Below are 72,089 nucleotides of genomic sequence, written 5' to 3'. Positions count from 1 at the left end.
TAATCTAACATACCTTATAACACAAGAGCAATTTACACTTGAAGCTAGGACAATGCATTGGCTCATCCACTTTTGTTCTGTAATTAAACTTCTTTTATAGGAGATTTGAATTATACCCCATAAATGTTTGTAACCCCTACACCAGCAACATCAACATCAGTTCAGATTTGTTCAGAGTACAAAAATTCAAGTGTGTAGGAATTTGACCATGTATTTTAATACATCATCTTTTACTTTATGCTACAACAACTTTATGACTTCTCTCATTATTTTTATTGTTTTTAGTATATTTTTAAAGTTAAGTTTAAATTTGTTTTTATTTTATTTTTGTTGTTTATTTTCAGAATATGTTGTATTTTGACACCTTCTCAATGTGAAGATTATAACTAGAGGTACGAGAATCTAATTGATGCATTCTATTATGCATTGAAAAGCTAAGACAAAAATCTACATGTTTTATATTAACGTCAGAAGCCAATTGTTAGCGCGTATGTGTTAAATTATCAAATTATGTTCCATACTTAGTAAAAATAAATTAGCTAGCTCTCAGTCAAAGTTATGTTTGGTGGGCCGGTTGTAAAACTCCAATTCTAGTTATTACTTAGGTAAATTCGAGCATTAGGGAAAAGTGAGTCAGTTAATCTATTATTTCAGAATTTCATCAAAACTTTAAGATTATTATATTATCAATATTTATTCAATTCAATTCCTTTCAGCCATTGTTTGCTTAATTTGAGTTGCATATAAAATTAATTTGTTATTCATTTTCAATTTGTTATTTAATATTTATTTTATTAGAAACATTATATTTATTTTGAAGGAATAAAAATCATTAAAATTAGGTTATAAAGTGGAAGACATCTTCTTAAAAATTGAATCAGAAAAAACCCAATTTTTCGTTGTCTTCTTCTGAGTTTCTCGCCCCCATTCTGAAACCCTAACAATAATTTCATTGATTCTTCTTAAATTGCAGGTTATGATGAACATGCCAATATAAATATTGATCTAAGGGTTTCGATTTTGTCACTGATTCTTTGTAAAGTTGTTGCTATTAAATCCATTGTTGACCCAGAAACAAATGAGGTTTTTGCTATAAGGAAGCGTTTGCCTTTAAGAAATTCATAACTTGGTTACAATGAAGAAGGTGTTGGTGGTGATGATGGTTTGGAAAATTCTGAAAAACCTACATCTTTTGCTAAGACATTGACTAAATCTGATGCAAACAATAGTGAAGGGTTTTTTGTTACGAGATGCTGTGCTGAAACAATCTTTTTGCGCCTGGATTATGCGGCTGAACCGCCTGTTCAGACGGTGGTGGCGAAGGATGTTCACGACAAGCTTACGAGATATAGTGTAGGCACTTAAACGAAGAAGAAAATGGAGAAAAACTCAAACGAAGAAGATGGAGCATTGGATCTTTCAGATTATTTTTTAAAATATTTTTTAATTGTACCTGATAATATAGTTAATTAAATTGATTTAAAAAATGAATCAAATAATTTTTATGGATTAAAATGAAGTGACATCATTAAAAATATGTTTCTAATAAATTAAATATTAAATAACAAATTAAAAATGAATAACAAATTAATTTTAATGAGGTGGCAAATGACTGGACATATAATGAGGTGTCATGTCATTAAAAAATCTGGCAAATGACTGGGGACTAACAAAAATTCACGTTTTTTAATATTGGGGGACCTAAGTTTTTTTATTGGGGACTAAAATGTTAAAAAAAAATTAATATAGGGGGATCAAAAGTGCATTTAAGCCTAAATATTATCGATGATGTTCTTTAAATTGTGTGTTAACTTAGCTTATTCGTTAGCTTTGTTAGTCTTCAGCCGTCATGCTTAATGCAGCAAATAGGAATATAAATCACATTATAATGATATCGCTTGTTTAATCGATGATATAATCAAATAAAAATTGGATTGACTTAGGGAATTGATATTGTAATAACCGATGATAAGTCTGAATTACCGAATTAGTAGATTAATCTGTTAATCATAATTGTAATTGATTTCTTTATGTTCGTTTTAATTGTTTGAAAATCTAAAAACTCCCAACTCTGTTCATTACTTCAGTTATTTTAAACCCTCAAATATTTTATAATTATTTTTTAAAATATTTTTATTATTATTTTTATATTAAATTTAACAAATTATTTTGAATTTAGTAATCCATAATCTAAAGAAAAAAAACTAATAATAATTAATATTATAAAAGTTAAAAATAAGTTTCAATATAAATTTTCAAAAAAAGTTATTCTAAAAAAATCCAACCAAGCTAAAACCAATGTGGCCTTATTTCCTAGAATAAATATATTGTATTTAATATCAACATTTTTAAATTCGAATTAAATCTTAGGGAAAAATGGTTTGAACAAAATAGTACAATTCTTCCTCATTGTGTTTTTTTAATCAAATGTTGATAAAAGTCAAACAATTTCATTTTTTTTTTACTATCCAGCATCTTAAATTTTATAAAATTTAATTAAAATTTATTTGATAATCAGGTGATTTTAATAATTTTTATGTTGTACCTATTAAATTTTAAGATTATTTTTCTAACATAAATGAAATTTAACATTTAAAAAATGATTAAAATAATAAACGCACCACCTCCATTTCTTATTATAATTAAATATTTATTTTTTAGATTTATTGAACAACTAACGTATCTGATTTATATATAAATTAGATACATTAACTTTTAGATGCACATACTATTTGATCGTTATGAAGATATCTTCTATAGTGTGTCTCTTCTTGAATAATCACATATTTGATTTGATGCACTTTCTATTGTAATAGTATTCTTAAGATGCTCATTCATCTAAGCTTTTAAATTTTGGGCTTGTTTGTTTCAGATTTAAAAAAATGAATTTTTTTTTGTATTTTTTAAAATAGATTTTCCAAAACCGTTTTTTAAAATACTACAAGTTTTTTATATTTTTTTTCTTTCTAAAATGAAACACTAATTTTGACATCTAGAACATAAACATAGATTATTGAAGACCAAAACTTAGTTAAAATCACAATTTTTTCAAAAAGTTGTATTTCAAAAATGAATTTTATGAAAATCTATTTGAAATAGCTTCAAAATTAAGTGATTTTTTGAAATTTTGATATTCACATTTTTTTCTCGTAAATAGATGAAATACCTAAAATCACATTTTAAGAATAACTATTCAAACAAAAATTTCATTTGAAATTTTTATAAAAAAATTCTATGTAAAATTTTTTTTCACAAAATTTTCTAACACTATAAAAATCTTTTTTTAAAAAAATAAAATAAAATATGGTAGAACTCACTCAAGTAAGATTTCAAGAATTATAAAGTATATAGACCATTATAATAAAAAACTTATAACATTGGGAGAAATATAAAACACAAGAGAGAAATCATTAATTTTATTGAGTAAGTTTTATGAATGTCTTAAATAATTTTACTATGCAGTACAATCATTAACACGACTTTTCATCCGGCCCACCGTACAGAAAAAGCTTGATGAACATAGCTTCCTTGATCACCAAAATATAATAAGTCATAACATTTTAAATTACCCGCTTTATTTATCATCATATTTTTAGGTTCTATGTCAATTTCTTTATATTATGAATTTTTCTTAAAACCCGAGTCTTTGTATTTTTCTTGTGGGAATCTTCCACTACCAATTGGAGAACTAACCATTTCAGGTGGAGTATAAGTTTCACCGCCATATCTAATGATCGATGCTCCTGAACTTAAGTGAGGGAATAGTTCTTTTGGCCAATATCCAAAACACGCTTCTCCAAAGCGTACACATAACCACCGACGACCCTTGATTTATCCTACAAATATTTAAGAAATTTAAAGATAATAAAATATACATAATGATATATGTCTAGAAATATTTTTCCAAAATGAAAATTACTTGTTTAATTATGTATCATACCCCTATTTTTGCCCTAAGCGTTTTCATCTTATTTATTCGCATTAGCATCAATCAATTCATTTGCATCCAGATTAAGGTTTAACATCACACGTGGCGTTATGAAATTCGCAATTAATTTCTCATCAATTTAGTTAATTACATTTTGCATATTTTCATCTTGAATTTTTTTTTATCATTTGCATTTTTATTTACCTATTAATAAATTAAATTGCATTTTTTTTCTTTAAATTTCTATTTAGATTGACCTAATGATTAAATGATTATTTAATTGTTATCTTCAATTTAAATTTAGAGTTAAAAGAAAACCATATAAAACATATATATAAAAAGGGGTTCAATACAAGTTTTTTTTGCATCAATAGATTTTTTTTCATTAATATTTTCTTTTTTTCATTATCACAAATTAAAATAAGGCCCATTACAAGGAAAAAAATACAACAAAAAGGCCCATTTACCCTCAAACAAAAAAAAGAGAAAGACACGAGAACCCTGCTGCATACCACTGTTCCACCACCTCCAACCTGTTGCAAAACAACAAAGACCCTGCACAAAGAGTCCAAATTCCTGCAGCTACAATACAAACCATGCACCATAATGGACAACCATAAAACCTGCACAAACAGCCATAAAAACAGCATATCAAAAGTGTTCAAAGGAAAGAGGTAGAAACTGAGAGAGGTACGAGATTGCGATTGAATGAAAGATTGACGAGAGAGAGTACGGGTCGAGATTGCGATTGAATGAAAGATTGACGAGAGAGAGTACGGATCGAGAGAGACCATGAAAAAGGGTAAAAGTGTTTGTCTGTTGAACGATTAGAGAGAAGAAGAGGAACGAGTTTTGTCTTTCTCGTGAAAGAGGCAGATAGGTTTGTTTGAAATATCAAATAAGGTTCCATTAACCCGTTTTTTCCTAATGCAAGAAAGGGCTTGGATCCGATTGACCCGGTCCAGTCCGAAGTTTCTGTTTTCTTGGTATCATTTGGGCTTTAACTTCTCTAAATCCGGGTTGCCAATGATACCCCTCAGGCCCACTAAACTGTTTTTCCTGCATAAAAAAAACCTAAAACTACAACAAGAAATAAACAAAATCGAATCAAACCCCAACAAGCATGAAATCAGAATTGAACAACAAATACGGAATCCTTGATTCTCTTTTAGACTTATTCCACTCCTTTTTTGCATCTTCAGTTGGCTGGAATTTTCGAATGTGGGAGTTTGTTATCAGCTTCGTTGAGCGTCGGTATTGTTGCGAGTGAATAGTTGAAAGCTGAAACGTGGTATTGTCGCGAGTGAATAGTTGAAAGCTGAAACGTGGTGATGTGATATTGTTCTAAAGCTGAAGCTATATTGGGCTCTGTGAAATCAGTTGTATGGAGTGTAATGGTGATGATTCAGAGTTTTGTGGCTGATGACGTGATCGTGAGATTCTATGAAATTTGAAAGAAGAAAGAGTGTAGTCTCTTATTGATGCAGAAAGAACGTGAAGGAAAAGTGCGGGGTCCCTACAAATTGGTTGAGCTTGGACTAAACAAAGTGGCATTGGGTCAAAACTAAATGGGCCTTTGAAAAATGATCTTGAATCACTTGATAAAATTGGACCTCCTTTATTAATTTACTCCTATTAAAAAACAAGACAACAATATAGCAAATCAAGAATAATAATAATTGATTTTAAATTCTAATCAAAATTGAATTAGAATTAAATTTTAAATCAGGAACAGAAATGTGGATGTGCAAAATTGAATAAAAATGCATGTATTGAATGAATGTATATATATATATATATATATATATATATATATATATATATATATATATATATATATATATATATATATATATATATATATATATATATATATATATATATATATATATATATATATATATATATATATATATATATATATATATATATATATATATATATATATATATATGGGACGACTCAAGTGAGAACACTTGGTTATTATGAGAAATGAGAACAATGAATCACGACCATTAAATTTGATTTTAATGGACTAGATTGGTTTCTCTTTCTATGTTAATTTAAAATAAATATTAAGGATCATAGAAAGAGAAACCAATCCAGTCAATTAAAATCAAATTTAATGGTCGTGATTCATTGTTCTCATTTCTCATAATAACCAAGTGTTCTCACTTGAGTCGTCCCCTATATATATATATATATATATATATATATATATATATATATATATATATATATATATATATATATATATATATATATATATATATATATATATATATATATATATATATTTTTTGAATGGGAATGATGCAAATGAATGTCTAAAATACTACACACACATATATATATATATATATATATATATATATATATATATATATATATATATATATATATATATATATATATATATATATATATTCATTTGCATCATTCCCATTCAATATATATATATATATATATATATATATATATATATATATATATATTTTGATTTTTTTTAGATAAACTAAGAATAACAAAACTTGAATTTTCCTTCCCAATAACAAACTTGAATTTTCCTTCCCAAAGGCCATCAAGATTGAGAAAGTCCACTCCATGAACGCCCGCCTTCGCAAGGCTCAAGCCTTCATCGCATTTGAGGAAGGAGAGGCTGCTGCCATGAAAGCCTCGCGAGGCAATGACGCCGCTCGCAGTTCAAACTATGAGCACTCAGGTTCGATGCGCGGGCACGAAAAAAGGAAAGACGACAGGTCTCTCGACATCAAGGAACGCCGGGGACCCTCTGGTCGCTTCAACGACTACACCCCTCTGAACGCCTCACGGGAGAGGATTCTGGCCGAATGCCAAAACACTGACTTCAAGAAGTCGAACATCAGGCCCCCGAAATCAAACCCCGCGAGGCCAGGAACCGACAAGTCCAAGTATTGCAAGTACCATAAGAGTCATGGACACCTGACCGAGGAATGCATTCACCTCAAGGATGCCATTGAAACACTGATCAAGGAGGGTCGCCTTTCGAGATACACAAAGAAAGGAGAATCCTCCCGGAGGGACTACCAAAGAAACTCTGACGAAGGGAACTCACCGGATAACAGACCCTTGCAAGTAGCCCTGTCCGTCACCCGACCAGAAGATTTCATACCATCGGTCGGGGTATCTGCCACACTCAGCAAATGGGAAGGATTCCCATTCTCCATGGTCGTCTCCAACGGAGGAGACCCGGGCTCCCTCACCATCAGTTCGGTGAAGAGAAAGTTCGATGAGCTGCTTAGCGCCAACACAGACCTCGGCCCTACACTGCGAAAGTTCCGAGGACAATCTGAACCGATCACCTTCTACCTGGAAGAACTTCCTGGCGGAGCTCCAAACGCCACAACTCCCCTGCTCGTCCGAGCAAGAATGGCGAATTTCGACGTCCGGCGAGTCCTGGTCGATGAAGGCAGCTCGGTCGATATTATGTACTCCCATCTCTTACGAACACTCCAGCTGGATGACTCGCACCTCACTCCCTCTGTGGGTTCAGACCTCCAAGGTTTCAACGGAGCTACCACTAAACCATGAGGTTACGTCGAGCTGATTGTCACCTTCGGGGAAGGGGAGGCCTCTAGGCAAGTCAAAACCATATTCTTGGTGATCGATTGCAAAACCCTGTACAATTGCATCATCGGACGCCCCACTCTGGCCGAGCTAACCGCCGTACCCTCTACTGTCTACCTGAAGTGAAGTTCTACACGAGGACGGGACGAGTGGCCACCATCAATGCTGATATTGAAGCAGCCAGAAGAATCTTCGACGCCTCCGTCAAAGGACTAGAACTGATCATTCCGCCAACCAGCTCCAACAAAAAGCCAAGGGCCGAAGACAAGTACCCTCGAGAAGACCAGCATCAGACAACCAACGTCAGCTCAGTTGACCTGGATGCCCGGTTTGCGGAGGAAGAACCGAAGACCGGGGAAGAGGCGCGATAAAAGGCACCTCATCCCATCCGACCAGTTCCAGACGCAGATTTCGAGCTTGTTCCCTTGGGCGACAACCCCGAAAAAGCTGTAAAAATTGGTAAGGGCATCCCAGACCTTCCGAGGAAGCAGCTCGTAGCCTGCCTCCGAGCCAATGTCGATCTGTTCGCCTGGAGCGCCGCAGAAATGCCCGGACTCGACCCTGAGGTCGCCTGCCACCACCTCTCCATCGATCCAGCCGCGAAGGCCGTAGTTCAACGTAGGCGTCGGCAGTCTCCCGAGAAAGCGGAGGCTGCCGAGAAAGCTGTAAAAGACCTCCTAGAGGCAAATTTTATTTCCGAGGCCAAGTATTCAACTTGGCTCTCAAACGTTGTACTTGTTAAGAAATCTAATGGAAAATGGAGAATGTGTGTTGATTACACTGATGTTAACCGGGCATGTCCAAAAGACGCCTATCCTTTACCTAACATTGATAGACTGGTCGACAACTCGGCCGGCTATAAACTATTTTCTTTTATGGATGCTTATTCAGGTTACAACCAGATCCCCATGGCGAGGAGCGACAAGCAGTGCACGGCGTTTATGACCGAGTCGGGCAACTATTACTACAACGTAATGCCCTTCGGCCTCAAAAATGCTGGGTCCACATATCAACGGATGATGAACAAAGTGTTCCGAGGGGAGATCGGCGACACCCTCGAGGTATACATGGACGATATGATCGTCAAATCTCGAGAAGACACCGACCACACCTCCCATCTCGAGCGCGTATTCGAGCGGGCCAGATCCTGCAAGATGCGCTTCAACCCAGAGAAATGCACCTTCGGCGTCCGAGCAGGCAAATTCCTCGGTTTCTATCTGACCGAGCGGGGAATAGAGGCCAACCCGGATAAATGCCGAGCATTCTCTGAACTCCCCACTCCTAACAATAAAAAATCCATCCAAGTCTTAAACGGGATGCTCACTGCACTATCACGTTTCGTCGCGAAATCCGCCCAGCACGCCCTCCCTTTCTTTAAACTGCTACGCAAGGAAGCAGCCTTCGAATGGTCCGAAGAATGCGAGCAAGCGCTTGCACACCTCAAGCAAGTACTCTCCGAACCACCCGTCCTTTCTCGACCCAACGACGACGAACCTCTATACCATTACTTAGCCGTTTCGAACGAAGCGGTCAGCGCGGCTTTGATCCGAGAAACCGAAGACGGGCAAAAACCCGTATATTTCACCAGCAAAGCCCTACAAGGACCCGAGGTGCGATACCAACAAAACGAGAAAGTCGCCATGGCCCTAGTAATAGCGGCCAAAAGGCTGCGATACTACTTCCTCGCCCACACCATCTTCGTTCGGACAGATCAACCCATCAAGCAACTCCTCAGCCGACCAGACATGGCCGGCAGAATGCTAAGATGGTCCCTCGAGCTTTCGGAGTTCGACGTGCGGTATGAAAGCAGGAAGGCATTAAAATCTCAGGCGCTAGCAGACTTTGTAGCAGAGATGACCTCGATCACCGACTCGCCAGACACGACCAAGAACAAATGGACCATCTACGTAGATGGCGCCTCAAGCAATTCGGGAAGCGGGGCAGGCATTATCTTGGAAAATGACGAAGGACTTATCGTAGAAGTATCTTTGGTCCTCTCTTTCAACACGTCGAACAACCAGGCCGATTACGAAGCCCTCCTCGCAGGCCTGAGACTCGCCGAAGACGTAGGGGCACGGGAAATCAAGATCTACACGGATTCCCAACTCGTCGCATCCCACATCAGCGGCGACTACCAGGCCAAAAAACGACGTACTCGCCGAATATCTCACGCTCGTCAAAGATAAGATGAAAAAATTCGCCAAAGCAGAAGTCGAGCATATTCCCCGAGAACACAACTCGCGCGCCGACATACTATCCAAACTTGCGAGCACGAGAAAGAAAGGGGGAAACAAATCAGTTATCCAGGAAATTCTACCCAGACCAAGTATAGGCGAAAACGCGCGAGCTCTACAAATATTCGCTATCGGGGACGACCAATGCTGGATGACCCTAGTATACAACTTCCTCACGAAAGACGAGCTCCCCGCTGACGCTAAAGAAGCTTCAGCAATTAAGAGACGAGCGTGTTCATACACTATCCTCGAAAACAAACTGTACCGACGAGGCTTCTCCATCCCCCTCCTTAAATGCATCGACACCTCGCAAGCACTTGAGGTACTCCAAGAGCTTCATGATGGAATCAACGGCGAACACCTCGGCGGACGGTCACTTGCGAGGAAAGCCCTCAGAGCCGGCTATTATTGGCCGACCATGCAGCAGGACGCCAAAGAATATGTCCAGAAATGTGACAAATGCCAGCGTCACGCCGACATGCACCTAGCTCCCCCGAATGAGCTCAAATCTCTCTCCTCGCCTTGGCCTTTCTCCACGTGGGGAATGGACCTCCTCGGACCATTCCCAGTCAGATCCTAACAAAACAAATACCTGGTGGTCACTGTGGATTACTTCACGAAATGGATAGAAGATGAAGCGCTTGCTAAAATCACACCCCAAAACGTGCTCCGATTTTACAAGCGGAACATACTCGCTCATTTCGGGGTGCCGCAGGCGATAATAACCGACAACGGCACCCAGTTCACGGACAGAAAATTCCAGGAATTCGTGGCCAAACTCGGGACGAAGCAACACTTTACTTCGGTCGAGCACCCCCTAACCAACGGACAAGCTGAAGCCGCCAACCGGGTCATTCTCCGTGGACTAAAGAGAAGGCTGGGCGAGGCGAAAAAAGCTTGGGTCGAAGAGCTGCACAGCGTTCTTTGGGCATATAGAACGAGCCCACATTCGAGCACCGGGGAAACTCCGTTCAGGTTGACTTATGGCACCGAGGCCGTGATACCCGTGGAGATCCGAGAACCATCTCGTCGAACCGAGTCACCCCTCGAGGAAGAACTCAACGACGAAGCTATGAGGGAAGAGCTCGATATGGTCGAGGAAATCCGAACAGGATCCTCCCTCCGAGAAGCGAAATTGAAACAACAAATAGCATTAAGACATAACACTAAAGTTATCAAGCGCGCATTCGAAGTCGGAGACTTAGTGCTCCGCAGGAACATGAAAGATTCTCGCGAGGGCAAACTAGCCCCGAACTGGGAAGGCCCATACCGAGTTTACGATAAAACCGAAAACGGTGCGTATTACCTCGAGAACCTTCTCGGCAAAAAACTCGCTCGACCTTGGAATGCTGAAAAACTCAGACGCTACTACAGTTAGAAACACCCTAACACCACCCGGCCGCTCGTAGCAAACACGAGACAAGGCTGGGCAAGGACTCGCGCCCTGGTACGAGCGCGCATGCTCCACGACAGCATCGGTCAGGTAACCCTAACAAGGGGCAAAGCCGACCACGCGACGGGCCTAGCACACATACCCTCCGCGGAAGTACCTCCACGGCAGAACCCCAACTCGCGATGGGATCGTTCACGCTGCGAGCACGCGGCCCCAACCGCTGCCTCGAGCTCGCTTATAGCGCACACCTGCTCTGCGCACCCGGACCGTACAATACACGCCCGAACTACAAACCTCGGTCGAGCACAAACATAAAAACATGCATATTCGGCAATAAATATCGGATAAGCGCAAATAAACATTGAAGCATAAAAGGCAGAATAGTATTAAAGTCCGACCAAGCTGGTCGGGATATCCAAATATTATAAAAATTATTCGGGCATCGCCCCATTAAAAACATTGGCACGCAGGCCACAAAACATTGGCACGCAGGCCACAACCAAAGGGAAACTGATCAGACGTCACCATCCTCATCCTCGGCACCGTTGTCCTCACCCTGGGGCTCCTGCTCATCTTCCCAGTCCTCGAACTCCGGGTTTGATTCAATTCGCCCGTCCACAACCTTATTGTATGGACCAATGCCCCTCATCACCAAGCACGGGTTGAGGACTTTCAGCTGATCCACCGCAGCTTTGAAAACAACCCCCAAGGTAGCAACACAGTCGACCTCCAGCTCCCTCACCTTGCCCAGAAGCTGGGAGCGCGTCACCAAGGCTTTCTCGTCTTCATCTTCCTCGGCAGCAGGGAGATGAGACTTCTCCAACTCAGCAATTCGCTCACGACGCCTTTTTCCCTCAGCCTCCAAATCCGCGACCTTGTTCCGCTCTTTGACGAGGTCTTCAACAATGTCGCTCTGGACCTCATACTTGTCTTTATAATTTTCAAACTCGTGCTCCAGCTCGTCATATTTGGTCTGCAGAGCATCATAGTCCTTCTTAGGACAGACACTTAGCATTGAGAGCCAAAGCCAAGGCGGCCACCCTCATCACCCCTTCAAGGTCCTCGGACAAGTCCTTATCTCGAGCCACCCGGTCTCGCCTGACTATATGCCTCACCTCCTCCCGCTCGAGCAGCACATTCCACCTTGAGAAAATTCCCATGTGCAGAGTACAAGAAGGCAGCACTATATCTTCCTCGGAGGGATTGTCGATGATAAGAGGACGAAGCTCCGGGGTCCCTTCATTCTTTTGCTTTTTCCCGGCTGGAGAACCACGCGGGGTCGTCCCAATTGACGAAGGAGAGCCACTGTCGGGGACACCCGCAGCAGCCGCTTTGACCTCCTCGACCCGCGTCCGCTTCATGGTCACCTTGACAGCCCTCTTGTTCTTTGCCCTCATCCTCACAACTTTGTCGTGCAGGTCGACCATTTTTCCTGAAAAGCAGAGCAAAATAAAGAGTTAGCACCAAAGGGATATTGCTCGAACAAGTAAATAGCTGTCTCACCTAACAAAATCATAGCGTCCCCGTAACTCCCGCACTTGAGGACAGCTTTGGTGTTGATATACCGAGGCTCCAGCATGGGGCCCCCATCTTCCTCGAATAGAGGATCCCCGTTAGAATACGTGCATATGGCCGGTCTAAACCCGTCCACGAAAGATGTGAACCGCTGGTACCCCCCTGTATCCCGCTCGTTGAGATCCTCATCCCGGAAGATGTAATAGTCAGTCCCACGCTCAAAGTGATCAGGCTGCCACTCCAGCGGAAACCGAGCGGATGGACCTACCTTCTTCACCCCGTCCTCAATATACTCGCGCTCCTCGAACAGATGGTTCTCGGCATCAGGGGTAAGTGGCTTAACCAAAAAATACCGACTCTTGAAGTGCTTGATAGAGTCCTGATAAATTGCGAACAGCTTCTTCGGCTGCTTAAAAGACACCCAACTCCACTTGCCATCCGGGTCACGCAACCTCTGCAAATGAAATATCCTGAAGAAAAGAGGCAGAGTCGCTACGACCTCCAAAAAACCACATACGACTTCAAAGGCCCTTAGGAACGCGAAGGCGTTGGGGTGAAGCTGGGACGGGCACATGCGCATCCAACTGAAGACGCTCCGCTGTAAACAAGAGAAAGGGAGTCGAAGGCCGACCTCCTTAAAGACGAACTCGTACATAGCGAAGCGAGGATCGGGGAATTGCGAACAGATCCTCTGGTGAGACTTGGGCACAAAGGCTCCCCAAGAAGGCTCTTTGTCCTGATCAAGGTCCTCGATAACATTAAAAGCTTCCTTAGGACGCGTCGAGAAGCGCGATGCAATCATCTTCGGAGCAACGGCCACCCATTCTTCAAGTTTCCTCGGGGAGGTCTCGACGATCGGAATGTCCCCTTGCGAACCAACAGCGTCGTCCCCATCTGAAATGTCGAAGACGATGTCATCCTTGTTCTCGTCGGCCATTTACCTGAAAAGCAGATGAAACAGTGAATTCGACTGGTCAAATCCACCCTTCCACCGCAAGTCAAGTGAAAGGGCGAGGAGAGGGGACGAAGAGAGTTCCCCCAATCACCGAAAGACCGACGAGCTAAAGCGCCCACAAAATAAAGTCGTCGCACGCGGCGGAGGACGGCGAACACGTTGACCTCCCCGGCAAACTCATATCCTCATCGAAACATTCAACCTCCACTGCTCGAGGCATTCAAACTACTCCTAATCAATCCTAAAGGCTAGACGTCTCATTCAAACGTTCTCGCTCCGTTCACCCAAATCTCACTCGGCAAACGCATGGGAGAAACGATTATTTTCTAGATCTACTCGGCTAATTCATGAACCTTGCTCGTCGCACTCATCAATCATGCCCGCCGCACTCAAAACTAATACATAAAACTTAAATAAAGACATGAAGAAGACGAGGAACTTACTTGAAGAAGCGAAGAAGAGATGAACGAGACGAGGAAGAGAGCAGTGAGCGAATCTTGAAGGTTCGAAAAATGTTAAGTGACAAATGAGTGATCTCCTCACTCCATATATAGGGAAAGAAGGCCAAAGGGTGTCATGATGGCCTAGGCAGCCTAGGAGGCGCCATCATTGCCTACACCCCAAAGGCGGCTCCATCCACGAAAGGCTGCCACGTGTCCCAAAACGTCTTGGAAACTCCAAAGGGCGCCGTCTGCTTTATCCCTCAAAACGGCGCAGCAATAATGACAGCCTGTGCAGCTGACACCTGTCAACCACGCTGACAAATGATAACCGAAACGTGTCAAGTGAAAACCAAGGGACAACACATCCCCGGCTCCCGTGGACACCGGCCGACCACCATTCGGTCTCGTGACCTGCAGAGGCTCCCCTCCCCGTCGACCTAAACACACAAGGAGCCCACCATTGGAAACCGTTGCTCGTGCTCGGCTAACCTTCTGGTTAAAGTCATCACCCTTACGAGACTAATGACTTGGGGGGCTCCTGTTCTGGACTGGGCCGAGCAGGCCCAACTCTTATCACCAGCCGAGCAGGCCAAATCCTTTGGGCCCAATTACTGGACAACCGTTAGGGGCTGCCCACGTGCGAAGACTCTAGCCGAGCAGGCCCAAATCATTTGGGCCCATTACTGGGTAACCGCCGAGAGTTGTCCACGCGCGAAGACCACGCGTCACGTCTCAGCGAAGGATTCGGTAAACCACCTCCGAACCCTACGCCATGCACACCCAGAACGTGAGTCTCCTGCTGACTCAGCCCTAGCACGGGACGTTCTGGCAGTTCCCTAGCACGTGGGCCTCCAATTGGATCTGGCCCAATTAGGGAACGGCGAACACGTTGACCTCCCCGACAAACTCATATCCTCACCGAGACATCCAACCTCCACTGCTCGAGGCATTCAAACTACTCCTAATCAATCCTAAAGGCTAGACGTCTCATTCAAACGTTCTCGCTCTGTTCACCCAAATCTCACTCGACAAACGCATGGGAGAAACGATTATTTTCTAGATCTACTCGGCTAATTCATGAACCTTGCTCGTCGCACTCATCAATCATGCCCGCCGCACTCAAAACTAATACATAAAACTTAAATAAAGACATGAAGAAGACGAGGAACTTACTTGAAGAAGCGAAGAAGAGATGAACGAGACGAGGAAGAGAGCAGTGAGCGAATCTTGAAGGTTCGAAAAATGTTAAGTGACAAATGAGTGATCTCCTCACTCCATATATAGGGAAAGAAGGCCAAAGGGTGTCATGATGGCCTAGGCAGCCTAGGAGGCGCCATCATTGCCTACACCCCAAAGGCGGCTCCATCCACGAAAGGCTGCCACGTGTCCCAAAACGTCTTGGAAACTCCAAAGGGCGCCGTCTGCTTTATCCCTCAAAACGGCGCAGCAATAATGACAGCCTGTGCAGCTGACACCTGTCAACCACGCTGACAAATGATAACCGAAACGTGTCAAGTGAAAACCAAGGGACAACACATCCCCGGCTCCCGTGGACACCGGCCGACCACCATTCGGTCTCGTGACCTGCAGAGGCTCCCCTCCCCGTCGACCTAAACACACAAGGAGCCCACCATTGGAAACCGTTGCTCGTGCTCGGCTAACCTCCTGGTTAAAGTCATCACCCTTACGAGACTAATGACTTGGGGGGCTCCTGTTCTGGACTGGGCCGAGCAGGCCCAACTCTTATCACCAGCCGAGCAGGCCCAAATCCTTTGGGCCCAATTACTGGACAACCGTCAGGGGCTGCCCACGTGTGAAGACTCTAGCCGAGCAGGCCCAAATCATTTGGGCCCATTACTGGGTAACCGCCGAGAGTTGTCCACGCGCGAAGACCACGCGTCACGTCTCAGCGAAGGATTCGGTCAACCACCTCCGAACCCTACGCCATGCACACCCAGAACGTGAGTCTCCTGCTGACTCAGCCCTAGCACGGGACATTCTGGCAGTTCCCTAGCACGTGGGCCTCCAATTGGATCTGGCCCAATTAGGGAACGGCGAACACGTTGACCTCCCCGGCAAACTTATATCCTCACCGAGACATCCAACCTCCACTGATCGAGGCATTCAAACTACTCCTAATCAATCCTAAAGGCTAGACGTCACATTCAAACGTTCTCGCTCCGTTCACCCAAATCTCACTCGGCAAACGTATGGGAGAAACGATTATTTTCTAGATCTACTCGGCTAATTCATGAACCTTGCTCGTCGCACTCATCAATCATGCCCTCCGCACTCAAAACTAATACATAAAACTTAAATAAAGACATGAAGAAGACGAGGAATTTACTTGAAGAAGCGAAGAAGAGATGAACGAGACGAGGAAGAGAGTAGTGAGCGAATCTTGAAGGTTCGAAAAATGTTAAGAGACAAATGAGTGATCTCTTCACTCCTTATATAGGGAAAGAAGGCCAAAGGGTGTCATGATGGCCTAGGCAGCCTAGGAGGCGCCATCATTGCCTACACCCAAAAGGCGTCTCCATCCACGAAAGGCTGCCATGTGTCCCAAAACGTCTTGGAAACTCCAAAGGGCGCCGTCTGCTTTATCCCTCAAAACGGCGCAACAATAATGATAGCCTGTGCAGCTGACACCTGTCAACCACGCTGACAAATGATAACCGAAACGTGTCAAGTGAAAACCAAGGGACAACACATCCCCGGCTCCCGTGGACACCGCCCGACCACCATTAGGTCTCGTGACCTGCAGAGGCTCCCCTCCCCGTCGACCTAAACACCCAAGGAGCCCACCATTGGAAACCGTTGCTCGTGCTCGGCTAACCTCCTGGTTAAAGTCATCACCCTTACGAGACTAATGACTTGGGGGGCTCCTGTTCTGGACTGGGCCGAGCAGGCCCAACTCTTATCACCAGCCGAGCAGGCCCAACTCTTATCACCAGCCGAGCAGGCCCAAATCCTTTGGGCCCAATTACTGGACAACCGTCAGGGGCTGCCCACGTGTGAAGACTCTAGCCGAGCAGGCCCAAATCATTTGGGCCCATTACTGGGTAACCGCCGAGAGTTGTCCATGCGCGAAGACCACGCGTCACGTCTCAGCGAAGGATTCGGTCAACCACGTCCGAACCCTACGCCATGCACACCCAGAACGTGAGTCTCCTGCTGACTCAGCCCTAGCACGGGACGTTCTAGCAGTTCCCTAGCACGTGGGCCTCCAATTGGATCTGGCCCAATTAGGGAACGGCGAACACGTTGACCTCCCCGGCAAACTCATATCCTCACCGAGACATCCAACCTCCACTGCTCGAGGCATTCAAACTACTCCTAATCAATCCTAAAGGCTTGACGTCTCATTCAAACGTTCTCGCTCCGTTCACCCAAATCTCACTCGGCAAACGCATGGGAGAAACGATTATTTTCTAGATCTACTTGGCTAATTCATGAACCTTGCTCGTCGCACTCATCAATCATGCCCGCCGCACTCAAAACTAATACATAAAACTTAAATAAAGACGTGAAGAAGACAAGGAACTTACTTGAAGAAGCGAAGAAGAGATGAACGAGACGAGGAAGAGAGCAGTGAGCGAATCTTGAAGGTTCGAAAAATGTTAAGAGACAAATGAGTGATCTCTTCACTCCTTATATAGGGAAAGAAGGCCAAAGGGTGTCATGATGGCCTAGGCAGCCTAGGAGGCGCCATCATTGCCTACACCCCAAAGGCGGCTCCATCCACGAAAGGCTGCCTTGTGTCCCAAAACGTCATGGAAACTCCAAAGGGCGCCGTCTGCTTTATCCCTCAAAACGGCGCAACAATAATGACAGCCTGTGCAGCTGACACCTGTCAACCACGCTGACAAATGATAACCGAAACGTGTCAAGTGAAAACCAAGGGACAACATATCCCCGGCTCCCGTGGACACCGGCCGACCACCATTCGGTCTCGTGACCTGCAGAGGCTCCCCTCCCCGTCGACCTAAACACACAAGGAGCGCACCATTGGAAACCGTTGCTCGTGCTCGGCTAACCTCCTGGTTAAAGTCATCACCCTTACGAGACTAATGACTTGGGGGGCTCCTGTTCTGGACTGGGCCGAGCAGGCCCAACTCTTATCACCAGCCGAGCAGGCCCAAATCCTTTGGGCCCAATTACTGGACAACCGTCAGGGGCTGCCCACGTGCGAAGACTCTAGCCGAGCAGGCCCAAATCATTTGGGCCCATTACTGGGTAACCGCCGAGAGTTGTCCACGCGCAAAGACCACGCGTCACGTCTCAGCGAAGGATTCGGTCAACCACCTCCGAACCCTACGCCATGCACACCCAGAACGTGAGTCTCCTGCTGACTCAGCCCTAGCACGGGACGTTCTGGCAGTTCCCTAGCACGTAGGCCTGCAATTGGATCTGGCCCAATTAGGGAACGGCGAACACGTTGACCTCCCCGACAAACTCATATCCTCACCGAGACATCCAACCTCCACTGCTCGAGGCATTCAAACTACTCCTAATCAATCCTAAAGGCTAGACGTCTCATTCAAACGTTCTCGCTCCGTTCACCCAAATCTCACTCGGCAAACGCATGGGAGAAACGATTATTTTCTAGATCTACTCGGCTAATTCATGAACCTTGCTCGTCGCACTCATCAATCATGCCCGCCGCACTCAAAACTAATACATAAAACTTAAATAAATACATGAAGAAGACGAGGAACTTACTTGAAGAAGCGAAGAAGAGATGAACGAGACGAGGAAGAGAGCAGTGAGCGAATCTTGAAGGTTCGAAAAATGTTAAGTGACAAATGAGTGATCTCCTCACTCCATATATAGGGAAAGAAGGCCAAAGGGTGTCATGATGGCCTAGGCAGCCTAGGAGGCGCCATCATTGCCTACACCCCAAAGGCGGCTCCATCCACGAAAGGCTGCCACGTGTCCCAAAACGTCTTGGAAACTCCAAAGGCCGCCGTCTGCTTTATCCCTCAAAACGGCGCAGCAATAATGACAGCCTGTGCAGCTGCCACCTGTCAACCACGCTGACAAATGATAACCGAAACGTGTCAAGTGAAAACCAAGGGACAACACATCCCCGGCTCCCGTGGACACCGGCCGATAACCATTTGGTCTCGTGACCTGTAGAGGCTCCCCTCCCCGTCGACCTAAACACACGAGGAGCCCACCATTGGAAACCGTTGCTCGTGCTCGGCTAACCTTCTAGTTAAAGTCATCACCCTTACGAGACTAATGACTTGGGGGGCTCCTGTTCTGGACTGGGCCGAGCAGGCCCAACTCTTATCACCAGCCGAGCAGGCCCAAATCCTTTGGGCCCAATTACTGGACAACCGTCAGGGGCTGCCCACGTGCGAAGACTCTAGCCGAGTAGGCCCAAATCATTTGGGCCCATTACTAGGTAACCGCCGAGAGTTGTCCACGCGCGAAGACCACGCGTTACGTCTCAGCGAAGGATTCGGTCAACCACCTCCGAACCCTACGCCATGCACACCCAGAACGTGAGTCTACTGCTGACTCAGCCCTAGCACGGGACGTTCTGGCAGTTCCCTAGCACGTGGGCCTCCAATTGGATCTGGCCCAATTAGGGAACCTTGGCCCAGCGCTGGGGGCTATAAATACCCTCTTTCACTAGAGGGTCAGGTATTTTATTCTTCACTCTAAAACCTCATTCTCTGATAGCTACTAACTTAAGCATCGGAGGACCTTGCAGGTACCCCCCATCTTGATCTTCAAGCCAGACACTGCTGCCTTGACGATTCTTCTGATCAGGTACGATCAGCTATGATTTTATTTTATTTTTGAAATGACACGGAACTCAATCCATTAGATTCAGGAAAAAAACATTCATAATACTTTTAATGTGTTTTTAATATAATTGATTCCTACAAAATAATTTTAACATGTGTGGATGCACAAATATTTTTATTGAATTGATTAAAGATATAAATGAATTTACCCTGTACTTGAACCTATTGTGATTTCAATTAACAAATTTGAGAAACTAAGTCATATAGTACTTTTTTTTGGACAAACCCTAATTTTATCCAAAAGAAACCCTAATTGATTCAATTTGGAGGTTTCTCAACTACTAAAATACATACTTCTTGAAATTGTGAAAATTGTGATGTGGGGTTGTGGAATACCTTTGAAAGAACAACCTCCAGGTTGTTTTTGACTACTCTAATGAGTGTTTTTAGTCTGGAATGTTGGATGGTGTTGGTTCTATTTATCACTTCTTATGCCAACATTAATGCCATTGTTTTTGCTATTAATAAAAAAAAATTGGTGCCTTTTTCTAATATTTTTGGTTAATTTTGTATTTCATTATTTTGAAAAAAAATAAAATTCAATCCTTTTAGTTTATTTGTTGTTTTTAGATATGGAGGGCTCCTTCCTCTTTTGTAGGATAGTTTTTTATTTTATTTTTTATTTATTTAATTTAATTTTGTTAGAAAATTTAATTATTAAAAAAACCATAATAGAGATATATTTGGTCTTTTGTTTTTTTTTTTTAAAAAATAGTAAACAAAATTTTTTGAAATTATATAATATAGTAAGATATTTAATTTAACACGTGTAAATTTTATCTTACTAATTTTCGTTCGTCGTTTAACACATGTAAATACTAATTTTCTGTAGCATTAATATTTGTATGATAATATAATCATTATTATGATTCTCAAAATATTTATTATTATAAAATTTATATTACTTCTATAAATTTTTAATAAATAATAATAAATTTAAATTATAAATATTTTTTAAATATTATAAAACATTTAACCCGTGTCTCTCACGGGTCTAAATACTAGTATTGTATAAGAATGAAAGAATGAAAGTTTGATAAGTAATAATAATAAATAAATAAATTGTGATGTATTTTATATAAAATATTTCATAAAAGGTTTAACAGTAAACACAAAAAAAAAAATCTTATGCGTAAGGTTTTGTCATTTTAGTTTTAGATTTTTGCTTTGTCATAGGTCCCACATCGAAAATTCAAGTAAACATGCATAGCAAAACAACCTATATATAATTTTTTTTATATAGGCAAAGTTAAGTATATTAATTAAATGTTGTGAGTACTAGAGGTACTTACAACACAAAACAAAATTATAAGGATTACATAATCAATTACACAGAATTAAGCACATCCAGAAGTGCTTGTAGCCAGGAGTAGAAAGAAATAAAATGTTGTCTAGTCAACCCAATCGTAAGCCAAATCCAAGAAATCATTTTAATTGACACAATAACATCATCTAAAAAATACTGATGTTGTTGAAGATGAGGTTGTTTCTTGAATTCCATAGTGACCACACCGTTGCTAAAGGATATTGAATGTATTTAGATAGATGTTCTCTCGGTTATAATCCATCATGTTTCTCAATTATAATGTCATGATTCTAATGGACTTAAGCATAGATGTCTTACTGGAGCAATTCACAATTATACAATGCAATTGAAATTAGTATGAGATTCTTATGCTTCATCTAATTGAAATTGTAAGTGAGCTTATGCTGATACTATAGTGAATTACATAAATTCCAATGAACCATTCCATACTGCATATTACCATGTTTATAGAACTTATCTATTATAATGTACTTACAGTAAGATGCATCCATCTTATAACGTAAAGGAAGCCTATATGTTCCCTCAAGCTTGGTGCAATTTGAAGGAGGATGAAATAATAGCTTATCAAGCTAATCAGGGAAGCATTAGAGAATAAAACCTTGGTCTGCACCATCTGTTATATATAGAGGAATGCATTGAACTTGAGCCAATATTTATAACATTGACATACATTTCTTTCTGCTTCAGATTTTCTATTTACATTCTAAAGCATGTTTCTTCATTTATGATATGTCCTTTACAAATCTTCTTTCTTCTAAAAAAGATGGAGTTGACTCAATTAAACACAACCACATGGTATGTATTGAAAAAGATGTAGATATTAAATATTAACATTTTGTATGAATCGTTTATTTGTTGGTTTGTGTTGGTTGGTTCTCTTCTGTTCGGTGATGCGGTGAAACTTTGTCCCGTCGTGGCTACTTCATACTGTCAAAGAACTCAAGATAAAGAAGCGGAGAAAGAATGCTTCCAAGAAACCGCCAAAAAGAAATTAAGTTTCAGGTTATTTTTACCTATAACAATGGTTTAAAAACTGCATTCTATGTAGGTAAGAATCAACAGTCTTGGGGAGAAAATTAAGTTTCAGGTTATTCAGGTTATTTTCATCTAAGACGTTTCTTATCCTTTTTAGGAACCTTTCTAGATATTCTTTTCTAAGACGTTTATCATCCTTTCTAGGAACCTTTCTAGGTAGTCTTGTCTAAGACGTTTACCATCCTTTCTAGGAACCTTTCTAGGTAGTCTTTTCTAAGACGTTTATCATCCTTTCTAGGAACCTTTCTAGGTAGTCTTTTCTAAGACGTTTATCATCCTTTCTAGGAACCTTTCTAGGTAGTCTTGTCTAAGACGTTTACCATCCTTTCTAGGAACCTTTCTAGGTAGTCTTTTCTAAGAAGTTTATCATCCTTTCTAGGAACCTTTCTAGGTAGTCTTGTCTAAGACATTTATCATCCTTTCTAGGAACCTTTCTAGGTAGTCTTCTATAAGCCGTTGCTTATCCTTTCTAGGTAGTCTTGTTTAAGAAATATCACATCCTTTCCATGAACCTTTCTAGGTAGTCTTGTTTAAGACATATCATATTCTTTCTAGGTAGTCTTGTTTAAGATGTATCATATCCTTTCTAGGAGCCTTTCTAGGTCAGTCTTGTTTAAGACATATCATACCTTTCTAGGTTAGTCTTGTTTAAGACGTATCATAGTCTTTCTCGGTAGTCATCTCTAAGATATATCTCAACCTTTTTAGGTAATCTTCTTTAACATATTTATTCAATCTTTTCTAAGACATCTCTTGCCCTTTCAAGGATCTTCTCAATTAATCTTCTACAAGACACTTCTTCACGAGCTTTGTCTAAAGCCTAATATTCTTTACATCAGTTAGTGATCTATCCTATTTAGTGAAGGATAGAAAAACACTTAGAAAGGGGGGGGGGGTTTGAATAAGTGTAGCTTTAAAAAACTTGACAGATAAAAATAAATTGCACAGTTATTTTTATCCTGGTTCGTTGTTAACTAAACTACTCCAGTCCACCCCCGCAGAGATGATTTACCTCAACTGAGAATTTAATCCACTAATCGCACGGATTACAATGGTTCTCCACTTAGTCAGCAACTAAGTCTTCCAGAGTCTTCTGATCACACACTGATCACTCCAGGAACAACTGCTTAGATACCTTCTAAGACTTTTCTAGAGTCTACTGATCCACACGATCACTCTAGTTACAACCTGCTTAGATAACCTCTAAGACTTCCTAGAGTATTCTGATCCACACGATCACTCTAGTTCCTTACAACTTAATGTAATCAATTCTAAGAGTATTACAAATGCTTCTTAAAAAGCTATAATCACAAACTGTGATATTTCTCTTAACGTTTAAGCTTAATCTCACTAATATATTACAACAGCAATGTAGTGAGCTTTGATGAAGATGAAGATTCTGAGCTTTGATTTGAACAGCGTTTCAGCAAGTTGATATTCACAGAATAGGTGTAGAATTCGTTAACCTTGCTTCTCATCAGAACTTCATATTTATAGGCGTTGGAGAAGATGACCGTTGAGTGCATTTAATGCTTTGCGTGTTCCGTACAGCATCGCATTTAATGTTATACGCTTTTGTCAACTACCTCGAGCCTTGTTCACGCTGTGTCTACTGACGTAGCCTAGAATAGCTTTTAACGTTCCTTTTGTCAGTCAGCGTAGCTTGCCACTTGTACTTCCTTCTGATCTGATGTTTGTGAATACAACGTTTGAATATCATCAGAGTCAAACAGCTTGGTGCAAAGCATCTTCTGATCTTCTGACCTTGAAGTGCTTCTGAGCGTGATACCATCAGAACTTCAGTGCTTCTGTTCTCTTGTTCTTCTGATGCTTCCATAGACCCATGTTCTGATTCTGCTTCGACCATCTTCTGATGTCTTGCCAGACCATGTTCTGATGTTGCATGCTGAACCCTTTGAGACAAAGCTTCTGAGCGCTGAATTATGCGTACTCTTTAAATATTTCCTGAAAAGGAAATTGCATTGGATTAGAGTACCATATTATCTTAAGCAAAATTCATATTATTGTTATCATCAAAACTAAGATAATTGATCAGAACAAATCTTGTTCTAACAATCTCCCCCTTTTTGATGATGACAAAAACATATATAAATGATATGAATTTGCGATCAGAAAGAACATACGGCAAAAGACAAATTACACAGCTATAGCATAAGCATATGAATATGTCTCCCCCTGAGATTAACAATCTCCCCCTGAGATAAATAATCTCCCCCTGAAATAAATACTCGAAGAACTTTAATAAAAGACTTCCCTGATTATTTCGGTAGAGACGATCATATAAGCTTCTGTCTTCAGAGAATTCATAGCTTCTGACTTCTGCTTCCATTGGACAGCTTCAGAACTAGAATTTCTTTAGATCCTTAGAACACTCACAGCTTCTGATTCCTGCTTCCATCTAGGACAGCTTCAGAACTTGAATTTCTTTGATCTTCTGAACATTCACAGCTTCTGATTTCTGCTTCCATTTAGGACAGCTTCAGAACTTGAATTTCTTTGATCTTCTGAACATTCGCAGCTTCTGATTTCTGCTTCCATTTAGGACAGCTTCAGAACTTGAGTTTTCTGGATCTTTAGAACCTTCACAGCTTCTGATTTCTGCTTCCCTCGGATAGCTTCAGAGCTTTGAATTTCTACCAACATCACTTCATGCTAGATTTGTATCAGAACATTGTTGAATGTACCAGAGCATCATCTGAGCATCTCTACATCCTGAAATGTTACAGAACAAAAACTAAACGACAAAAGTCAGCATGAACGAGTCAGAACATAAAATGTATATTTGAACACATGATATGTATCAGAGCCATATAGGCTAAAGTAATGTATCAGAGCAAATAGAATTTTGTTAGATCAAATAGACAAATATGAATCAAATTCTATTATCAGTGCTTCTGATTCATTCTTCTTTCTTGCTTCTGATTTCTGAAGCTTGATAGCACTCAGCTTGCTTCAGTTTCCATGGTTTTGCTTCTTGTGTTTGCTTTGAAGATTCTCTTTACTTCTTTATACCTGCAAAACACTTAAACCATATAGAACTTGCAGTTCTTGTTAGTGAATGTGTGGGAGCTTTACCCAGCAACTGATAGATTTAATCAAATCATTTATCATTTATCTTCTCCCCCTTTTTGTCATATCATCAAAAAGCAAAAAAGATTCAGAGACAAACAAAACGAAACACACGGAGGAAGAGGATGATTTCATTGAAGTTCAAACAGCAGGTACAGAAGTACATGAAGATGAGAAAGATCAGATGCACAAAGACAGATGCAACGAAAAGAAAGAAACGACACAGACTCAATCTAAGATGGCCCTAGTCTTGACAAGATCTTGGTCAGCATCTCTTGAACCATATTGTTGTGTCCTTCTTGCCTCATCATGAAAGCGCTATACTCAACATTGAGTGAGCTTTGCTCATCCTGTCTTTTCTGAATATCTTCCAGAGTCCTTGCAAGACGAGAAGATTCATCAGAAGAAGCTTCACCGCTTTCAACCACAGGAATAGCAACTTGATCTGTAGCTTCCATGGATAGATCATTTGCAGGGATTTCCTCAACAGGAACAGTTTTAGCAACATGATCTTCAGCATCTGCTTCTTGCATAGAAGCATCTCCATATTCTGCAGCAGGAATTTCTGAGTCTCCATTCTCAAGTGCCTGAAGAATGGCAGCTAGATTCCTTGGAGCAGAAGGACCTTCAACTTCTGGTGGGTCAACAACTTCTGGAATGACCAAGCTTGGGTCTTTCGCAGACGGGTTTTCCCTCAGATAGTCAAAAAGAGTCTTGAAATCTCCGAGCAGAACAGGATATTGAGGTATCCAGACCACAATCTCCCTGCAAGGATTTGCTTCCATTTCAGCAGCCAATCTTAATTGTTCCATCTCATCCAAGAAGGGCTTCTCTTCCAACAGATGTCTTCCTTTGAGACTAGCAAACCAGAAGTCTTCATAATTCCTCAGAATTCCACGAGGCCGTGGGGCAGCAGCTACACAGGCTTCCTGAAGTTCTAAAAACAGAGCATCTGATTTTCTTCGAAAAATCCTCCAGAAGTTCCGCATAGCAACATCATTCAATCCAGAACTTTCAGCAATTCTGAGAGTATCAAAGGTACTTTTGAGATTCCTTTTTATGTTTTCAAAAACTACACCAATAGGATATACAGGGCGGAATTTTATTTGGGTTTTTGAAAAGGCAGGGTTGGAAGTGAAGTACGGATGAGGTTCTCTATCCAACCTATAAGAAGATTCTGCTTCAGTATCAGAATCTAACACTACCACTTCAGCTTCAGGACGAGGCTTGGGAGTGTAGTTGCAGTCACGGAGCAGCTGCTCATGTGATGCAGAGGTTGGAAAAGGAGAATCACAAGGATTGTTTTGAGAGGTGGAGGGAGTATGTTCAAGAGTGGCATTGAGAGAAGGTTGAGATGGAAAGAGAGTTTGAAGGGGTGGTATATCCAGAACAGGATTTATGGTAGGTGGAGAGGAAGGAATGGTTATAGGAGAAGATGGAGGTGTAAGAACATGGACAAAGACAGGTGATTCAGATGTGGCTTTTTCTGGTTCAGGTGTAGGGACAACCTCTATTGGTGCAGCTTCTGAACAAACAGCAGGAACAGAATCAGGTTCAGAAATGCATATACCTTTGGAACCTCTCAGAAGAGCTTTGGCCACATCCTCAGTCTTCTTCTGCTTCTTACTCTTCGGCTCTTCAATAATCTTTGTTTTGCCGCTAGCGATTTCTTTTCTTCTGACATATGCCAGAACTTCTGGTTGATTCTCAGCCTCTTGAGAGATATTTTCTTCATCAGATTCTGGAAGAATCATCTTTCTTTTTCTGATTTTCTTCTTCTCAACAACTTCAACAATCTCAGCATTGTTATTTGACTTCTTCTTCTTTTTCTCAGCTTCCTTCTTTTTCTTCTCAAAATCAGCAGAGACAGCCTTAGCAACCTTTGCAATGACTTCTTCTGGGACCACTTCTTTCTTGGTAGTAGCAGCAGGATGATCAAACTTTCTTTTGGTCCTTTCTTCCCTCTTACGATTCACTTTGATAGGAGCACCTTTGTCTTGATCTTTAAGACTCTTATCCTCTTTTTGTGACTTCAGATACTTAGTTCTGACTTCAGGTACCTCACTATTGAAGAAGGTTTCAAAGTCAGCTAGTACTGGTTTTCTTCTGATTCTTGTTCCAGCTAGAGGTTGAGGAACTTTGAGGATAGTGTCAATTATTTTCATTTTCTTTAAAGAAAAAGCATTCAGACAGGCTCCAGAGGTGACAGTAAGGTCTTTGATAATACCTTCAGACTCCAGACTCTCAACAATCTTGGAATGCACCAGAAGGTTTGTAATAATTCTACCAAAAGGAATGAGTGTTCCACCATTTTCTTTTCTGAAAGCGTTTCTGGAATCCTTTACTGCTTTCCACATATGGTTGAAGATAATGTAAATCGCATCAACCTTCTTCTGAGTGGCAATGCAATAAAGAATATACCTTTGATCATTACTGATGAAATCCGAGGCATGTGTTGATTTCCTATGGTAGAAACACCCAAGAAGGATCTTTGCCCAGATTCTGTAGACATCTTTCAAATCCTTGACGTATTTTGTTTTCTTGACATTTTGATAGAGAGTGGATAGAACATCTCCCACATCTGCCCTTTGATCAAACTCATAAACCCCTTCAGGGTTTTTCAGATCAAACATCATTCTTAGGATGTTTTCAGTAATAACAACAAACTTTCCATGGACGAAAGAAAGTATAGATTTTGGAGCAACCACAGCATGTGCCCAGAACTCCTTGACAAGGTCCGGATAAACTGGACCAACGAACTCAGCAAACAACGAGGTCCATCCTTGAAAGATGATGTCTTCTTTAAGGTGAAATTGGTTTTCTTCAATGTTGTCAAAGTCAACCATGAGTTCACACAGAACTTCCAATTCATCTTTAGGAATGGAGCATGCAACAACAGGAGTGAGTTGCAAAGTTTCTTCTTGGAGATGATGAGGAACAGATGACTCAGCATTTTGGGATGAGAAGGCAGCCATGGATGCAGAATGAACAAAAACGAACAAGAAAAGCGAACTGGGTTTTCGATTAGGGTTTTTAGAAAACGGCTAAGAAGTTTTCAAACGAGAGAATGCAAGGAGAGAGAGAGACAAGGGAGCGAAAAAGATGTAAGATGTGATTTGAAAAGAATATATAGAGACGGATTTGAAAAAGAAAATAATAAGAAATATAAACTGAACAGTTCCAGAATCAAAGGAAATCAATTTTATTAAATGATGAGTGACGTGAGGAGAGAGAACGTGGTAAATGAAATGATTTAAAACAGTTACCTAGGTCGGCGTCTTTTCAACTGCACGCTTTGTACAAACCGTACAGACACGTGTTCACCATCAGATAATAGATGACAGCTGTAAATATCAGAATAGATTTTACGCCTTCAGATTCAGATCACTGCTTCTGATCTGATCAAGTTTCTCTTCAGGAAACACTCCTTCTGAAGTGTGCTGATATAAATTTGAATGATCTTCTGATCCATTACTTCTGATATACACAGCTTCTGGAGGTTCACTTCTTTGTTCTGCAGCTTCTGATAAGACAAAACTGTATCTGCAGAAATTCTTAAGCGCTTTGTTTCATTAGAAACAAGTTTATCATCAAACTAGATATATATTGATTCGTCCATAATCAATGTTTCAATTTTTATATATTCTGTAGCATTTGGAGCATTCAGAATAACCAAGAACGAAACACCATTGCTTGAGAAACAGACAAGACAAATGATTTCAAGACTGATAAACTATCTTTTCTGATCTCCTACAAACAAAGTTTCTTCAACAGACTTAAGTACCAGAACTTGGAAGACAGTCTTTCTTCCCTTCAAGTGTTGAGACCAACTTGAGTCCAGGAGACATGTCATGTTGACTTTTATCTTCTTTGTCACCAAGAGAATCTGCAAAAGAAATAGTCTTTTTCTTTGGTACCCACATTTTCTTGAGTCCTTTCTTGTTAGATTTTCTCAAGTTCTGATTGAACTTGGGTTTAACATTGTAAGCAATAGGAGGAACAGCATGATAATTCTTAATGTGAGTTTCATGATATTTCCTAGGTTGTGTCACATGCTTTTTGGTGTGTGTTATGTGAAAACTTTGAGCATGTGAAGTGTGCCTAATATCATGGGAGTGGCCATACTTGAACTGATCATACAATGGCTTGTATGCGAATTTCATTTCATCAACAGGTTCAAGTTTGTATGGGGTTTCACCCTCAAAACCAATGCCAACTCTTTTGTTTCCAGACACAACATATATCATAGAAGCTAGCTGACTTCTGCCAATACTTCTAGATAAGAACTTCCTGAAACTTAAATCATATTCTTTCAGAATATGGTTTAGACTAGGAGTGGATTTTTCTGAATCAGAAGGAGATCCAACATTATTGGATAATTTTAAAAGTTTTTCTTTTAATTCAGAATTCTCCAACTCAAGCTTCTTTGTTTCAAATTCAAATAGCTTTTTCAGCTTTTTGTATTTGAGACTAATCTGAGACTTGAGTTCCAGAAGTTCAGTTAGACCGGAAACTAACTCATCTCTAGTAAGTTCAGAAAATACCTCTTCAGAATCTGATTCTGATGTAGATTCTGATCCGTCATCTTCTGTCGCCATCAGCGCACAATTAGCCTGCTCATCTTCAGAGTCTGAATCATCTTCTGACTCATCCCAGGTTGCCATAAGACCTTTCTTCTTATGAAACTTCTTCTTGGGATTTTCCTTCTGAAGATTTGGACATTCATTCTTGAAGTGTCCAGGCTCATTGCATTCATAGCACATGACCTTCTTCTTGTCAAATCTTCTGTCATCAGAAGATTCTCCACGTTCAAATTTCTTTGAACTTCTGAAGCCTCTGAACTTCCTTTGCTTGGTCTTCCAGAGTTGATTTAGCCTTCTGGAGATCAGGGACAGTTCATCTTCTTCTTCAGATTCTGATTCTTCAGGATCTTCTTCTCTAGCCTGAAAAGCGTTAGTGCATTTCTTGATATTGGATTTTAATGCAATAGACTTACCTTTCTTTTGAGGCTCATTTGCGTCCAGCTCTATTTCATGACTTCTCAAGGCACTGATAAGCTCTTCCAGAGAAACTTCATTCAGATTCTTTGCAATCTTGAATGCAGTCACCATAGGACCCCATCTTCTGGGTAAGCTTCTGATGATCTTCTTTACGTGATCAACCTTGGTGTATCCCTTGTCAAGAACTCTCAATCCAGCAGTAAGAGTTTGAAATCTTGAAAACATCTTTTCAATGTCTTCATCATCCTCCATCTTGAAGGCTTCATACTTCTGGATTAAAGCTAGAGCTTTAGTCTCCTTGACTTGAGCATTTCCTTCATGAGTCATTTTCAAGGACTCATATATGTCATAGGCCGTTTCCCTGTTAGATATCTTCTCATACTCAGCATGAGAGATAGCATTCAGCAAAACAGTTCTGCATTTATGATGATTCCTGAAAAGCTTTTTCTGATCATCATTCATTTCTTGCCTTGTCAGCTTTACGCCTCTGGCATTTACTGGATGTTTGTAACCATCCATCAGAAGATCCCATAGATCACCATCTAGACCAAGAAAGTAACTTTCCAGTTTATCTTTCCAGTATTCAAAGTTTTCACCATCAAATACCGGCGGTCTGGTATAACCATTGTTACCGTTGTATTGCTCAGCAGAGCCAGATGTAGATACAGGTGTAGACTTTTCACTTTCATCAACCATCTTTTACTAAAGCGTTTTTCTCTTCCTGAATCTTTTCTAAACACGGTTAAGTGCTTGCACCTTAGAACCGGCGCTCTGATACCAATTGAAGGATAGAAAAACACTTAGAAAGGGGGGGGGGGTTTGAATAAGTGTAGCTTTAAAAAACTTGACAGATAAAAATAAATTGCACAGTTATTTTTATCCTGGTTCGTTGTTAACTAAACTACTCCAGTCCACCCCCGCAGAGATGATTTACCTCAACTGAGGATTTAATCCACTAATCGCACGGATTACAATGGTTCTCCACTTAGTCAGCAACTAAGTCTTCCAGAGTCTTCTGATCACACACTGATCACTCCAGGAACAACTGCTTAGATACCTTCTAAGACTTTTCTAGAGTCTACTGATCCACACGATCACTCTAGTTACAACCTGCTTAGATAACCTCTAAGACTTCCTAGAGTATTCTGATCCACACGATCACTCTAGTTCCTTACAACTTAATGTAATCAATTCTAAGAGTATTACAAATGCTTCTTAAAAAGCTATAATCACAAACTGTAATATTTCTCTTAACGTTTAAGCTTAATCTCACTAATATATTACAACAGCAATGTAGTGAGCTTTGATGAAGATGAAGATTCTGAGCTTTGATTTGAACAGCGTTTCAGCAAGTTGATATTCACAGAATAGGTGTAGAATTCGTTAACCTTGCTTCTCATCAGAACTTCATATTTATAGGCGTTGGAGAAGATGACCGTTGAGTGCATTTAATGCTTTGCGTGTTCCGTACAGCATCGCATTTAATGTTATACGCTTTTGTCAACTACCTCGAGCCTTGTTCACGCTGTGTCTACTGACGTAGCCTAGAATAGCTTTTAACGTTCCTTTTGTCAGTCAGCGTAGCTTGCCACTTGTACTTCCTTCTGATCTGATGTTTGTGAATACAACGTTTGAATATCATCAGAGTCAAACAGCTTGGTGCAAAGCATCTTCTGATCTTCTGACCTTGAAGTGCTTCTGAGCGTGATACCATCAGAACTTCAGTGCTTCTGTTCTCTTGTTCTTCTGATGCTTCCATAGACCCATGTTCTGATTCTGCTTCGACCATCTTCTGATGTCTTGCCAGACCATGTTCTGATGTTGCATGCTGAACCCTTTGAGACAAAGCTTCTGAGCGCTGAATTATGCGTACTCTTTAAATATTTCCTGAAAAGGAAATTGCATTGGATTAGAGTACCATATTATCTTAAGCAAAATTCATATTATTGTTATCATCAAAACTAAGATAATTGATCAGAACAAATCTTGTTCTAACATTTAGGAACCTCTCCAGGTAGTGTTCTGTAAGACATTACTTCATTTTTACGAGTCTTTCCTTCAGATACAATCAATGCACACGATCCAGCCTGAAAAGCGTCTGCTTTAGACAAACATCCTGTCGAACATCTGGATGACATCTTTAAGCCCATCTCCATCATTATTTCCTGCACCAGCGAGTGCAAATTTTTGGGCACTTAAGTGTTCAATCCTCTTCCACCTTCAAAAGATCCTCACATTAAACACTTTTGTGCCTTAGAATCAAACTTGTTCAGATTCTCTTAGTTTTCAACATTAAACAATCACATCCAAAAATACGAAAATATGAAATATTGGGTTTTCTGTTCTTCCGCAATTCATATGGAGTCTTACCCAAAATAGGTATTATAGAGATCCTATACTGAATGTAACACGCTGTGTTAAATGCCTCAATCTAGAAGTGCTTTTCCATATTAGTCTTGTTGGTCAGGGTTCTAGCCATATCTTGCAAAGTTCTATTCTTCCTTTCTACAACTCCATTTTGTTTTGGAGTTCTTGACAAACTTTGGTGTATGCTTAGAATAATCATATACATATGTAAAACGAAAGTGAGTTAATTTCTTCTAGTTTTGTATCAGGTTTTGGAGCATCTTTAGGAATATATCATTTTTCTTTTGGAAAAGGCTTTTCTTTAGACACGTAACCAAGACCTTTAATCTCATTTCTGCTAATCTCATAGATCATTGAAGTCATCTTGCTTCTATCTATGTTTCTAACAACGAATTTTTGAAAAGATAAGTCATACTTCTTTATGAAATTATCAATATTTGAAGCTTCACAAAGAATTTCCTCTCCAAGTTTGTAACTCTTGCTTTTGAGATCAGAGTTATCATTTTTCAAAATACAATTTTCTTCATTTAAACTTGAGAAATATTTCTCGAGCCTACAGAAAGCTTCTGACTCAAATGCACGAACCTTTTTTAGATTCTTGTATTCTTATAGAAGTTTATGATATCTTTTCAAAACTTCAGACAAATATGATTCAAGTTCAGAACGGTATAGTTTTGACATTACTTCTTCATCATCTGATCCTGAATCTAATTTTGTCAGATCTTCTCCACTGGTAGCTTCTGTGGTAGCCATCAATGTCACATTATCTTGCTTGTCTTCAAATTCATCTTATGATGATTCATAGTCATCCCAAGTTTCCATTAGCCTTTTCTTCTTGCCTTTGAATACTTTATTCTTAGGCTTGTCATTTATGAGCTTAAGACATTAACTCTTGTAGTGACCTGGCTCTTTATACTTGTAGAAAATAACTTCTTTGTTGACAGCTGGTTTCTTTGACCCAAAAGTTGATTTGAAGAAACCACCCGTCCTTATGGAACCTTTGAGTTTTCCTGGTTTTCTCTTACAGAGTTGACTGTCTCTTCTAGAGAGAACGGATACTTCATCTTCCTCTTTAGAATCTTCTTCTTCTACAGCTTGAAACACTTTGGTCTTTTCAAACTTCAACGCTGCATATTTACCTCTTCTCTTAAGTCTATCTCCTTAGCCAATTTAAGTGCAATTACCAATGGTCTCCATTTAGAAGGAAAACTTATGATCATTTTCTTCACATGATCTGCAGTACTATAACCTTTGTCCAGAATCTTAAGTCCCGCAACAGGAGTTTGAAACCTTGAGAACATGTTCTCAACAATTTCACTTTCTTCCGTCCCGAAGTTTTTGTATTTCTGAATCAAGGAAAGTGTCTTGGTCTCCTAAACTTGAGTGTTCCCTTCATGAGTCATTCTCAATGAATCAAAGATGGACTTAGAAGAGTCTTTGTTGGTAATATTTTCATACTCAGTGTATGCAATAGAATTCAACAGAATAGTTCTTGCCTTGTGATGATTCTTATAATCTTTCTTTTGTTGATCATTCACCACTTTTTCCCTATCTTGTTGCGGTTAGTATCTACAGGATGTCCGTAGCCATCAACTACCATATCCTAAAGATCTACGTCATGGCCAAGAAAGAAATTTTTATATTGTCTTTCCAATAATCAAACCTTTCTCCATCAAAGAATGGAGGTTTGGAACTGTAAAAATCTCTATCATTAACAACAGGCACAGTTGGTGGTGGTACGACTCCTGCCATAGTGTTTCATAAAAATATGGATCTTTATCTGACACGAAGAAGTGTTTGATAATAATCAATACTAGAACCGGAGCTCTGATGCCAATTGAAGTATAAGGAAACACAAGAAAGAGGGTATGAATTGAGTTTCTAAGTTAAAGCTTTTTCACCCAAAGAACGAAGAGTATGAAGAGACAATAAATACAAATATTAACACAATATATTTATCCTGGTTCACTGTTAACTAAGTTACTTCAGTCCACCCGCCAAGACGATTTTTCCTTCTCAATAAGGACTTAGTCTGTCAAAGAGCAACAACTTTACTAGTTGAAATACAAAGGAGTGTGTTTACAAAGAATGCTTCTAAGAAAGAAGATTATACAGATTGAAATACAAGTTCAACACAAAAGTGTTATAGCAAGTAATGAACAAAAGCTCATCGCTTTACAATGTCTCAAAGAATTTTAGCAGTGTTTCTTTTTAAATGCAAAATTTTTGTATCTTCATTCTTCCAAGAGCTTCCTTATATAGCCAAGGAAAGACCCGTTGAAGGGTAGAATGGGAATACTTAAATGTAGTTGTATTCTTTGTAATGGTAAGGGTGAGTCATAGTTATTGCGCCACAATATCAGCATAGTGGAATGAATATTGATCTTGTATCTTGTACTATTTCTCACGCAAAACCTTTTTATCTTATCTTCTAATCTTCATAGCTTCAGATTCGGTGAAGTGTGTTTTAGGAGGATCAAATCTTGGACACAAGTCTTCAAAACTAAGATCTTCAAAGTCTTCAGTGTCTTGCTCTTTCAGAAGTCTTCAAACTTTGTTTACAGAATCTTGTCTTCAAAAATTCAAAACTAAGATCTTTAGAGTTTTCAGAACCACGTCTTCAGAGTCTTTAGCATCTGTTTTTCCAGAAGTCTGAACAATATGTTTATCAGAGTCGCATCCAAAAGCGTTAAGCTAAACACTCATTAGAGTCGTTGCAAAAGGATTTCCGGAACTTGACACTATTGAAGTAACCTGTTGTTTGTAACACTCAAGAGTCACAATGTGTTGAGTATAGAAACTGATGACATCACACGTTATTTGTTCATAGTCAGAACCTATTAGCAAAATCTACGCACTAGACAAAACCATTAGAGTACAAAATTGTTCTTCCAAAAACAATATATTATTATCATGTAATCTAAAGGCCATATGCATAATCAAATTCTTGTTCTTACACTGTATTTGGGTTTCGCATTACGATAGATTGATGACTAATCTTAACATGAGTAAAATGGGGCTAGGATCTGCAACATGTAATCTCTGTGATCACGTGTGTGAAAGCACGTTGCAACCCATTCGTGATTTCCCTAGAGCTACGCATGTTTGGCATAATACAACTCCAAATTCTTTAGCACATCGCTTCTTTAGTTTGGACCTTGAGCCATAAATTGATCTTAAAATTACTACTAACGAGGGGTTAGTCATGAATTGGAGTCGTTTGTGGGCTTTTGGTTGTAGTTTGTTGTAGACATGACGTAATAAAGAGGAACATATTGAAGATATAACATGCCATTTAATCCAGGAGTGCATGTTAGATTGAGAGTGGTGAAGTATGTTGATGCTTGAATATGAATAAAGTAGTTATGGAGAAGAGGAGAATAATGTACAATATTGTTTGGACTCCTTCGAATTCAAAATGCGTTAAACTGAATGTGGATGGCGGCGCTTACAAGGAAAGAACCGTATCGGGATGTAGGGGAGTGATTAGAGATGACAAAGGGTCATGGGTGTAAGTTTTGCAAAGTATCTTAGCAGCTATAACGCTTTCATGACAGAATTGTGGGGTTTATATGAAGGGCTCAAGTTATATCTCCTTCTCGAGGCTTTAGGAAAGTTGAAGTTAATGTAGACTCCTCCATGGTTATTCAAGCTATTGATAAGAGATGTTCTAACATGGTTTAGAGCTTGGCGATTATTAGTCAAATTCATAGATTATGGATAGCTTTGAAGAGGTGGTTATTTGTCATTCCTACAAATAAGCAAACAAATGTGCCGATGTGTTAGTGTCTATGAGATATGGGATCAGACCCGATGTCGTATACTTTGACGTAGCTCATGTCTTTCTTTTGAGCTTACTTGATGAGGACTACAGAGGTGTTTCCACCTCTAGATTAGTTTGTTTGTTTGTAGTTTTTTGTTGTTTTTGGGCTTCAACCTTCATTGTTACCAAAAAAATCGATACACTCAAATAGTTTTTATTGGATTTTTATGAGAGAAAAAAAACCTATACACTCACATATATTAAATATGCATAAAATTGAGTATGGAACTTTTGAAAATCTAATAAAAATGTATAAATGCACATTATTCTAAAATCTATAAAAAAAATTGCAGTTTCCACAGCAATTCGCAAGTAATACTGAAAATATTATATGTTCAAATAATGGGTTAGGTGATGGGGTAAGGTATAAGTATAACTGGAGTGTCATTTAAAATTCTCCTAGTCATAGTCATCATTTCATAAGTATACCACTTAGGAGTTAATATAATCAATAATTTTACTCAAAAGATCTAGTCATCGTTCCCACTTGTTCACTGATTCTGAGCTTGTTAACTTTTCTAAGACCATTCAAAATTGTCAACTGTTTTTTTTTACAAAGATGGATGTGAGTTTTTAAGAGTCATATTTTTAAACCATATCAAATTCCAACTTATATGAATGTTTTAAATTTTTATTTTCCAACATATGTAAGTACTCAGTATACAGCTCAAGTTTTTTTTTGTTGACCGAAGTATACAGCTCAAGTTATAACTGCTAGATTGGAAAAATGAAACTTTCATTTAATAAAACTGTTGCATTGTTATTCTCTTTTCTTAAAATATAGTGAGATCATGAACCATGGGGGTGCTTGGAAGAACTTATTGAGGCTTATCTTCTGTCATAAGTGATTAAGTAAGTGTTGGAAGGGCTCACGATTCCCATTAAAACAAAATTCTAAACATCTCTAACCATGGACCTGTCCGTTTAAATTTGAAAAAACACTAATTTTAAAATCAGATCAGACACTAAACATGAACATCTCATACTTCAAAAACCAGCTATGCATCTTTATTAAAAAGTATTCCAAAAAACCGCTTTCACAATTTGATTGAATACTCGGGGGTCTTGGACATATTCATATTCATAGTATTATTCATTCTAAAAATCGCTTTCACAATTTTTAAGTGAAGCTCTATAGCCTATTATACAGTTTTGATTCAATGATCTGTACTTGTCCATAATTTGATGCATTATGCTTTACACACTAAAACTTTCACAAGCAATTGACACCAAACAAGGAATTGCAGATAAGAAACCTTCAACTCCAGAGCCATCAGTTCATTGTTTGTATTCTGGACACCATGCTTGACAGCAATCTTTGCAACCAAACTTTTCTCCCAAAGCTTAAGAATAGCACATGCTAGACCTTGAAGATTTCTATTTCTCCCTTCATAAAGATCAAGGCAATATTCATATCAGCAAATGGAAAGACAAATTCAATAAACTAGTTTGGCAGACGAGTCTTGCTTACCCAAGGCAAAATGACAAGGAAGAACTTTGGCAAGTTTCAGCATTTTTGCGTGTTCGTCGTTGGTGAGTTGCGGATGCATTTTGGTGGGAAGAAGCCTAAGAGTAAGCGGTATTGTGTAACCATGAACTATAGGGGAAAGCAAATCAGCATCAACAGGAAGTATACCTGTATCCCACTATAGGTATACATCAACAGGAAGTATACCTGTATCCCACTATAGGTATACCGGTTAAATCTCCTTGGGCATCATGTTATCATGCTGTTGTTGATTCCACACTACCGACTACCTATTTGAATTATGTTTGGTATTGATTGTTGGCCATTCTGACCCGCATTCCCTTCCTTTTCCTCCACCTTAGCTGCTGACTCACCCACCACACGTGGCGCTTCTGTTACAGTTTAGTTGTATTCTTTACTCTTTAGTGAGCATTCAAATCATTTGGAACTTCTAATAGTTCACTTCTTGATGCCATTGACTATAGATTATTGAGTTCGATTATTAAATGATGCGAATTTGCTTTATGCTTGACCTCATGACACTACTTGAAAAAGCAAAATTTTCTTTCTACACGAAGATCTTTTTAGGCTGTCCCATTTCACACATGATGTTTCTATCTATTTCACCAATGTTCTTTGAGTTGGATTTGGTCCCTTAGAAGTTAAATTTTACTTTAGACGGTAAAGTATGACATTTCAACTTTTGATATGAAATTTTAACACACCTTTAAAATTTAAACTAATCTCATTTAAATACTATTTCATGGGCGTCAGCCTCCTTAGTTATTTGCTTAACTTTGAGAATATTTGTCCATTAATTTTTGTCCATTTAAATACTATTTCAGGAACAAATCATGCTTGGAATGGTGCAGTCGCCACAAGCGGTATTTCTCTCAATATTTTGATGTCATTTTTCACAACCTTCTATTGTAGAAATTTACATGTTAAGTAATGTTTGTTTCTAGGTTCCGAAAGCTCAGCCAGTGGTTCCGCAGAACAGTCAGCAGACAGTACAGCCAACACAACAGCCAAGTGTTCAGCCCGCCCCATTATTGCCTGGAAAGGGTGGCACACAGGATCAAGCAGGTGTATCTCACACTCATATTCCTCCGAGGAAACACCAAAACCAGCCTTCAGTGCCAGTTTCTTATTCTACTGTTCCTGCAACGAGTCATCAGTCTCAGCTCATGGTTGCACATTCTATGCAGATGCCACAACAGCCCAAAGGACATCTGACTCCGCAAGTGGCTCCGGAAACTGTTCTACAATCATCACAACTTCCAAAGATACCTCCACCCTCTGTTCATTCATCTTCACAGCCACATCATCCAACACAAATGCCAACTGCCTCTAGTCAACAACCATTGCAGACACCTGGTCAGGTATGTCAAGATAGAAAATACAACTGATAGTTAGGATTTGAAAACTGCTTTAGTACCATGAGTTAGTGATTTGGGCTCTGGGGCATCAAATGGCTTTCATAATGCTTAACCATTGCCATCATGAGTTTATGACTCGTTACTTCATTGATTATTGAAACATGAAACTATAGTTATCTATCCCGATTCCCGGGTTACAGCTTCCGGTAGCCGATTCCAATAACACTATAGTAGGGTGTCAATAGAAAATAGGGACTGCTGCAACTGATATTTTCCCCAAAGAAAATGGAGGTATGGTTTTTTTTACATGTGAAGAATACCACCTGCATCAGAACCTAGTTTCTGAGATAGGGGCCACAATCACTTCCAGACCCAGTGCTGAAAAATGTAAGGCTATGAAGTCTTATAGCAGTCAGGCTCTGCTCTACTGCCATATTGCACAGATGAATACCATTGGTGAATGCCAAAAGTTGAAACCAATTAATAACAGAAAATAAAAATGTACACCATTTAATCCGTACAAATGTATCATTTGCCCATTTGACTCTCACAATTGAGCTTATAAGTTTTGTTTAATTAACCAGTGTGCTGGCATTTGCCTAAAACCAAGGTGATTTTGGTGATTCAACTGAAAAAAGCAAACATAAGTAAAATGGCTTGAAAAGCCGTATCAGTCCTGATGATTTTAACAATACTATTTGCTTGATAGTATTTGGTTATTCAGGTGCTAAGTCATGCTTGTATGTTAGGTTGGAAATATGCCTTTCAGGTCTGATTTTGGCAGTCAAGCTGAAAATTCAATGCAAATTGATAGAGGGTCTTCTTGGATGCCTGGTCCTTCAGAAAATCTATCACAGCATTCTGGTCCTCCGGGACCACCATCTATGGTTTCTGGTCAGATGGGTGCTGCTAATCAGTCTCTTCGGCCTCCTGCGGTAATCATTGTAAATTAGCATTATTCTCATGAAATTGCCCTGCAGTCTATTGATGTTCTCTCCTTTGTTAAATGCAGTTGACCCCAGATATGGAGAAGGCATTGCTTCAGCAGGTCATGAGTCTCACACCGGAGCAGATAAATCTTCTGCCTCCGGAACAAAGAAATCAAGTGTTGCAACTGCAGCTGATGTTGCGTAAATGATGCAATACGAAAACACACTGGTAGTCCCAGTCCTTAAAATGTAGCATAGATTCTTCTATTATGAATGTTCGAAGTGGTTGCAGGCGATTAGGTTTTATTGGGGATACAAAAATTGTGTAACAAATTATAACCATATTATTTTCTGGATGTTGTCATTTTATGAAGAAAAATTTAGATTAGAGGTAGGACACCACCTTAAATACAAAGGTCAAGGATAAACACCAAAATGGTTTACTGCAGAATGCTGTTGAATGTGAGATGATGAAGCTCTTTAAGAGCTGTAAAATGTCATCTTCAAAACTTTTTACACTGATTGACTAATCGATATGTGAAATGTTCATTTCTAAAAGGATTTTATGATTTAAAGTATTCCTGCATCCAGTTAAACTCCATCTCCTCGGGCGTCATGTTATCATGCTGTTGTTGATTCCACACAACTGACTCACTCTTTGAATTATGTTTGGTATTTGCTGTTGGCCCTTGATAGTTTTCGCCACGGTACCCACATAACACTTCCTGACCTCCATATAACTAATCCTCTGGTTCGACGCTCTACAACTCTACAAGATTTGAGTTAACAAATTCTTCCACACAAAAAAATGCTTTAATCTTACTAGTAGTGCCAACACTCTAATTCAATACAATAATAAATGTTTATGTGTGTAGCATGGTTTCAAATAGTTTGCAACCACAATTGCGGCCGCAATAGTCTCTGCAACCAGATTAGCCCGCAATTGCATTGTGAATTAAAATTACGCGTCCGACCGCCATTAGAAATCACATAAGACAATTTCGCCCATGTTTACTTAAGTATTTTCATCAAAACTCAAAATCTCGGAACTACAAAGCCCAGTTTACAAATGAAAAATCTTAACATCAACTTTTTAACAATGTATTTCCAACACCTCCCATCACACCGAAACGAACGTAATTTGCATTGCAGCGACCATAATAACAGCAATCGCAACACCGCATGTAGCATAAATATTAATGTAAGCAAGTATATGTGATGATGATGGTGAAAAGGAAGGAAGAAAGAGAGGTACCTGAACGATGTTATGAGCAAGGTTCATATTCTGAGAAAGAAACTCATGAAACTTGAGCTTCACCAACTCGCTATTGTTTCACTGACGATGAATTTTGTGGAGCATGGGACGGGTGAGACCAGATATTAGTCTTCATCCTCAAGAGTCTCAGCATTTGACGACTTCTCATTTGGTTGTTTCTTTGCTATCAAAATATTTTAAAAAAACAACCATAAGTATGACTGTGATTCTATCTTCAGTCTGATTTCATTACTAGAATGGTCACAGTCGAACGCACGTTTATGTGCTCTAATATAGGTTTGGATCTTATGTTCTTTCATGAAATTATCTACTTATTATGGGTTTGGCAAATGCATGCATTACTCATATTTAGATAAAAGTGGATGCAAAGTGGTTCAAGTCAAATCAGTCAAATATTTGGGTCAGAAATGCATGAACGAATGATTCCTTTCATACAGCTTTAGATTCAATCAAATTTTGTATTCTTTTAAAAATAACAATTTTTTGAAGTATGATTCGTTTTAAGGTTATGCATGGTTTTCAAATTAATAAATGAATATCATAATCATGATTTTCCACCACCTGTGCAATTTGAATCACGAGCTTTCCTGTTCGAATTAGGAGCAAGTTTGATTTGAATCAAGCTAAAAACTTATTCGAATCAATAGTTCACCTCAAATCCTGAATTTTCGTTATGTCAGCTGGATTGGAATCACATGATTCTTTGAGTAGAATCACTTATTCGAATCAAATGACTAAAAACCGGGTTTTAAGTTATTAAATCAAAAGGGTATTTTAACTCATTTTTAGTCATCTATCTCTAACACATATAAAAATCATTTGTGTATTTTTCCAAACATATAATCATAATATCATAACTTTGAAAGTTGTTCAAAACGGAGTTTTAGCTTTTCAAATACATATTTTCACAATCTTCAATTGCATAGGAATTTATCTTCATTTTTTAGGAACATTACCATGATTTGGTTGCTTCTTAATTATCAGGGAGTGTGAGATCTATCATAGAAGAGGTTCATTTATTATTAATGTTTGTGAAATTTTTGTGGTTCAAATCAAGATTTGTATTGTATTGTGTTGGAGGGATTGACAATTCGATAAGAGCAAATTAAAAACTTTGGTAGAACCGAGTAAAAATTGTTACGAAATAAAATTGACAGTTTTTCCCCTTCAAATAGGCAAAGACCTCAGACAAGGGATCATTGTCCCGTATGATGGAGTGAAGATTGTTGCATAATCGAGGCTTGTTCAAATTGAATTTGTATTAATTAAGTCATTGATTGACTAAAATTTTCATTGTACATATTTCGTTTTATCGTGAAAACATCGTGTAACTTATGGTATTAATCCAACGTATATGCTCTTAAATTTTTACTGCTCAGTTTTATAAAAAAATTGATTTTGAGAAAAAAGAACAAATCTGATTGTTAAAGTAATGTAATATTACTCCATCTATTTATTTTGCTGAAGAGAGGCATTTGTTCAAGTTCCAACTGGGCTGTATATCCTTCTTTTATATCCTCTAGAGTTTGTAACTGTTGAAATAATAAATTTGATTTGGGCTTAATTATTATTGGTATTCTCGGGCTTAGTTATTTTGGGCTTAAGTAATTTTGTGTAAAGTTTCTAGAGAATTCTTGTAGTATTTGGAGAGTCTAGATATTTCTTATTATTGTAGTATTCTCTAGAATATTCTTTGAATTTCTAGGATTGAGAACTCTCTAGAATTACTGAGTCTAGAGTTCTCCTTAGAGTACTATAAATAGAGATGTAATTTCACACATGTGTATCAAGCAAAATACAAAGTTCTCTCTTCCATAAAGAATTCTCTTACCTATCAAATTTCTATTCAAGCCTATAATATTTCTAAACACTTACCCTACACACAAAAACAATCATAATTCCAACAAAGTAGTACCAGAGCTTCAAGATCCTCAAAAATAGCGAATGGAGGTTTCCCTTTCCAAATACCGATCTCACAAAGAACAACTATGATAATTGGAGTATAAAGATGAAGGCGCTACTAGGATCTCAAGACGTGTGGGATATCGTTGAGAAAGGCTTCAAAGAGAAAGATGAAGTCTCGTTAAGCCAAAGTGCGAAAGATACGTTGAAGGAGTCAAGAAAGAGAGACAAGAAAGCTCTCTTCCTCATTTATTAATCGGTGGATGAAGATACTTTTCAGAAGATATCCAACGCAACGACGGCCAAAAAATCATGGGACAAGCTTCAAACTTGCAATAAAGGAGTTGAGCAGGTAAAAAAGATTCGTCTTCAAACTCTTAGAGGTGACTTTGAACGCTTGTTTATGGAGGATTCGGAGTCAATTTCTGATTATTTTTCTCGAGTATTGACCGTAGTCAATCAACTTAAAAGAAATGGTGAAGATGTCGATGATGTGAAAGTCATGGAGAAAATACTTTGCACTTTAAATACAAGTTTTGACTTCATTGTTACCAACATTGAAGAAAACAAGGATTTCAAGACCATGACCATAGAGCAACTCACGGGTTCCTTACAAGCATATGAAGAAAAACAAAAGAGAAAAACTAAACTAAAGGAGGCTATAGAGCAACTACTACAACTCAACATAAAGGAAACAAACTATGTAAACTACAAGAGCCAAAGACGACGAGGTTGTGGTCAAGATCGTGGACGTGGAGGAGAAGGAAGATGAGGTTACAACAACTACTCTAACAACTTCAACAATGGAGAAAGAAGTTGGAATCCACAAGCGACAAGAGGTCGTGGAAGAGGAAATTCATGGTCGAGGTACGAAAAATCACAAATCAAGTGCTTCAACTACAACAAGATTGGTCACTATTCATCAGAGTGTAGATTCTCGAAGAAGGTTGAAGAGGAAGCTAACTTTGTAGAAGAAAAAGGTGGAGAATAAGAAACTTTTCTACTAGCATGTCAAAACAAAGTTGAAGAGAAAAGAAACAAGTCGTACCTCGGCACTGGCGCAAGCAACCACATGTGAGACGATCGAAGCATGTTTGTAGAGATCAATGAAGCAGTAACTGGCAATGTCTCATTTGGAGATAACTCGAAGATACCAGTCAAAGGAAGAGGTAAAATTCTCATACGCTTGAAGAATGGTATTCATCAATTTATATCAAATGTCTACTATGTGCCTAACATGAAGAATAATATTTTGAGCTTGGGACAATTATTAAAGAAAGGCTATGACATCCACTTGAAAGAACATAGTCTTTTCTTAAGAGATTGTAGAAATAACTTAATTGCTAAGGTGCCTATGTAAAATAATAGAATGTTCCTTTTGAACATTCAAAATGATGTAGCAAAGTGTCTCAAGCCTTTCTATGCCGATTCTTCATGTCTATGGCATCTACGATTTGGGCATCTCAACTTCGATGGACTAGAATGTTTTGCAAAGAAGGAGATGGTGATAGGCTTTCCTAGCATCAACCACCCAAACCAACTCTGTGAAGGATATCTAATTGGGAAGCAATTCCGAAAAAGCTTTCCAAAGGAATCAACATCAAGAGCCACAAAGCCGCTAGAGCTCATACACACAGATGTTTGTGAACCAATCAAACTCAACTTTTTGGAAAGAGTAAGTACTTTCTCATATTTATTGATGATTATTCCAGAAAAAACATGGGTTTATTTCTTGAAGGAGAAGTCAGAGGTGGTTGAAAACTTTAAGAAGTTCAAAGCCCTTGTGGAGAAAGAAAGTGGTCTTTCAATTAAGGCCATGAGATCCGATCGAGGAGGAGAGTTCACTTCAAATGAGTTCAACAAATATTGTGAAGACCATGGAATTTGTCGTCCATTGATTGCGCCAAGATCGCCACAACAAATTGGAGTAGTGGAGAGAAAGAACCGAACCATACTTAACATGGTGCGAAGCATGCTCAAGAGCAAGAAGATGGCGAAGGAGTTTTGGGCCGAACCAGTGGCATGTGTAGTTTACTTGACAAATAGCCCCCCAACTAGAAGTGTGCACGAGAAGACACCACAAGAAGCATGGAGTGGAAGGAAGCCCGGGATCTCTCACCTCAAAGTGTTTGGAAGTATTGCTCATTCCCATATTCCAGACGAAAGAAGAACAAATCTCGATGATAAAAGTGAGAAATATGTGCTCGTAGGTTACGACTGAAGCTCCAAAGTATACAAGCTTTATAATCCAAATAGTGGAAATATCGTCATAAGCTGCAACGTGGAGTTCGATGAAGAGGATTGTTGGGATTTGAGTGTTCAAGAAGAAAGGTATGATTTTCTTCCTTACTTTGAAGAAGAAGAAGAAATTGAACAACCAATGATAGAGGAATATCTTACACCACCGACCTCACCGACACCAAGGTTGGAAGAAACAAGTTTAAGTGAGAGAACACCGCGACTAAGGAGCATTAAAGAGATTTATGAGGTAACCAAAAACCTAAACAACATTAACCTCTTTTGTCTTTTTGGTGATTGTGAGCCTCTAAGCTACCAAGAAGCGGTGAAAAACACAAAGTGGAGAGACGCCATGAACGAAGAAATCAAGTCAATCACGAAGAATGATACGTGGGAACTTACTACACTTCCACAAGGACACAAAGCAATCGGAGTAAGATGGGTGTACAAGGCGAAGAAGAATGCAAAAGGAGATGTGGAGAGATATAAAGCAAGATTGGTGGCGAAAGGATATATTCAAAGACAAGGAATTGACTATGATGAGGTATTTGCTCCCGTTGCTCGTCTTGAAACTATTAGACTGATCATTTTTTTGGCAGCCCAAAATAAATGGAACATCTATCCAATGGATGTAAAGTTAGCCTTCTTGAATGGTTTCCTCGAAGAAGAAGTTTATATCGAGCAACCATTGGGCTATGAATTAAAATGGCAAGAAGAAAAAGTCTTGAAGTTGAATAAGGCGTTCTACGGTCTCAATCAAGCACCAAAAGCTTGGAATGTTCAAATCGACAAGTACTTTCAAGACAAGAAGTTTCAAGACAAGAAGTTTATCCCGTCAAAGGAAACACACAAAGAGCAGCTTCAACGTGTCTCACGCTTGATCAATCGAGAATTATAATAGCCACAAGACCCACATTTGCGATACAACCAGTGGAAGCGTGAAGTTTCCTTTCGATCACAGTCATTGCAAAGTATATTAATTTAACACACACAAACACACACATGCACGTGCGCGGGCGCACACGCAAAGACTCATTATTTTCATAATATTTATAGAAAACTATTTCTATTTTCTTTGTATTTATTCCAAGTCTATTGTTTTTTTACAAATTTATTATAAAGCCAAAAGATACCTTATAATCAGAATTATTATAATTGAATGAGTTATGGATAATTGAAAGATGAAAGATGGAATTGGTAGAATGAGAAGCATTTTTCATAATTTGGTCACCATTTCCAAATTTCTATAAAAAACAAAAGAATTGCAACTTGTCTCCCACGAACTGCAACAATGACAAACATTTTCACAGTTTTCTCCACGATCATTCCATTACATCACTTCTCCAACTCAACATAAACAAAAATCATTCTTTCTCCAAACTCAGTTCCTTATATATTACCATCCAACGGTTTTCCCCTCACTCACTTCTCACTAAAAGAATTCACCATCCACTCTCTCTCTCTAACGCTCTCATGGGTGATAATTAAGGTAATATTCGAAAATATTCATGATATATTTAACATGAGTTAATAAGTTTATGCACATTTGCTATCATAATCTCATAAGCCTAACTAAAAGTTTGTTACTAACAAACACATTGGACATATTTCTGTTTGTACAAATTATAAAACTGTTCAGACTTGATTCCCTTTTTCATACCAAAGAATATCAAAGTGTTCTGCATGCTTTATTATCAAAGTGTGAATCGATCTCTGTTTGTCAAGGACTGCAGCAACAAAATCTCCATCTCTGCTTGTCATCGCGAGGAACTCTCAGTTGGGGCCACAATGGGTGAGGCCATGGCAATTCGGTGGGGGCTTTCTATTGCTAAAGACTTACATTTAAAGAAGATCATTTTAAAGACAGATGCAAAGGCTGTGGTGGATTGTGTGAATGCTATACAAACAAATGTGGCTTTAGACCCTCTGGTTGTTGATATTAGAGATCTTTTAGGTGTTTTCAATTTCTCTTCATTACTGTATCACAGCAGAACTTGTAATGCCCAAGCACATGACTTGGCTAGGCTAGCCTATTCAGTTGGTTCCAAGACTTGGTGTGGAGTTTACCCTCCTGTGGGGGCTCCTGGCTTTATTTCTCATTAATGAAAGTATTTTCCCATCAATAAAAAAAGTGTGAATCGATCAAGTTTGTTTTAGTTCCTCTATCTGCTGTAGTTTAAATTTTGATAATTTGCATTTTCTTATCTTTTAGATTTGTTTAAGTTGTTGCATTCTCTAAAAATCTGATCCATACGATGATTAGATCCCAAGAAACCTAACAAACCATGTTTATAAGGCAATAATGTTTTCTTTTTCATCTCCTCAGTAGCAGCCCGGTTCATGCAACTCATGACTTTAATTGTGGAAAATACTTACATAGACACAACAATATATTATTAATTACTAAATCAGAATCACATATTGAATTTCTATTTAAAATTATAAATTCAAATTCTAACAAACTCACAAATACATTAATTAATTAGACACACAAACACACGTGCACGCACGCGCACACACAAAGACACATTATATATATATATATATATATATATATATATATATTAATGTTTACTCTCCTCACTCTCTCCCTCTCTGACTCTCCTCACTCTCATGGGTAATAATTAAGGTAATACACATATTTTATTTAGTTAGAAAATATTCATTATATCTTTAACATGAGTTAAATAAGTTTATGCACATTTGCTATCATAATCTCATGAGCCTAATAAACACGTTGGACATATTTCTGTTTGTAGAAATTATAAAACTGTTCAAACTTGATTCCCTTTTTCATACTCAAGAATATCAATAGAAACAATTCAACTGGTATTATTTGTTTCAAAATACATGAATCATTCATCATGATGACTAGGATAATTATTAATTAATATATTTTAAAATGAATTAATATTTAATATTCCTAATTAATATGTTTCTAAACTAATTAAATAATACTATTTTTACAGAAATAAAAAATGTATTAATTAAAATATTAATAGGAATTTCTGAGCCTAGAACCCAATTTTAAAAGCGCAGTAATGCACAGCAAATGGATTCAGTCTCCTCAGGCTCTCCCTCTCCTCAGTCTCTCCCTCATTCACTCTCCTCACTCTCTCAAGTCAAATGGATTCACCCCCTCCACCCCAAGAGGTAAGATCATTGCTTCCCATTGAAATTACATATGCAAACTCTTTATTGTTAATTTATCTTCTTCTTTTTTCCAGCATCAGAGCATATTCCTATCTCGGCGATCTGGATAGAAGTTGGCGTGCTTACAGCCCTTTTTATTATTTTGTTTATTATTGCTCTTTTTTTAGGCTTCCTCGACGATAAGCCGTTTCTCGGATAATCCGAGAGAGAGTTAGTGAGTCAACATTTGACTCATCTACCTCTCCACACGCACAAAGTCAATGTGCATATGTGTCTATGAGTTTGAAGTCAATGTGCGATCTGTGTCTATGAGTTTGATTGTTTGAAATTGGAGACACACTTCATAGTTTGCCATGCGGACATGCACTTCCTAAGCAGTGCATGTTCGATTTTTTATTAAAATCTGCTCGTATCTGTCCAAATTGTAGGGCAAAATTTTGAGATACTATTTGTATTAGAGTGCTTGGTGTAATTTGAAATAAAAAGAACAAAATGTAAAAAATGTTACATCTAATACTTTGCCTCAACTTAGAACTCGATTAGAGTTACAAAACAATATCATTCTTACATAAATTTTTTTATATTTCAACTTTAATAATATACATTTATGTTTAAAAAATAAATTTCACAAGTAAACATTAAAAAATTGCTTTAATTTATGTTTGTTCTAAAATATTTTTGTTTTAAAAATTCAAACGTGTACAACACCGTCACAATAATATCTTGTAGTATTAAATTTTAAAAACATACTCAAGTATGTCTTTGTGAGCAAATTTGATCTTTAAATGTGATTTTAGTTAATTGATTTAGTTTTTAAAAAATATTCCATTAGCTAATTAAAGCATGTAGTACTGAATTTGTCACAGATAGAAAGAAAAAAAATGATTATATTATATCCTCCATTAGATGTTTCTTCTCTTGAAATTATATGACTTTAAATGACTTTAAGCTCAAATTTAATTGTTATTGTTGTTTAAGAAAAAATATTATAAATAGTACGTTGAAATTAAAAATATTACAACACTGTTGAAATCTTAAAAGTAATATGATTTCAAAGCTTCTTTTACCAACAATTTGAGTGCACCATTCTTTTTCAAATTCTATATGCTCGTATAATTTATAAGCTGAATTTAATTGCTTAATGATCTGATTAAAATGAGTTTAAAATTGGTAAAAACATAAAAATGAACCGTTGGGATATCATGATCCCACTAATTAAAGATTTTTTTTTTTAGAGTTCAGCACTTCGTCTTTGTACCATTTAAATGGTAGTTAATTGTCGGAGCTCAAGATCATATAATTTTAGGAGTTAGAACGAGATACCCGACAATCATCTAGATAAGTAAGCTTAATTTATAGTATCAATTACAATTACATTTTAATAAATTATAAGTATTAGTAGAGATTTAAAAAGAAAAACAGAAAATGAGTTATGAGAATAGTGCTAAAGCTATGCCTTGATAAAAAAATTACAGTGGCTGTTCAAATAAAAATCACCATTCTAATTTATTTTTACAAAATAAATTATAGTTAACAAATCAATAATTAAATTATATAAACCCTAATTAGTCATTTTAGAAACACTTGCATCAATAAAAGCTACAATTTCTCATTCAATCAAAATTGTTATTATTACCACTCTCCTCACTCTCCCTCAATGATCTCTCCTAACTCTCTCAAATGGGGTCACCTCCTCCACCCCAAGGTAAATGGAAATTCAACGTCTTATCCTTCTCTTAACTGCAATGTCTTAGTAATTGCGTTCTGAGAGTTGTTCATAATATTAAATGCTTGGAATATGCATCATTTAATTTAAATTAGCTTACCTTTCAATTTCCGCTATATATATTACGAGTTTGTTATAGTAGATGTTGAACCATACTAGCAATATCATGAGCACATTATTAACATGCACATGTGCGCGCGCACACAAACACATTTTTTTTTATAAAATTTAGGATTAATAGTGATTTACCCTCGTAATATAGACGTGTTTTGATTTACTCCTTTAAAAAAAAAATTTATATACCCCTATAATTTTGTGTAACCCTTAATCATGTAAAAACTAGAGTGGTAAATAAAAAAAAACTTTTACAGAAATAATTTTTTCATCTAAGACAAAAGACTTAGAATTTTAATATTTCAAGAAAGTTTTTAAAATTTTTTTTAAAGGGGTAAATCAAAACCCATATATTACCGAGGTAAATGACTATTAACCCAAAAAATTATAGAAAACTATTTTTATTTTTCTTGTATTTATCTTTTTAATTTATATATATATATATATATATATATATAAAATCTGTTGACATCAGGGGTAAGTAAAAATGACTTACGCCAAATCTTAACTGTTAATAAGAATAAATTAATTGGGCTTATTTCTATTGCTTGTTTGTTAATCCCTGAATACGGAATTTTTTTGGGATTAACTCTCTTAATTTCTTAGAAGAAATAGATACAATAAAATTTGAATTTCTTTTAAAAAACAATTGATGTTGATTTTGTGAAGCTTTATAAATGAGACCTAGTGCATATTATAAATGAGACCTAGTGCATATTATAATTTTGCTACTACAAACGCTTATTAATATTAATTCTGATATTATCTCAAATCTTTGCCTTACAGTATGGGCAGGTATGAGCCGATTTGGATAAAAAGTCGAGCATGCACTGCTTATGAAGTGCATGCCCGCATGACAAACCGAGATGTGGCTTGTCGATGTTGACAAAGCCTCCAAAAATGGACAATAATATATAAAATGATAAAAAATACAGTAACTATGCACAGTCCTATCAAGAAACCAAATTTAGGATCCCGACTTCCTGAAAGAAGAAAAAAACATAACAATTAATAGAAATTTTTTAATCTAATTATTTTCTTTTCTTTTAATAAATTAAATATTAAAAATTGAATTGCAACTCAAGAAACCGTTTATATAAGAATTTATTTTGACAGTGAGTACAGCTCAATAGAAGGGGAAAATAACTATAAATATCAGAGTTAATACTTACTCATATTTGTTTGTCTGAGAGTGTGTGAGAGGGAGAGACGAAATTGGTTGAACTTCTTCTTTTGATTTCTGGTTGAACTGCAACAAATACACAACTTGAAATTCACCATCTCAGAGCATATTTCCATGAATTAAAAAAAAAAACTCGAAGTCGTTACTTTACTTTACATATAAGTGAAATTTAATTTCATAATTAAACCTTGAAAATGTCAACCCTACAAGTTCAGCTCATTCAATATTGACCTCAAGTAGCTTCTAATTTACAGTTGAATCATAAGGTACAATTTATCTTGATTTGATATACAGTTTAATATTGAAAACATAAATAAGATCCTAACTACAAAATAACATCTCTCTAAAAAGTATGGTATATGAGTACATGGATTTTTTGGGAATGGTATGATGAGTACATGAATTTTCCGATTGGAAATGTATCAAATTTATTTGGTATTATTGATGAACTTTCCGATTGGAAATGTATCAAATCTCTTTGGCATTATTATTGATGATAAATCCCGCAAATTCAACAGAGCAATAAATAAACAAGTTTTGATTCATAAAACAAACAATGTGCCTATGACTTCGAACCAAGACTTTGATTTATCAAAAGCAAAGGCATTAAGATGATAACAAGAGCCAACACAATTAAACAATGTACACATACCTCAATGATAGTGCTTCTTCCCCCTTGGTAACAAGTTTAAAATTAATTGAGAGAGAGATCTAAACTAAAATATAATTCATATACTCATCACTTTTTTTTTTTTTGGCAAAATTATAGGTTTTTTCTTTGGCCACCTCCCTATGGGGGTCACCCCCAGCGAAAATCCCAAAATACCCCTGCTTCGGAAATGAACTTCCGAAGCACTTTTTTATTTTAAAAAATTTCCTTAATTCGGAAGTTCATCTCCGAAAACACCTCATGGGGGGTGTCTTCGGAGATGAACTTCCGAAACACCTCATGGTGGGTGTCTTCGGAGATGAACTTCCGAATTATGGAGAAACTGTGTTTTTTTTATGTTTTTTCTTAAACTGTCTCGCATTTTAATTAAACGCAAACGCCAAATAAAATAAGCAACAGATAAACTGAAAATACTAATATGATAAATAAACAAAAAAAAAAATACTAATCCGATGAAAATACTATATACAAACCGAAAAAAATAAAAATAGTGTGCTAAAGATACAATCCCATAACAAAAAATATATAAACCCGACCACTACTGGGTGTGCCTAAACCTCTCGCCCTGAGACCTCCTCTGCCGCGTGTATGTCGCCGCACGGTCCGCATCAAGGACGATCATCTCCATCACCGCGACTGCCTCTGGACCGCCCCGCTCCACGATACCTCGATCCAACGCGTCCCGCCCAATCATCGATATCCGCTGGCAGATCGGCATGAGATCAATGGCGTGATCATCCTCGGCCTGCTGGTTCTCCAGGATCTCCTCGTGTGCTGGCCTAGGAGCGCCGGGAATGTCGGGTCTCATAAGAGGATGTGACACCCGGTAGAACCATGTGACATACCCCTCCTCACTGTGCCAGTCCTGTGTGACCCGAGTGAGACGGTACTCCTGCGGTACCACATGATCCTCCCAATGCTCCCATATGGCAGTGAGCTGCACTCGGGTCACAGTGTCGGGAGCAGCCTCAAAGGGTGACCTGGGTATCCGCTGCACGAATCCGAACTGACGCATGCACCGCTCAGGGAGATATCGAACCATGATGCCGGTCCCGCATGCCAACCAGCCTGAATAAAGAGCAATGCCGTCGAAGGGGACAATCTGAGCGTAGTCGACGAAATGCCTCCAGGTGACGTCGTCGTGCATCGTGCGGTCCAAGTACAGACGGTATGGTCCCACCGCATCGTTCCCCCTCTGGAGAGCGTATCTGGCGGCCCTGGGCATAGCGTCCACATATGCAGGATCGATGTGAAAGCCGTGGATGCGGGAGAAGTAGGAGATGATCCAGCTCTGAAATAGAAACAAGATAATGTATTAAAATTAAATACGAAACATATATAAATAAATAAATACGATAATGTGTTAAAATAAAAGGTACCGTAAGCAGTGTGCAGGATCCGACCAACTGCCTCGTCCTCCAGTTGGAGGCCTCATTCAGCTTCTGGTATAGGTATGCTAGAGTAGCTGCCCCCCAGTTCCACTGGTGAACGGTGGTCAAGTCCATGAAGTAGCGGAGGTAGGTCACGTCGACGTACCTCGCACTCTTGTCCACAAAGCATGCAGCGCCTACCACATGCATGTACCAGCACCGGAGAGCGCAGCCACGGTGGTACTCCCTGAATAGGTCGTTATCCTCCTGCTCGGCCTCGGCCGCCGCGTCCAGGTGGAACTCAAAATAGATCCTCAGTGTAGTGAACCGGACATGAGGCCCACAAGTCGTGACGCACTCAGAGTGAGCAACCTCGTGCGGCAGGCCCAAATAGTGCATCATCCACTCAATGGCCTCGACCCTCTGGATCCTGGAGTGGTGCAACAGCGGCCCCCTAATAGGCAGGTGGAGAAGACACTGGATGTCATGCAAGGTGATCGTCAACTCCCCCACCGGCAAGTGGAAATAAGACGTCTCCTTGTGTCAGCGCTCCACAAATGCCCCCTGCATGCCGGTGCTGATGGTGGTGTACCCGGTCATGCAGAGCCCGCTAAGCCCTGAACCTCGCACATGGTCGTTAAACCACAGAGCTGCTGGTTTAAACAGACCGAAAATCTTCCTGGAGTGGTTCACCATTTTCAATGGCTCTCTCTCCTGTTACAAAAAAAAACAAATAAGCGATAAATAAACGGTAAAATTATAAAAAATGGTGACAAATAAACGGCTAAGTTAAAAAAAATACCTCTCCCTCCCAGATCCGCCGAGCGACGTGATCCTGGTAGTGAATCAGCAGGGAAGTGTCAAAAGGCCCTCCCGGATAGCTATCCACCTCCTGCTCCTCCTGTAGCTCCTCCTCCTCCCCGACTGGAGGGTCAACATCCGGTATGACCTCCTCCTCCTCCTCATCATCATCATCCTCCTCCTCCTCTCGCTGGCGGGAAGAAGATACCCGAGCCAGCCTACTCCTATAGCCTGAAGGAGATGAACTCTCCACCAAGTCCTGTTGAACGCGCACACGGCGTCCCCGGCCCCGCCCGCGTGTCGACGCCAGCTGCGCCGCCGCCCGCTCGCGTCTAGCCGACGCAGTCTGGGACTCCCTGCCCTGTCTGATGCGTGTTGGCTGGTTCCCTGTCATGTTCCTGTAAACAATCGAAATCGAAATCGATTAATATGCGAGACAAATGAAAAAACAAAAAAAAATTGCACTTCTGATACAGTTCGGAAGTTCATTTTCGAAACTGGGATGGAGGTGTTTTCGGAAATGAACTTCCGAAACACCCCTGCGCAGAGCTTTTCTGCAACCTTCAATGGCAGACCCCAAAATCAAAATTCAAACCTATGTATACACATTCTAAACATCCTAAAATATCAGTATAAACCTAACCTAATACATTTTTTGCTATTTGTAAACACCATAATATACATTTTAATCATAGATCTTAAAATCAAAATGCTTACCTATTGAATAGATTGGAGGACTTTAGAATGTAATAGAGCAAGTAGATGGAGCCTTTGAGGTAGCTTGGAACTGGTTTGCACAAAAATCTCTTTGGGGTTGAGTTTGAAGAAGATTAGGGTAAATGATTTGGGGGAGGGGGCTGTTTTGCTTAATCTGAAAAACGCAGAATATTTCGGAAATGAACTTCCGAAATGCTGTTTTCGGAAATGAACTTCCGAAATAAGCCAAATTTTTTAAAAAAAAAGGCGCTTTTGGAGATGCATCTCCGAAAACACCTTTTTCTTGCATTTCGGAAGTTCATTTCCGAAGTCAGGGGTAGTTTGGGTTTTTCACCAGAGGTGAACTAGAAGGTTGGAAGGTTGGCAAAGAAATTTTCAAATTATATAATCATCACTTAACACGGTTTCATTTGAATTTATGTTAGTTTTCTATCTTTCCCTTTTCATTAGTATGATTATGTAAATGTTTATGCCTAAATTCGTCATGCATGGCCAAATTAACAAGTGTTTTAAATAAATTAGTCTTTCCAAAATCAACTAGTGTTCACGAGGCTACAAAGAATCTTACAAAAATTCATACCATTCCCCATAATATATCGTTTTTGATCAATTGTGTAAACATTTATATTTGATTAAAAACCAAAATGGAATTAAATAAACATTTGATTATAAACCAAAATTAAATATTGTAACGGCTTAATTGCTCAATATTATAAATAAATTATGTAAGAATGATATTATTATCACAATTTTGTATTTTCACTCAATATCTTATTTTCAATAGTCATATAAAATAGAGAAAATAACTTTTTCTCCCCTGCCATATAGACGATATTTGAAAAAAAACCCCGTAAAAAAATTGCGTGGATTGGCCTAACTTTTCAAAAATATTTTAATTTTAACCTTAAGCAGGACACATCATCAAAAATGCTGACGTCATATCTATTTTTTTATTTTTTTTGTTGACTTGGATGACCAGGTGGCTTTTTTATTTTAATTTATTATTATTTTTAATGCCACGTTGGCATTCTATATTATATTAATTTTTTTGTTAATATTGAATGTCCAAAATTTTGATGGAGGTGGGAATCAAACTCACTCCATTTTGTTCAAGGCACCAACGTCCTTTACCACTGGACTGGATGCTTTATTTTGTTTTATACACGCATTGAATTGTTCTTATATAATAATACTTCCATTTATAACATGAACACTTCCCAGACACAAGCATAGTTTCAATTTCATAGTAACCTCCAAAAGCAAAAAGAAGCATCAGAATAATGACGCTCATGTTCACCATTTCCCTCAATTCTTGTTTCTAATTTGCAATTTCCAACCAATTTTAGGGTTTCTCATATACTTTCTTCACTACTCATTAATTAGAGTTCCGATTCTCAAGGAACTCCTCCCAGAATCACTTCAAACGCCAAGCAAAACCTTCGAATTCTCAAAACATTGAAGATACCTATCTATCTCATTGCAATTTCTTCAATTTTTTTCGCATCTATAACTATTCAATTTACCCAATTTCAATCTTATTTTTGTTACTATTCAGGAGTATCAAAAACGAAAAACTAGCACAATCAACACAACATCAGAACAACAACGTAACAACACCACCGCAAGCTTGATACAAAGACGGTAATCGAAGCACCACAACGCATCAACACTATTCATCACATCCATCACCGCCTTACAAACGCAGCAATCACAAATCGGAGGTGAATTCAAGAGAAAGAGAGATTCTGATCTGGTACTCTCTACATCTCTATACTCGTAAAGGAGAGAGAAGATTGGAGAGAGTTATCTGGTATTGTTGTTTGTGAGTTTAGCAGAATGGAGAAAGAGGAGGAGGATTCATGTGTTTGAAGAGAGGGGGCGGATATATTACTTAACTTTAGGGTTTTGTATTATGATTGAATTGTTCTTTTTTTTTTTTTAGTAATCTTTACATTTTTAAGGACAATTCGATGCGTGTATAAAACAAAATAAAGCAGTCAGTCTAGTGGTAAGAGCGTTGGTCCCCTGAAGGAAAGGGAGTGGGTTTTATTCCCACCTCCATCAAATTTTTGGACATTCAATATTAACCAAAAATTAATATAATATATAATGTCAATGTGACATTAAAAATAATAATAAACTAAATAAAAAAGCTACTTGGTCATCCAAGTCAACAAAAAAAATAAAAAATAGATGTTACGTCAGCATTTTTGATGATGTGTCCTGCTTAAGGTTAAAATTAAAATATTTAGAAAAGTTAGGGCAATCTATGCAACTTTTTTTACGGGGTTTCTTCAAATATTGCCTATATGGCATGGGGCGAAAAAGCTATTTTCCCTATAAAATATAAACAACTATAATCTTATGAATAAAAATCTTACAAATAAAAATCTTACAAATAAAATATAAAGTGAAAATTGAATTCCATATGATTATTGTAAGATTTTATTTGTAAATATTGAAAAAGAATTTCATAAAGAGTTTGAAGGCATAAGAATTTCATAAGATTTTATTTGTAAATATTAAAAATCGTACTTAAAATTTAGAGGTATTATCTGTTTGATTCTAGATTTGAAGTGTTTAGTGATTATAAGAGTTAAAAGTATTTGTTCAGTCATAAAGAGTTGAATACGAGGCAAAGGAGGTGGCTCAAATTTCTGAAAGACTATGATTTTGGTTTGAATTACCACCCTGGTAAAGTCAATGTCGTGTAGTTTATGCTTTGAGCAGGAATTCGTTGCATATGTCGATACTTATGGTTTGAGAGTTAGAGTTGATTGAATAATTTCGAGATCTGAGTTTAGTATTTTAACAAACTCAGATCATTCTTTCTTTTATGTTTTCAATACGAGTTTTTAGGATAATGAATAATTTAATCTTTTGTTTGCAAGATTGTTGGGTGAGAGTCAAGCCCCTCATATATGTTTTTCTTCATCTATGGATGATGTTGTGTGTTAGGTGTGATTCCATTTTGAACATGTATTGTATTAGAATTTTTGGCACGACTTTTGTACTTAGAACTTGTTTCATTTTCACGTTGTCATTGTAGTATAGTGATAAGCATTACTTTGCTTGTGCGTATTTGTTTTTGAGCCGTACATTTGTTGCAGACATGAGCATTGATGTGAGGGATATGTGATTATATTGATAAGTATTTTAGTTGCTTACAACTGATCAATGGATTTAAGTCTTTGACGGATAGATGGAATCAAAGCTTGATAAGTTACCGATTCTCTAAGGAATGCATTTATTTTCTTGTTCATAATTTTACTTTCCGCACTTTATAATTTTAAACCATTCAAACCAAGCTCCAAAACATGGAGAGTGTTGAAGGATATTCTTTCCCTCGCACTAATCCCTATGGAGACGATAAAACAAAAATACTTACTTCTACTTGCTGCGTTTACCGCACCAACAACCTCCACTATCAGTTCTCTGTTTCTTTAGCTTGCATTTAAACTTCTTGAACTGTTTGAATATATATATATATATATATATATATATATATATATATATATATATATATATATATATATATATATATATATATATATATATATATATATATATAGTGTGTGTGTGTGTGTGTGTGTGTGTGTGAAAGTTAAGAAATATCAATTACCTCTATTTGATCTTGTTGTCTTCCAATGATGCTTTTAGAATTATCCTTCCTTCACCATCATACACCTTCATCCGTTTCTTTTCTAAGTTCATGTTGTACACTTTTGCAAGTAATTAACATATGCTTATCAAATTACTTGTCATTGAAGGTGTTGCACCCCAAAATTTGTTCATCTAATTATTCTTAATTGGCTTACATATCTCATTCATTTACATCTTAGGTCATCAATAAAATCATGCATCATTAAACAACCATTGGCATTGGAATCATAAATCTTAAATTATTAAAGTTTCACTGTGATTTTTGGGGTGTATACATCCAACAGAGACTGATTCATCTGGTTCTCCTCTGTGCTTTGAAATGGGACTCAGAGAGTTTTATGGATCACGAGCAAGGAGAACACAATTTTGGGAACACCCTTGCTCTTATGGATTAGGGTTTTCATCGTCATTTAAGGCTTAATTCAATTGATCCTCATCTTATCTTCTAGCTTGGTTCAAGTGGGTTTTGTTATCGCTTGAAGTATTGGATTAACCCGAATATGTGAAATTTATCATTTGGATCCAAACAATGATGTGAAAATAATTCATACCCGTTCAAGTTCAAATACTCTTTCAAGTCTCTAGATATGGTCAAACAAGCTAAGGTTGATTCACATGGTTTTTAGTCATTTAAACCAAGTTTACGAGACAAACATCATTCAACAAAACCAAAAAAATCAAGTGTCCCTTTTTATTGTCCATTTATTCTCACCCAAATTTCGTCAAAATGCAATATCCATCATATTTCCAAACATCATTCAAAGCATCCTAAGCTTATTCAAAATATCAAGTTCAAAATTCATCGTTCGATGGCTTTTTCATTAAAATTCACTCTAGTATCCTTCGAGTCAACAAATTCCTTTTCGAAATCCAAGAAACCATGTCATTACCAAAAAGGAGAATTTCACTAAGTTATGAATAAAATGTACACATCCAAATGTCAATACAAAGTTCAAATGTCTATACACTCATTCAATTCCAATTATCTTTACAATATTCAAACTTCATCACAAAATTACAACAAAAATCATAAATTCATCCTAAGTCTGTCCCTAAATCTGTGTTTCCATGTTAATCAACCAAATCCTATAGCTGCCAGCCAATACAAATCTGTTTACACCATTCCAAAGCCCTGCAAGCAAAAAAGAAACCAGTTCAGAATTCTCTGCATCATTAATACATAAAATGGTCATACATACAATACACACTTCAAGCATATATAACTAAATCGGTTGTTTCTAACAGACTCTCAACCAACCTCCTAACATATATAACTAACAACCAACTGCCAACAACAGAAACAGTCCCTAACCAATTACTAATCAATCCCTAACTAACTCAGCAAATTCAGATACAAACCTAAGCCAATTCATAATAAACTTGCACAACAAAAATACCAATTGGTAACTACCCTAACAGAATTGCTAACCAATCCTAAATGAATTCAAACCACCTATCAATCAACTACCCTTTTCTAACTGTTGTAAACAGAAACTCTAACCACCCTGCATCAGAAACCAACTAACAGAAACTGAATCATAACAAAGTTCAGAGGATAAGCTAACCTTCAGAATCGAAATTCTTCATCTCTATATAACCAAGATTTGCATCATTCTCCCATCTCAGGCTTCAACCTTTTTCACTATTCTTCACTTCTCACTCTCTTTCTCCCATTTATTCACCCTTCAATTCACAAAACCACAGAACCTTCAACATCTCACCCTTCAATTCCCTTCACTCTTTGCAACGGCATCCTCTCCAACTTCTATTCACATCTTCAACCTCATCAAAAGATCTTTTCCTCGTTACATCTTCAGTTCACCTTCAAGTGTCACCTGCCAATCCACACTTCTTCATCTCTACAACACAAGCATGATGATAATGTCAAGCGTAAGCTTCAATAATGACAAGAATCGTGTCACACTAAGCAGAGCTGAAAAAGAAGAAGAAAGAGGTTAACGTAGGAGAAGAAGAGAAGAAGAATCAAAGCAGAAGAATAAGGAATTCGCGAAGAGAAGAAGTTAAAGAACTCAAAGACTCACCGTAAGGATCACCTAGTTGACCTCGTCGTTCACTTCTCGTTCAATCGGAAGATTACCAGTTTTCTGTTCTTTACTCGCGTATCCTTCACCTCCAGGTATGTTTCTGAATCTTCATTATGCCCAATTTTCCCTTGTGTAATGATTATGAGGTGTTTGAGTTCAATCAGTGTAGAATTTAGGGTTTGAATCTAAAATGGATTTGGGGAAATAAGAGAGGAGAGATGTGAGGAGGAGCGTTTGCTTCATCCATATGTGCTAGCGGCGAGGAGTTTTCGGCCGGAGAAGATGAGTTCTCCGCCGCTCCGTTTCGCTCGCGCCGAAGAAGAGAGTCTGAGAAGAAGGAGATGGGGTTAGGGACTTGATTCGTCACAATGCTTAGAACCCTAATTTCATGTTATTTTCCTTTTTCTTTTTATTAATTTCTTAAATTTGTTTTTTTTTCTTTCTGAATAAAAAACTCAATGGATCAGAAGCAATACATTATCATGGGCTCACGAATTTCTCAACACACCCCTGAAAATTATACCCCGTGCCCCTACATTTATCCCAATACCCCTATAATTTTAAAAAAATCTCAATTTTATCCTTATTAAATTTTTAACTTTTCTTTTTTTATTTTTTTTTTCAATTTTACTGAACCAGATATCCCAGGGGTGGGTGTTCCGGTTCTTTTTTTTTTAATTTTACTGAACCGGATATCCCATGGGTGGGTGTTCCGGTTTTTTTTTTTTATTTATATGTATTAGTATTACTTATTACGTATAATATATATACATGCATAGTTTGAACTATGCCACCAGAAAATGAAATGGTGGTAGAAATGATCATATAACCCACCTACTCTCCAAACAACAAATAAAATAATGCTAGTGACAATTCTTTTATTATAAAGAATGCAATAAACTCTCAGTTTCCTTCATGACCTCGTTCGACGGAGTAATGCAACAAGCGGAAACCCTTCTTTTCTTGTAACTATGCACAACGCGAGAATCAAATATACCTCCCACACCACATTCCATCATAAAAAACAGTTCAACGCAACGACAACACACTGCGTCTTGAACATTGAAATTTCAATTTCAACTGTATTTCGCAAAACAATCCCTAAAACAGAACAAGAAAAAAAATTAACTACAGAGACTTGCAAGAACTAATTGAAGCATTATAGAACCATTAATACTAATTATTTAGCTGAGATTATGAAAATTATGAACAAATTGATTGAACAGTGATCTAAATCGAAGTTTAACTAACTAAACTAATGAACTTGTTTAGTGAATTTGTTGCATACATGAATAGATAAAGGTAATGAGAGAACAAAATGAAGCAGAGAAAACAACGAGAGTGTGAGAGAGGGAGAACGAGGACTCACGGTGACGGTGATTGTGACGGAGTGGAGACTGGAGAGGAAAGACACTGCGCGGGATGAAGAAGAGGTTTTAGGAGGTTTGGATTGGATCGGGAAATTGGGCTGCTTAGATAAAAAGGGATAATTTCTTAATGCACTTTTATGGGTTCTTAGGCTTCCTGCATTTTAAAAAAAGAAACCGGAACACCCACCCCTGGGATATCCGGTTCAGTAAAATTGAAAAAAAAATATAAAAAAAAAAGTTAAAAATTTAATAAGGATAAAATTGAGATTTTTTTAAAATTGTAGGGGTATTGGGATAAATGTAGGGGTACGGGGTATAATTTTCCACACCCCTTGGGCCCATATCTTTTTTTGCTTGGATGAGAAGCTGTGAACAAAAATCATGACAATCTGGGCCAGACCTGCGTTCTCACCCCCTTAAGCCCCAAAACCACCACTCTTTTGGTGGCTGGAGAAAAAAACAATAAAGATAAAAAACTCGGTGGGCTTTTTGCTGCTAACACTCGTCAGACCCATGCCATTCTTTTTTGGCAAGCGAAATCCGAAGCTGTAACAAAAACTATCCTTGGGCCAGTTCCTGGGCCTACGCCCCTACTGCTATTCACCATCCATAATTCCATATCACACCCCCTGTTTCCATTTGCCTTAATTATTAAATTTAGTTGTTAATTAGATTTTTTTCTCTACTTTTTTTTAGTAATAAAAACTAATTTTTTCTACTATCTTTTTAGACTTTAATACATAATTTTTTACATAGAAAATAATCACCAAAATATTAGTTTTAGGCTAATTCTTTTAGTTCCTTTTGCTTAATTAGAATTCTATTTTTCTTCATATAAAAATCATGGAAAATAGTAGTATTTTTTTAGGCTAATTTTTGCACTATGTTTTGAATCTTTTATTTCATGCTTTGGTACTATCTTTTAGTCAATTTTGTATTAATTTTGTATCATGCTTACTTGTGATTTTTACTTGTAACTTCACTTATATGTTCCTTTAGAATTTTAGGACCTATAATCTTCATAACCTTTATGCTAGTTTTCCCTAAAATCCTATAATTTTAGGTAGAATTTAATTTGACAATTTAGGACTTAGAATTATTTTTAGATTATGTTCTTTTCCTTTTTCTTTTCAACTTCAAAACATTAATAAAGGACGACGCGAACCATGCTAATACTTCTTTTTTCATACTGGGAAAGAAATGATTGGGGCGTAGGCCCCAATGTAGTTCTTTTCTACTTAGTGGGAGAAATGAGTGGGGCGTAGGCCCCAATGTAGTTCTTTTCTACTTAGTGGGAGAAATGAGTGGGGCGTAGGCCACGATGTATTTCTTACCGCTATTTAGATAAATGATTGAGGCGTATGCCTTGATGTATTTCTCTAAACATTTAAACTTTTAAGGCATGATTCAAGTCACAAATTAATTCCCCTTAAAAGACACCCAACCAAAAACATTTCAAAACACTTAATAAAGGCTCAGACCCAAACAAAGTGAGGAAGTGATGCGAAGCCTTGTAGTGGGTTTTGTCCATCATAGAATTACATCTAAAAAACACAAACCAATCTTCTCTCTTCCCTCTCTTTCCTTCAGGACTTTCTTTCCCTTTAATCGGACATGTTGCTTCCTTTCGATCGCAGACTGTTACGCATAAGACTCCACTCTACGAGCTGTTATCCTAACGCTAGATTGCGAATGTAAGTCCGTCCACTAAAAAAACACAAAAACAAACAAAAACTAAAGAGCCGAACTACGACAATCTGATTCCTGAAAAGGATACGTAGGCATTGGGTCGTGAGGCCTAAGCGAGCACAACTATTTTTAAACCTTATTTTCCCCGTGTTTCTTTTTCCTTCATTTGCATGCATCCCCTTGCATTAAGATTTAGATTTATACACTCTTAGAATAGAACAAACATAAGTGGATCTTGTGAAGTACCACAGACGTGAGGGGTGCTAATACCTTCCTCTTGCGTAACCAACTTCTTACCCGATCTTTGGTCGCAAGACATTTTCTTATCCTTTCTTTATTCCAGGTTTTCTGATATTCCTTTCCCTCTATGGGATAAATATATTGGTGGCGACTCTGTTCATTTTCGCGAGCGTGCAACAGAAGTGTATATACAATACATCAGTGATGTTGACTTTCCGACCATCCTTTTATAACCACATATATGTTTCCTTTTCCACCTGATGCGATGTTCCTGTCATCTAGAAAATTGATCATTTTCTTAACTCATTCATCTTAGTTGGTGTGTCGCACGCTCGCGAAAAATGAACAGAGTCGCCACCAATATATTTATCCCATAAGGGAAAGGAATATCAGAAAACCTAACAAAAGGAACAGGGTCTTGCGACCAGAGAATCTAGGTGCGGGAGTCGGTTACGCGAGGGGAAGGTATTAGCACCCCTCGCGCCCATCGTACTCGATGGTATCCACCTATGTTTGTTTCTATCTAAAGGGTGTGTACTATGTCTATGTCTAAATGCGAATGAATGCAGAATGTAGGGAAAATAAAGAATTGTACTCGCACGGGCCCTACCCCGCTGCCTACGTATCCTTTTCAGGAATCAGAGTTACCGTAGCTCGGCTGAAGATTTTCTGTTTGTTTTTGTGTTTTTTAATTGGGCGGAGTCAACGTTCACGTTCTTGCATAAGGGATCGCCTACGATGCATACGAACGGAAATGACATTGCCCTTAGGTGCCAACGAGGCAAAAGGAAAAGAAATGATTGGTTTGTGTCTTTTAACGTAGATGAGTGGTGAACAGTTCCCAATACCGGGCCACTCACCACTTTCTCCACTTTGCTTTAGTCTGAACCGTTGTTATGTGTATTTAAGTGTTTTTGGTTGTGTATTTTTTAAGGGAATTTACTTCACGATTCGAATCACATAAAATGTATAATGATCGAGAAGCAGATTAGAGAATGAATCCCACTCACTTCCATCCCATTATGTAATGTTTGAGAAACAGATTAGAGAATGAATCTCACTCATTTCTCTCCCATTAATTAATGTTTGAGAAACAGATTAGGGAATGAATCCCACTCGTTTCTCTCCCATTAAGTAGTGACCGAGAAACAGATTAGGGAATGGATCCTACTCGTTTCTATGCCACTAAGTGATTGAGAAACAGATTAGGGAATGAATCCCATTCATTTCTCTATCACTTTCTTAATGTGATTCGCATCTTCCTTTTATTAATGTTTTAAAGGGTTGAAAAAAGAAAAAGAATGCAAAAGGGAACTAGATCTACCATTCTAATCTATGTTGTCTATACAAGTCTGAATCCTAATGATAACATGGGATAGATTCTAAAAGAAGCATTAAAATGGCACCAACAAAATAGGCCAAAAATATGGCCAAAAGCTAAGCAACAAAGTCACACAACAACTATACAAAACGAACATGGAAATAGTGCAAAAACGATTTAAGCATTAGTACAAAAATGAAACTAAAAAAAACTACTATTTTTATGGGTTTTTATAAAAGAGCTCAAATGTCAAAATCAACCTAAAAATTCTACTATTTTTTAAGAGTTTTTTCATGAAGGAGAATTGAAGGATTAATGTCAAAATTAACCTAAAAATCTACTATTTTTTATGAGCTTTTTAAGGGGGATTCCTAATTCAAGTCTAAATTGCACTTAAAGAACCTACATTCTAATAAGCCTAAACTAGTATTTTTTATGAAGTTTTTATATGTCAAAAATTGTAAAGTCTAAAAGAAAACTAGCAATTTAATTACCTAAAGAGAGTAAAAAATCTAAGTAACAAAGACCTAATATCCTAGTAATTTTGTGAGTCAGAGGGGGGTGTTAATTGAATACAGGGGCGCAAGTAGTAAACTGGGCGTAGGGCCTATGGAGAGAAGCCCAAGCTGATGTTTTTGTTAGCAGATTTTTCTTATGTGTCAAAAGGGAACATGGGCCATATAGGGTGTGCATAGCAGTCTTGGCCCAGAGGTTTTGTTTTGTTTGATCCATAGCCAATACAACACATTGATTCAAATATTGCAAATTACCCTAATGTTAATACCGGATTTAATTAATCAGATTAATTCAGATTTGATAACATTAATCTTATGCTAATCCACATTAATCTATAAACTTAATTTAGACTTTATACTAATAATATTAAGCCAAATTAATAAAAAATTGAAGGAGGGATTTAGGGTTACCTGGTTGTGGCGATTGGGATTACACGCTCGGACTCTCTCGTTACTATCGTCCCTCTCTCAATCAAAGACTCGCGGCGGCGCTATCTTCTTCGATGAGTACTCCGGCCACTCCCTCAGTTCCGATCTTGTATCGAGTTCTCTTGGTCTCTACTCGTTGACGCGGCGGTGGACCTGCTTCGGTGGCTTCATCACTTCGCCATCACCGTCAAACGCAGATACTTCATCTCCGAGGCTTCTCGTTTCTTCGATCAACCTTGATTTGACGACGAATCCATCCAGTATGTGTGCTCTGAGCTCTTTCTTGTTATTGATTCCTCTTCTCCTTAATCTTCTATTTCTGACTTGTTTGAGTTCAATCGAATTGAATCGTTGTCGATGCAGATTAATGGTGAGCGATGGATCTTGTTGTATTGTTGATGCTTCTGAGTTTGCTATGATTATTATTTTGCAGACTTTTTGAAGATGAAGAACAACAGATCAGTGATGGTGATTATCGAATTAGAAGAGGAAGATTAAAGATTGGAGGATAGCTGAAGGTTTAGGTTTGAATGTTATTGAAGGAGCCATGGTGTGAGGACTCGAAGGGTGGTGAAAATTGAGAAGTTTCAGAGAGAATGACGATGGAGAATGGTGAAGAATGAGAAGTGGTGTCGAGAGAGGTTGAGGTGAAGAAAGTATGAAGGAGAATGGAAGATTATGAACGGTGAATTGTGAAGATGGTGATGAATTAAGCGTGAGGCCTGAGATGAGAAATGAAGAGGGAATGGTGAAGAGAGAAGAGATGAAGATGAGGATGATGATGAATGATAGTGAAAAATGGTGGAGAGGAGTGGATAATGAATCCAGGTTCTGATTTATAGGAAATGGAGGTTATTGAATCAGGTTAGCTCTTCTTCTGATTTTTCTAATAAGACTCTGTTAGGTTCAGTTGCCCTCTGCTTCTTCTCTTCTTCTGTGGAATTCTGTTAGTTGCTTCTGTTATAATCTGTTAGAAGTCGGTTAGTAAATTAGGTGGTTAGGAAATTGGTTAGGTTGTTTTTGAGGAATTCTGTTATGGCTGTTTAGGTTTATAACTGAATCGGTTAGGATTAGTTGGGGTTAGTTTGAAATTGTTTTGGGTTGTTATGACAGTTATGTGAGTCTGAAAGTTTGTTATGTGACTGGAAAATTAGTTAGGTGGTAGTTATGGGAAGTGTTTGTTAGTTGAAAGTTTGTTGATAGGTGGGTTATAACTGTTCGGAAGTTAGTTTTCTGTTAGTTGGTTACTGATACTTGAAGTTAGTTAAAACTGCTAGGTTGGTTTGGTAGTTGTAGTATATAGTTTGAATGTGATGTGAGGGTTTGAATTATGCAGGGCTGTTGAATTTGTTTACGATCACTTCAGAGCCTTCTTCCATCATGCTAACATTTGGAGCTGATTCGGATGCATCGGTATCGTCGCGGCCAAAAAGATCAGATGTCGTCATGATATGCCGGGTCCTTCTACTAACACAAACATTCTGAATTGTTATTGGGTTCTGCCATGAACCGATACAACGGGAGTTGTTCGCGGGTGAGTGTTTATATTGGTGTACACCTCGGATTGTGCAGCAGCTTATTGTTTGGTTTGTTTTGAATGTTGCAGAGTTTGGCTTGGAGTATGATGTGAGCTGTGTGTTTTGAAAGTAGTAGGACCTGCTATGGTATGAATGCAGCTTATTGTTTTTTGATTGAATCTAAGTATATGAATCTGAATTAGTAGGATGGTGGCTAGTGAATTGAAGGTTAGCAAAAGAAGGTTAATTGAGAGTTTTGAATAGTGTTAAGGTGCTGTTGATTTTTGGTTGCTTAGGAATTGGCTGTTAGTGTGAACTTGTGGGAATTGATTCAGTATGAATAGCTTAGGGTATTGGAATGCTAATAAGGGACTTGGAATGAATTGCCTACTCTGAATGAGTTGACTCATGTATGTGCAGTAGCTATGAATAAATGGAATTGGAATTTGGTAAATGGTGGACTAATATGGATTGGTGTTATGCAGGTTTGAAAAGCATATTGAACTGGTTTTGGGTTTTGAAGTGCCGGGATATCATGAACTTAAAGGGAACACTTGAGAGATTCATCACCCAAAGGAGATCCTACTTGATCCTTCCCTGTTCTGAGGCAGCAGCGCTTCCAATTATATATATTTTTTTGATGTAATTTCAGTTTCTTTCTCTTTTCAGTGTACATGTACTTGGATGAAACCTGGATGTAATTTGGCCTTGAGAATGTATTATATTTGAAACATGTAGTGAGACTTGAGCTTGTACCATGTAATGTTCCTTTTCTTCAGTATGAATTTTGACTTTTGGTGTCATTTACTTCTCTCAATGCGTGAACGCTAAAAAGAATTGCACTTTAATCTTCAAATTGACTGTTGACCCAATATCTTGCAATAGAAGAAGCGAACTTTGACCAATGGTTTGTTATACAAATAATCCAATATTCCAACTTCAAATGATTGTAAGAATCACATGACTCAAATTTCAAATGAGGATGAGACCTAATGGGGCCCTAAGGTTGGAATGTACCGTCCCAAGGTCACATAAACCTGACAAACGAATCCATGCTTGGGAAATAAATTTCAATTCAGTGAGACTCTTGATTACCACAAGATTAGGGAAATAAACCTTAGATCAAGAACCCCTTATAACTGGAAACCATCTGACCACATGCCTTTCAAAAGACTAAGCCAACCACAATCCTAAGTGCAGAATACCCTTTTTGAGGAAATAAATAACCTTGTGCCAAAACCTATGTGTGTCTTCAATTTGCTCCATGATTATTGATCCCATGCTTTTAGATGTTTTAGTTAATGAATGAATGCATGATATGTTAGATGACCTAATGGAGAGTATGTACATGAATGGGAAGTATAAGCCAGTTAGAAATAAAGGGTAGGACAAATTTGGGGTATGACATGGTGAACTGTTGAATGCAGTATAGGGCAAGCAACAAAAAAGATTTGGAAATATTGATCCAGGATTTATCGTCCTCAGAGATGGAGAGATGCCATTCAATAGTTTCTATGGTTTCGAACTTTGGATTGAATGAGCAAAAATTAAAAAAAGATATAGACAAGAAAAGAATAAACACATTCTTAGAAGAGAAATAACTTATGAGGAATGTAAATATATTCACTCTTCACAAACATACACTTACCAACCCGTTATACTCAACCTACGATACTCATCTATGTCATCACGTATCTCTCACATAAGCGTCCATCTCTGGAGCACAAACGAGATCATCTCACAACTAAGGTTATCTCTAACGCGAAGTCACGAGAACAATCGTGTTCTCGCGTCGACGATCTCTCGCGCGCCGCTCAAACACAAAAGCATTAAGAACAGATACAAACAGTGAATGCTAGCTCTAAATCTATCTCTAGAGTTCAGAACCAACAGATTATCATCCTAGATAAGGATTCAAGAAGTTTATCTCTAAAGCAACCCAAATCCCCAGCATAGAGCAAAAATCCAGGATAACATCAACACAGATTCGTAAAGCAAGTTAAATATAACATTATAATCGGTAAATATACATAAGATTCAAGTAAATATACAAACAATACCCAACCAAAGAGAAATACACAAAGAAGAAGAGAAATGAACCGAAGATCTCCCGGTTTGTCAGCTCCGTTCGACGCTCAATCCACCCCCGATCATCCTTATGCAACCTCTGAAGTTGTTTTCTAAGCTAATTTTGATCAAAGAATGAAGTTGATGGTGTTGGGACTCAAAAATACCCAACCCATGACCTAAAAATGTGATTTTGGCCCCTTTTAACGAGCTGCTGTCTTAGCAGGTCCGCTTAGCGGACCCCCTCCGCTCAGCGGACTCAAAATTGCATCCAGACGCTGATTTGCTCCGCTGGAGCTCCGCTCAGCGGACCCCCTCCGCTTAGCGGAGTCTGCTAAAAATCAGATTTTGTTTTCGCCATAACTCGAGAACCGTAACTCCGAATTGCGCCCGGTTCGAAGCATTGGAAAGTTTATTCAATGCTCTATCCAATAATGAATGAATGGAAACCAAAATGATGATTTTGTTCATCCTTATTTTGAGTCTTTGGAAGTCCGCTTGACGGTGGCTAAGCGGGCTTTCACCAAAATTGCGAAATCGAAGCCGTGCCTTTGACACTTTATTCCTCAAGGCTCCAATAAGCATGAATACCTATAAAAACAAAGAAAAAACTATTAAATGGTATAAAAGTATATGAAAATACAACTATTCACAAAGTATACGTATTTATACACAAAACGGGGAATTACTCAAACGGTGTTAACAAAAGTATCGATAAGTGCCACTATTTACATACTCAAAACATCGACATTTTGGCACTTATCAAACTCTCCCCAACTTGAAACTTTGTTTGTCCTCAAACAATGTCAAATAAATCAAAGAACTGAAAGTAATAAACCAAAGAATTGTGAATCAACAAGTTTTGAAAACCAAAAACAAATGTATGGCTTAATACAAAAACGTATAAACAAAGTAAGCACTTACCACTATTCTACAATGACAACATGTAAATGAAACTAATCCTAAGTACAAAAATCATGCAAAACATTCTAAACCAATACATGCTATCTCATGAATCACACCTAGCAAAATTTCATCAATGGATGAAGAACACACAAAGGTGAAGGACTTTTAACACTCATCCAACAATCTTGCAAACAAAAGATTAAATTATGCATTCATCCAAAAATCACATTGAAGATACAAAAGTAAGAATCACAAGGACTTTTCAAGGTTGTAATGTGGCTTGGTTAACAAACAAGGGATATATCCTAAGGCTAATCGAAACAAAAACTTGCCTAAACCTAAGGGAGTGATCAATCCACCAAAGATTCAAACAACAAAATCTCGATCAAACTTCTTCCATAATCACAAGTTTCTCAAACCAATCACAATACTTATTAGCACAATTATTCACTTCTCTTTTCTTTTTTGTTTTTCAAAACTTTGTCACTTTTTTCTTTCTTTTTCTTTTCTTTTCTTTTCACATTTTTTTCTTTTTTTCCTTTCTTTTCAACCTCATAACAACAACCAAATAAGTAGCAACCATTTATCTCCCCAAATTGAATTCAACCACACCATCATATGAATACTCCCTACTTTCTAAGGCAAGGTAAAAATCATGGTTGAGGGTTTAAGAAAACAAAAAATCAATCATCCATGCAAAAATGAGAACTAAACACTCAAAGATAAGCATTTAGTAAAAACAACATGGACATTGACAAAAAGGCTCAAAAGGGTTAACAAATGATCACACACTCACAAGGTGAATTGACTATTTGGTTATGGTGGTTGTGCTCAAAATGAAACAACATGCCTTGATCCTTTTCATG

General features: G+C 38.1%; 3 protein-coding genes and 1 long non-coding RNA gene across 5 annotated transcripts; 2 read left to right on the top strand and 2 right to left on the bottom strand.

The window, feature by feature from the left end:
• The first annotated feature begins 6,532 nt into the window (after positions 1-6,532).
• On the top strand, positions 6,533-7,498 carry LOC131606015 (uncharacterized). The gene has a single exon (XM_058878302.1). It carries the CDS (start codon positions 6,533-6,535, stop codon positions 7,496-7,498), a length of 966 nt encoding a protein of 321 aa, XP_058734285.1.
• Positions 7,499-37,547: 30,049 nt separating this feature from the next.
• LOC131608199 (chloroplastic group IIA intron splicing facilitator CRS1, chloroplastic-like) lies at positions 37,548-38,088 on the bottom strand. Its single transcript, XM_058880124.1, has 2 exons — positions 38,007-38,088; positions 37,548-37,922 (listed from the first exon to the last, which is right to left on the bottom strand). The coding sequence occupies exons 1-2, from the start codon at positions 38,083-38,085 to the stop codon at positions 37,726-37,728; spliced, it is 276 nt and encodes a 91-aa protein (XP_058736107.1). The 5' UTR covers positions 38,086-38,088; the 3' UTR covers positions 37,548-37,725.
• Positions 38,089-38,842: 754 nt separating this feature from the next.
• LOC131606014 (cleavage stimulating factor 64-like) lies at positions 38,843-40,854 on the top strand (the record flags this gene model as incomplete). The annotated part of the gene is made up of 4 exons (XM_058878301.1): positions 38,843-38,887; positions 38,969-39,385; positions 40,132-40,317; positions 40,395-40,854. Coding segments are annotated over 4 exons (774 nt in total), but the record flags the coding sequence as incomplete, so codon positions are not given.
• Positions 40,855-60,064: 19,210 nt separating this feature from the next.
• On the bottom strand, positions 60,065-61,533 carry LOC131608198 (uncharacterized). Of its 2 annotated transcripts, none has more exons than XR_009285528.1 (3): positions 61,167-61,533; positions 60,690-61,057; positions 60,065-60,256 (listed from the first exon to the last, which is right to left on the bottom strand). It is a non-coding gene; the product is annotated as an uncharacterized LOC131608198 (long non-coding RNA). The 2 variants fall into 2 exon arrangements; XR_009285527.1 differs by having other exon boundaries at positions 60,690-60,983.
• Positions 61,534-72,089: the final 10,556 nt, after the last annotated feature.

Source organism: Vicia villosa, linkage group LG5, assembly GCF_029867415.1.
Source record: "Vicia villosa cultivar HV-30 ecotype Madison, WI linkage group LG5, Vvil1.0, whole genome shotgun sequence".
In the NCBI taxonomy this organism is placed as follows: Eukaryota; Viridiplantae; Streptophyta; class Magnoliopsida; order Fabales; family Fabaceae; genus Vicia; species Vicia villosa.
This window is presented reverse-complemented; position numbering and strand designations above follow the sequence as displayed.

Coding starts and splice junctions, on each gene's coding strand:
- LOC131606015 (XM_058878302.1), top strand. CDS start 6,533: ATGAACGCCCGCCTTCGCAAGGCTCAAGCCTTCATCGCATTTGAGGAA.
- LOC131608199 (XM_058880124.1), bottom strand. CDS start 38,085: ATGCATCCGCAACTCACCAACGACGAACACGCAAAAATGCTGAAACTT. Junction 37,923..38,006: donor TCCTTGTCATTTTGCCTTGG/GTAAGCAAGACT, acceptor ATCTTTATGAAG/GGAGAAATAGAAATCTTCAA.